Source organism: Phyllostomus discolor, chromosome 9, assembly GCF_004126475.2.
Source record: "Phyllostomus discolor isolate MPI-MPIP mPhyDis1 chromosome 9, mPhyDis1.pri.v3, whole genome shotgun sequence".
NCBI classification, from domain to species: Eukaryota; Metazoa; Chordata; class Mammalia; order Chiroptera; family Phyllostomidae; genus Phyllostomus; species Phyllostomus discolor.
Genome location: NC_040911.2, coordinates 75733887 through 75794834, shown reverse-complemented (window position 1 = coordinate 75794834; position 60948 = coordinate 75733887). Strand labels below are relative to the sequence as shown.

At 38.3% G+C, this 60948-nt stretch overlaps 1 protein-coding gene across 1 annotated transcript; it reads left to right on the top strand.

The window, feature by feature from the left end:
• The first annotated feature begins 6279 nt into the window (after positions 1 to 6279).
• On the top strand, positions 6280 to 29754 carry ANKEF1 (ankyrin repeat and EF-hand domain containing 1). The gene is made up of 10 exons (XM_028524302.2): positions 6280 to 6535; positions 11513 to 11906; positions 14096 to 14295; positions 15030 to 15179; positions 16438 to 16561; positions 20127 to 20949; positions 22410 to 22636; positions 23858 to 24024; positions 27177 to 27314; positions 28186 to 29754. Exons 2-10 carry the CDS (start codon positions 11561 to 11563, stop codon positions 28342 to 28344), a joined length of 2334 nt encoding a protein of 777 aa, XP_028380103.1. The 5' UTR covers positions 6280 to 6535; positions 11513 to 11560; the 3' UTR covers positions 28345 to 29754.
• The last annotated feature ends 31194 nt before the right edge of the window (positions 29755 to 60948 follow it).

The window sequence follows — 60948 nt, the reverse complement described above, 5'->3', positions numbered from 1 at the left end:
TACTTTGGCTTCCCCATTTCCTATAGTGTTCTTAACATCTCCCTGTCTATTTTGTGCCTACCAATTATGCTTCTTAATCCCTGTACCTTTTCCCCCATTTCCCCCTTCCCCCCTCTCCACTGATAACCTTCCAGATGATCTCCATAGCTAAGATTCTATTCCTATTCTGGCTGTTTGCTTAGTTTGTTTCTTTTTTTTTTTAGATTCAGTTGTTGATAGTTGCAAGTTTGTTGTCATTTTAATGCTCATAGTTTTGATCTTCTTCTTTTTCTTAGATAAGTCTCTAACATTTTGTATAATAAGGGCTTGGTGATGATGAACTCCTTTAACTTGACCTTATCTGAGAAGCACTTTATCAGCCCTTCCATTCTAAATGAAAGCTTTGCTGGATGGAGTAATCTTGGATGTAGGTCCTTGCTTTTCATCACTTTGAATACTTCTTGCCAGTATCTTTTTGCCTGCAAATTTTCTTTTGAGAAATCAGCTGACAGTCTTATGGGAACTTCTTTGCAGGTAACTGTCTCCTTTTCTCTTGCTGCTTTTAAGATTCCCTCTTTATCTTTAACATTTGGCAGTTTAATTATGATGTGCCTTGGTGTGGTCCTCTTTAGGTCACACTTGTTTGGGACTCTCTGTGCTTCCTGGACTTGTATGTCTATTTCCTTTGCCAAATTAGGGAAGCTTGCTTTATTTTTTCAGATCAGTTTTCAATTTCTTGCTCTTCCTCTTCTCCTTCTGATATCCCTATGATTCAGATGTGGGCACATTTGGAGATGTCCCAGAGTCTTCTTATTCTTTCCTCATTCCTTTAAGTTTTTGTTTACTCACTCTTTTCTGGTTGACTATTTACGTTCTAATTCATTGATTTGAACCCCAGCTTCCTTCCTTTCACTGTTGGTTCCCTGTGGATATTTCTTTATTTCACTTAGTGTAACATTCATTTCTTCACTTACGCTTTTGCTATACCCAATGATTTCTTTGAGCATCCTTATCACCAGTGTTTTGAACTCTGCATCTGATAGGTTGGTTTTCTCCATTTTGTGTAGTTATTTTAATGAGGTTTTGTTCTGTCCTTTCACTTGAGCCATATTTCTTTGTCTTCTCAATTTGGCAGCCTTCCTATGTTTGTTTCTGTGTGCTAGGGAAGCTCCTTTCACTACATAACAGGTCTTGACACACCTGTTATGTTGTATGGGGCCAAGCCTTAAGTAATTGCCAGGGTGGGTGCTGTCCGCTTCACCATTTTGTATGTGGGGAAGGGGTCAGAGAGGGGATGATGCTGCTGCCTGACTGCTGGAGGCTTGTTCTGCACTCACCCTGCTTCCAGTTTCTTATGCAATTGGCACCCCTCTAGCTATTGCTCTGATTGTGATTCCCAGAGTGGGTGGGAATTCTAGGACTCTGCTGGACCTTTCAACAGACTCTCCTGAGAGACCAGCAGTTTCTTCCACTGCCCAAACACCCACTTGTTTTTATAACCAGGACTTATGAGGCTTTATTTCCTTCTGTGTGGTCTGGCCTGAGGCTCACTCCCCAGATATCCCTAAGTGGGAGTGCCCTTTCCACTGGCCACCGATGACACTGCCTGGTTACTGTTGCCTCACAACGGCCACACCATGTCTTCTCTGCCCTGGCTCCCCATCTCTACTCCTCCTACCTGTCTGGATGAATATATCTTCTTTAAATCCTTGGTTGTCGGACTTACATACCGTTCAATTTTCTGGAAGTTCTGTGTATTTTTTGTTTTGTTTTTGTTATGTTCCAATTTGTTGATTAGAACCCTGGCTTCCTTCCCTTCACTGTTGGTTCTCTGTGGATATTTCTTCCCTGTGGAGTTTGTAATCTTTAGTTGTAATCTTTCTTATGTTTGTGCAAGGAGGCAAAGCATAGGAATGTGTCATATGCTTTGACATGAAAGATTCATACTGCCAATGATAGTGTAATAATTTTCTGGAATTAGAAATTCTAAGTTATTTTGGCCAAACTCAAGAATTGGGGCTGAGTAGAAGGTTGGAGGGATGTAAAATCATTCCCAAGATCTCATATAGGAAAGAAAAAATAATGTGGGGAAATGACAGTGTTATTTTTTAGATTAAAGAAAGAACTTGGAGAACAGAGTATCTGGATATAAATGGGAAAATTCATCTCATATTTATAAAATGAAAAATAGATTATTAGTACCTGAAAATGGAAGGTGATTAATGGGATGGAAATATCCTTGGAATTTCTCAAGTTAAGAAGGAGAAGTTTGAGCCAATCAAAAAAAAATGAAGAAAAAAAGATGTCATAGCAGAGTAAAGTAAATAATAAGCAATAAGATTCCAAAACTAAAACCAAGTGTATCACTTGTTACACTAAATGTCAGGGTATTAGAGTCTCATAAAAAGGCAGAAACATATTGCACTAAATAGTAACAGAAAAAGCTAGCTACATAGTGTTCACAAAAAATGTAAAAATAATTGATAATGAAAGTTTAAAAATATGAGACTGGAGTAAGACAAACAAAAAGAAATGAATATTAGATCAGAAGGAATTAATGGGTATAGACACTACCTAAGAAAAAGAGAGGCATTCTATAAAAATAAAAGGTGAAATTTGGAAATCAGATATGGTATAAATCTATATTTATAAATATTATAGCATTAAAATTACTAGAAATATAAGGAAAATGATAGAAATACACTTACTATGAGTAATTTCATATATGCTAAGATAGTAGACTGATACCATAGATTCAAAAATAACCACATGCATAGGAATTCTATATAATGCAACCATAGCATATAAATAATGAAAAATATGCTCAGGAACAAGAGAATCTGTGAGGTGTTTATTCACAAAAATTTTCCCATGAGCTTAGAAGTCTTTAAGTCAGAGAAAAGTACAGATCCTGATATGAATACATTTATCCACAAGCCACTCATATTCTAAAGGTATGGTTGCTCAGCACTTATCCATTCAAGTGGTGTCTGGTAATTGCTACAATATATTGTGAAAAAGTCCATCTAAGTCTTTCACAGAAGTATTAAGCAGTGCTTTATATTGTCAACAAATTTACTTCCCATTTCAAAGGTTTTTGACATGTCTTCATTTTTCTTTTGGAAAGAAACAACTAAATATCTGTTATCAATCCATCACTTACTTGTATGATACATAAAATTGTAAACTAATGTGCAGTGCCAACTAGTGAATTGCCTTCTCCACAACAGAGGCACCCTGAAAGTTTACTTGTTTTTAGAGGGAAAAAATATTAACAGATGGCATTATAAAAATGCATTTTGTAAATACTTGTGAAAAGATAAACTCAACTAAATTTGCCTTAATCTTATGGAAAAATCCATAATGATTCAACGAATTTTATTTCCAATTAAATTTACCTTCAGCCACTGGCATACCGTACCAGTTACTACTTCATGAAAATCTGGCTGCTTTTTAGGCCAGTAAATTCTCTATGTAACAGCTCTTGGTAATTAATGCAGTTTGTTACTGAATTTTAGTGACAATCTTCATAAAGATGTGTGAGGTAATGCAACCAAAATCACTATTATGTATCAAGTATTTTTCAGAAGGTATAGGTCAAGTAAGAAGTACTAAATGTGCGATCTTTTGCCACAGTTGTAGTTGTACATAAAATGTTATTTAATATCAGATGAAGATCAAAGCTCAAGTGAGATCATTGGGAGAGAATTTAGCCCATGTAGCTGTCTGTCCTCCTAGTTTTTTGTTGGTAAGAACTATATAAACTTGTCTGTTACTTCTCTTTGTTTTAAACAGATTCCCTTTACTCCCATTTTCCTTTGTGTTGCCCAAGTTCTAATAACTTTACAGCCAAATGGCTAAGGGCAAAAAAAACGAAAAACAAACAAATAATAAAGTTCAAGTTAAAATCTTTGCTAGTATTTTTTATAAAGGGGGGAAAGGTTGTGTCCATTTACTAATTTGTAAGATTTCTAAAATTTTACCCACGTTATGTACTGTTTTCTTCATTAGTAGGAAGTTGGTTACATTTAAGTAGCTCAGCATAACTATCCTCCCTAGGCTAAAAAGGTTGAAATCAAATATGATTTATCTACTGTGAAACTACTTTTCAGCTACCGCTTATAGCATCAGCGTTTTTTATGAAACTCAGAGAGGTAAATTTACCTGAAACCACATTAGGAACATGATGTCAGGTTGCTTTTGCTTATCTCCAAGGTCTCAATCAACTAACAAATGTTTTACCCAAACTTCTCAAAATATTTGCCACCAACAGTTCTGAATAAACAAGCATAGCTTACAACATTACTAATCCATTCCCTTTAGTCTTCTAGATGAGTTTCTTCCCCAATTCACCGAACCTCAAATAACTTTAGGACAACTTCTCCAGAGTTAAATTAAACAATGCTATCATTGACATCAACTTTGTCTCCAAATGAGGACGACTATTATTGTAAATATACATTGACAACCTGTAACACAGTTAGAACTATTTATTTATAGAGGTGTTCCCCAAGAATCAATCACATGTGTCTACAAGAGACAAGATGAGATGATTCATTATTCTGTATACTTCCTTTATGACTTGTAGGGCAGTTCATCTTATTCTGATTGACAAACTGAGAGCCTGTACACTGAGTGACTTACTTACTCTTCATTACTAAATTCTACTAGGTCAACAACTCACACTCAAGTGTGACATTTTTCCTATACTAAGAGACAGTAATTCAAGTAAATGGTCTCCCTGATTCTGTTGAAATCTAAGAGAGTTTTGTGGTATGTACTTGAGGGTGAATAGCATGGCTTGCCAATAAAGTTACACTCAAATATCTCTGAGGAGTCAAGCTCTCAAACTAACAATCAGTAATCAGAACATGCAAAATAAAATCATGAAATGCCAGTTTCCACCCTCTAGATTGGCAAAAAATGTAAAGTGTGACAAAACCAAGTTTTGGAAGACACACTGCTAATGAGAGTTTTAACTTGCTCTATATACTTGGAAAACCAGCTCACATTATCTTAATGATATAGATAACTTACAACACCAGAAATTTACCCTAGAGAAATTGTTGAACTTGTGCATCTAAAGACATGTACAAACACAATCATAACAGCATTGCTTTTACTGGAAAACACTGAAGTATCTCAAATGTCCATCAACAGAATTTAAAGGGGGTGTGGAATTGTGGAATGGTAAAGAAACTATAATTAAACACAGTTACATTTCAAAAATATGATGTTAAAGAAATGTAAAAGTAATACACATTTTTATAAATTCTTGAAACATGCAGTACTAAATACACAATTTTTAGGGAAGCATTCATATGAAGCAAAATGCTTTTTAAAAGGCAAAAGGATGATAGATATAGAATTCAGAATAGCAGTTACTTCTGAGGGCAAGAAAGAAAAGATACAGTATTGGGGAGAAAGACACAGAATACAGCAGTAGAGGCAGGCTTCATTTCCTTTAGTCATGGTGTGCTTTGGTTTTTCAAACTTTCCATATGTTACATATTTTATTCTTTTGTGTTCATGATATAATTCTTAACATTTTTAAAACAGAGTGTAGGTAGAAATTATTGACAGAATAGAGTGGGATAGGGGGACTATTGCTTTTATTTGGAAGTTACTGCATGCTATTTTTTAAAGCATGCTTATTTTACATTCACATAAACAAAAGCTTTAAGAATTTGCCTCCCCAATAGTGTGTTGGGGTTGCGGCATTAGGGTACACATGCAGGCCCTGAAATAAAATGATCTCCTTTATATTTTTGCTCCCATTCGTGTATAAATATTTTTAAGCATGTATGTATCGAGGAGTACACGAAGAAAATTTCTGGGTAGATTTAGAATAATCTACAGCAGTTACCTGACAAGTAGATTCACTTTTCATTTTATTATATAACTTATTTATTTTACTTCAAAAATTATTTCATTGTACTTTACCTTACTTTATGACCTTTACGATTCTAATGAAATAATTTTTTAATGAAGTCGGGAAGTGGGAGAAGCAGATGAACGACGGTGAGGGCGGACCACTGGGGACCTTAGCATTAGGCACACCGCCCTTGCACCAACCACACTTGCAGTGTTGAACCTACTCCAAACATCCTAGTGTGGACCCCGTCACCTGGCCCGACCAGCCGAGGGCGGTGGGCGGAGACGAGCACTACCCCACCCCTCCCCTCTCCGCCCAGCCCAGCCCAGCCCCACCCGGCGCGGTTGCCCCTGGTAACTGGGCCCTGCTTGGCGGAAGCTCACAATCCCAGCTCTTTGAGGCTCCCGCTCCGCCCCCGAGCTCACCTCTCGAGCTTTGTGGACCCTGGGCCCATGGACACTCACCCTCTTCCCTGCAGCTCCGCGCGCCAGCTCTCCTGCTTTGCGCATAAGGACACCATTGACGTCTCGGCGCCTGAAGCGGGCTCCTGGAGCCCGAGGTTGCCGCTAGGGCAGGAACCAGGTGGCAGAGGACCAGAGCGGGGCCACCCTGCGCCTCCAGGGGCCTAGGCGCGTAGGTGCCAGTACATCCGTGGCTTCTGATCACCCGCAGCACTGAGAGGTGAGCTTAGCACCTTGGTCCCTGCCATCTAGTCTTTACCTTGAAATTACATCTTACCCACCCTCCCCTCCGGATTCTTCTGAGACTTAAAACGGAAAGGAACAGTAAAGAACCCCACACCTCGCAAACGTAAACCGTGGCTCGTCGTGAGTTGAGACCCAGGGAAGTTTGATTATTCATGGTGAGCCTGCATTGAAGGACTTTGCTAAGTCACTTTACAAGGATTAGCACATTTTCTCTTCACACAGCATCCACTAAGTGGATACTGTTTTATCCCCACTTCACAGTTGAAGAGACTGAGGCACAAACTACATGCGTAACTGTCTAGATTTGTGCAACCAGTTTGAATAAATTTTAATGCAGACCTGGATGGATCACAAAAACAGATTCCTCCACCTCAAATCCTACATACTTTCCACTCTTCCAAGCATGTCTTCTTTTTCTAAAAAACACCCTTGTCTCACAGACTCTTTTGAGAAGTTGGTGAGCTCCATGGATCTCTCCTCACAGGGAAAAAATGCACATGGACAGCCCCCCCACTTTCCCCCTACACACAATTTTTCCTATTTTAGAGTATTCGGACCCAAACGTAGACCTCAAGTCAAGAAATCCTGTTCTATTCCACTGTTCTGAGACTGACATACATGGTTAGATGGGGGTGTACCAAAGTGCCACAGGGCCATGCTGAGGTAAAGTATGCATGCTGGGGTGTGTGCATGTGTGATAGCTCTCCTGAGGATCAGAAATGCTATACAGTTTACAAGGAACCTAGCCCTAAAGGATAGGACTTCTGTTATTTCCTCCAGAGAGGTGAGGCTCTGGGTCAGTTTTGGCTGTTGGTTGTGAAGGACAGTGCACAGGGCACCATTCTCTGTCCAGCATTTTGGGGCTTTAGCTGGAAGGGATACAAGCCACAGACCTAGCCCACAGATTTCTGAATTCACCCTTGTAGCTTGACTGGATAATGTCACATGCTGCTACCATATTTGCCATGTATAATGTGCACTTTTGCCCAAATTTTTGAGGGAAAAATAAGGATGTGCATTATATATGGGCAGTGCCTGAAATACCTCATATCTGTTCTTGCGTTTTGTAATTATCTGTTACATAAAATTTCTTGTACCATAATATGTTAAAAAATAAATGCTAAAATTCCTTTATAATACAAAAACAAATATCTATACATAAAAAATTAAAAATTGAATTAAAAAATTAAAATGAAATTTTTTTCCCTAAAACTTTGGGCCAAAACATGGGTGCATATTTTACGTGGCAAAATACAGTAATTCTTTAGGGTGGATGCTGTCAAGTCACCAGTGAGGTCATTGATTTGGAAGTCTCTGTCCACACCAGTGAGGTGGCATTGATTCAGTACAATCGGTAAACTATTTAGGAGCATCAATTTTATTCCATGTAGGATGTACATCTGTATGCAGTATGACAATACTGCACCTACTAGAATTTCACTGATAATAATAATAAAACCAGCCATAACAGTAGCTAAAATAAATCTCACCAAGCCACGCAACAAGATCAAGTAGACAACTTCCGGTCTCGTTGGGAGCCTATTTACACACAGTTCTAATGAACTTCCTTATCTGGTTTCCTAGTCCACACACATTATAAACAGATTAGAGGGGAAGAGAGGGGCTACAGCAAACAGGACATTAAAGCCACAAGCCATGTTGATGGCTGATGTCCACAGCAGGAAAGGATGAAAGCACAGAGAATAAACAGCAGGCAGAAGAATGAGGAAAAAGGAAGGACAAGGCAACAGCATGCATTGATGGTGGTGGTCACTCTCCCTACTTGAAACTTACCTGTTTGCTCTCTCCCAGACTGGGGCTGCCTGCAACCCCTGAAAACCTCGTAATTCCACATAGACCAGGTTCAGAGCTCTCTTCAGAATTATGTATCCTATTGCCTTGTGTATCCTAACTCAGCATGCCCAAAGCTTAACCAGCTACACTCCCTGACCAGTCCTCAACCCCATCCTGAGCTACCATCTTAGGCACAGGTAGCCACTGCTCAAGCCAGGAACCTAGACATTTTCTTTGATTCCTTCCACCCTCAGTATTATAACTTTTGGTTGTCTGTTAAACAAACCTTCATTGATGCCTCTTGTGATATGTGATAAAACGAGTCAAGCATTAATAATAGGATCTCAAGGTGGATATATGGGTAGTCAGTTTTCTTCATGTTTAAAAATATGAGCCAGGTTCTGTCTGGTGGAGAAATAATGGTCATTATAATATACAACTTCTGTTGCATGAAGAACTACATACTAGCAGGGAAGGTATACAATATATAAACTGACTATACCTATATCTACACATCATAGAAGAAATGTTATATAGAAAAATGTTTCATTAATTATGAAAAAAAATAAATGAATAACATGCTGACATCAATTTTAATGGTGAGAAGTGCCAACCAGTGGAAATTCTGAGCAAAGAGGACCACTCCAGGTTGAGGGAACAAGACAGTTCAGGGGCAGGAGTGAATTTTGTTCCGTAAACAAACAAGGCCAGTATGGCTGGAGATCACTAATTCAAGGGGGACTGAAGTGAGGTCTGAAGATCAGGAGAAAGGAACTGGGGAGGTCATCATGAGTCTTTTTGTTTTTTTCTTATTACAAGGGAGAGCTACTGGAATGTTTTAAAAGATTGTCTGGAGAGAATGTTCTGACAGAGGTAATGTTCTATATCTTGACAGGAGATTGGGTGACATAGATGTATGCTTTTGTCAAAACTCATGCAGTGGTACACTTAAAAACTTACACATTTCATTATATATTCAAAACACCAAAAAGAAAACAAAGGAACTGTAAACAAATATTAATCTCCAGATAAGGATATATATGCTGGACTATGTCTGCAGTTTACTTTGAAATGGATCAAAAAATACAATGGATAGATATGTGATAAAGCAAATCAAGCATTAATGGTAGGATCTCAAGGGTCGATATATGGGTGTTCAGTTTTTCTTTACGTTTAAAATAGTTATACTAAAATTTTGAGGGTGGAGCTTGTCTGATCTATCTATCTACATTTTTAAAAGGTTGCTCTGGGGCTGAATAGAAAATTGAACCATAGAGGGCTGTTATGGAAGCAATGAGACAAATTAGAAATCTGTAGCATGATTTGGCCTAGGATAGTACCATAGAAGTTGATGTCAGGAGGTGGAGTTGACAGGATCTGCTGATAGAGGATCTGTGAGGGAAAGAGAAGGAAGAGTAACTCCTAGTCTTTAACCTGAGTAGGTGGATGGATGGTGATGCCATTACTGGAAATGGGGAGAACTGGAGGTCTGGGTGATAGCAAGAGTTCTGCTCTGGACGTGTTACATTTAGATGCCTATTAAACAGCCAAGTGAAAATGAAGAGTTGACTGATAGGTATTTAATTTTGAAGCTCTGGGGAGAGACAGAGATGGCTGTATAAATTTGAGAGTGAACAATTATAAGCTGCAAATTAAGATAAAGATCATCAGATGGAATGTGATCACAGGGGAGTGATTGAGAATAGGGAAGGATCCTGAGGGCTTACTCCTGGGCACTCCAACAATTAGGCTCCTAACATAAGAGGAGGAACCAGCAAAGGAAACTAAGAAGGAGTGGGTGGGGAGGTATGAAGAAAACAGGCATTGGAGATGTTATGGTTGTCTAGAGAGGCACAGTTACAGAAGGGACACGTAGTCAACAATGGAACTCATTGCTGTAGGGAATGTAGGTAAGGGAGCAGGTTTGTGGTGGGGAAAAGATGGTACAGTTTCAGATTTTGTAATAAGATGGGATCTTTTCATTGCAAATGAGAGGAACTCAAGCTAACTAGCTTCTACCAATATAAGGTTGGGGGAAGGGCATTTTTGTTCATGCAACCCTGAACATTTAGGTAGTAGGGACTTCTAGCACTACTGAGTCCTGAGCACAGCTGATGCCCTCAGTCTCAGTCTCTCCAGCTCACTCTCTCTGTGACAGCCAACATGGCTGCTGGCAGCCACCCCATACCCCACTGCTTAATAGCTGAGTAGAAAGAGTAGTCTTTCCATGCAGTTTGGCAGAAGGGTCCCATGGGGTGGTGATTGGCTGATGTCTTTTCTGAATGTATTCTTGAGACATTCACTGTACCTGGGGAGAGTGTTCACTCACACAGGCTAAACCTAGGTCATAGACCCATTCCTGTCCTAGGAGATGGAAGGGGTATCCCCATACAAAAAGTTGAGGTGGAAACTTGTCTGACCTTATCTGACCTGCATTTATAAAAGATTTTTCTGGGGATTGAAAAGAGATTGGACTATAGGAGGCTGTTGAGGAAGTGATGAGACAAATGTGGGGCTGTGGCAATGATTTGGCCTCGGTTTGTTTTGTGTTTTTGTTTTATTTCCCTCAGAAAAATAAATGGAGGAAATCAAGCAGGTAGTACCTAGCTTGGCCTACTCCTCAATTCAAAAGATTGATACCTCATTGTCACATAAAATGAAAAAAAAATTACTGATCTCTGTTTGCTCTGATCTCACAGAGCATAGTAGATGCCCATTTATAATGAGCACCTCAAAATATTACATGTTCTTTATCATGTGTTTTAACTACTAAAACTTGTATGGTCTCTATGTTATGGCAGCATGCTGGTTCAGAGCCATGTGGTGGGGAGCTCAAATCCTTAATTTGGCAATTTAGTTAGCCTCATTTGGTTCATAGGTGAATGGGAAGGCTCTGTCAAGGAGGGAAGATTAAGTGAGAATAACAAGAAAACTACATAGTATTCGTTCTAACTTTATGCTAGTTGCAGATTTTTATGTTTATGTGTAATTTCTACTTTCATGAAATTAGTTCCAATCAATTATCATAACATTTTATTAGAAATTGACTCTCTTCTTTGGGAAGGCTTAAAATATTATTTAATCAAAATAAAGTTGACATAATTAACTTTGAGTCACATGTTTTTGTTTTGTTGTGTGTGTGTGTTTTCTGCTGTAGTGTTTGTTTTGGTCCACAAAAGCATTTTCAAAAAGCTGCTGGTCAAGCATGGCTTTAACAGATCAAAGGCTTGAGAACCTGCAGGTCTACAAACTTCTTCAGTGTGTTCGGAACAAAGACAAGAAGCAGATAGAGAAGCTCGTCAAACTCGGCTACCCTGAACTAATCAATTTCACAGAACCTGTGGAGGGGCTCAGTGCTCTGCACCTAGCCTCAGTTTCCAATGACATTGACATGGTCAGCTTTCTCCTCAGCCTTGGTGCTCACCCTGATGTGCAAGATCGAATGGGCTGTACTCCGACCATGAGGGCTGCAGAACTGGGCCATGAATTGTCCATGGAAATACTAGCCAAGGCAAAGGCAGATATGACTAAAGTCGATAATGAAGGAAAAGGTAAAAATCTCAACATTCTACCCAGCAGATGCAATTCTTTTTGTAGCCAGAAATTCATAAAGCAGGCTTTTTTGCTTGTAGCCAGAAATTCATAAAGCAAGCTTTTTTGCTTTTCAACTTTAGAAGTGGATTACTCCTGTACCTAAGGATACTGACTGCCCATAATTTGAAAATGGTATAGGTAAAGCTTAGGGAAGTCAGATCTGAGAGTTTTTTTATTTAAAAAGAAAATTAATTGCTAATGGCAGGTGTGTGTAAGGGGAATAAATGGTAATAGGAAAAAATGCAATGAAGATTGAATTTTAAAAACAAAAAGAAAATTAGAATTAGATTAATCTGTGTTCAGTGGTTTTTGTAAAGGTAGAGAATTTTCAACATGACACATATTGATATTATTGTAATCATAGCCACCCATTATAAAATACAAAATCTTGTTTAGGGCAAAAAGGGAGAGCATTTATTTTTCTTTTTCACAGTTTAGAACCTGGAGTAGTACTGGACTTCAGACTCCAGAAGGATTTTGTCTCCTCTCAATAGCAGTCTGATGTAGAAAGGAGTTATTTACACATGGGAATTTGAAGGATTAAGGTAGTTTCTAGGATAAACTCCAACTTTCTGGAGTAATTTTAAATAATTTGTAAATACGACTTGAAATTTGAGACAGGGATGTAATTTCCAGGACTTTTCAGGTGAGATAGCCCCATGTCCCCACCCTGTTCACCCCCCTACCCCACATCCCAATCCCATCTCAAGACCACGGTCCTGGAACTTCTTGCCCAAACAATGCCAGGTCCCAGCAGGAACTGACATAGCCTCATGAAAATCCCTAAGAAGATTACCACCAGGCTTAATAAAAACCAGTAGATTTCATGAGTTGTCCCAAAGAGTTGCACTAAGTACAAAGCCACTATTATCAGCCCCACAGTAGAGAAATAAATCCACCTGTAAAATATTAATGTTTTCTGACAGGAACAAAACCTGCTTTTGTAACTCTCTCCAGTGACTTGCTTAAAACAAAGGAGTAGACAGAGACAAGGAAGAATTATTTAATTACTTAAGTATCATTTCTCAAAGTGTGTTTCATGCCCCACTGAATCCCTGGGATGTTGATAAGTGCTACATGCAAAATTGGTTCCACTGTCAAATTCATTAGGGAAACATTGAATAAAACACATTTAGGCACGTTAATTTCATATTTGTCAGACAGACCAATGATGGTGACACTTTCCATATTTGTTTGACCATGAAATAGTTTTTCCATATAGCATCTCCTATACATGAAATTTTGTCAAATATACTTTGGGGAACACTAATGAATAGTTTACCTCCTTGAGTTTGAAACAGATACCAATCACAAAGAAAACGGGTTGAGAAATTGTACATAAAATCTAAAATTGTAAAATTAAAACTAAACAAGGTACAATTAGAAACACAGTCAAGTGAATATTTGTAACAAATGTTGATGGCCATATGGTTAAAATTTAACTTCATTGAAATTAATATTAAATCTGTCAAGGTTCTGGAAGATGAGTATATCAGAAAACAATATGACGAATCACATAGTAAGAAATCAAAATATAAAATGAAACCTGAAACAAATACAAAATCTTATTTTAAACATAACCTTGTTAGTAGTGCCCTCTTCTGCCTCATTTCTACATAGCCTTTGCTGTGCTCATTGCACTGAGGGTCTTGTCTTCCCACATATGAACCTCACTTACCTTGCATGTCCCTCGCTTCCGCTGCCATTTGCCAAACTGTTTTGCTTATTTCACAGTACTCTGTCATAACATCCTATTTTCCAGAGACTGATATTTGACTCGCTGTGCATTGTTTCTAAAGGATAAGCAGACATTTAAATGATTAAAATACTTACTTGACCTTTAGAAGGATGCGGGACATATTCCATGCCCACCCTGTACTTCCTCTTGAACCGTTTTGCAGAATATGAAGAAGGTAAAGCTCTAAGCCACACTTGCTTGTGACTGCTTCCTAACTCTGTCATGGGTTGAGTTTCTTTCCTGTTTCTCAATCTTGGTGTTTCAGTTAGTTTCAGAAGGAAAACAAAGGCAGACATGTCTTTGCTCTATCACTTTTACTAGCTAATTATGGATTTTAAAATTATTTTTATCTGATGGAAATATATAGGCAATTAATAAGTATTCTTTGGGGGTTCTATTTTCCTACAGGTATTTTGTTTCACTGCATTTTACCTACTAAGAGGCATCATCGCTGTGCATTGATTGCCCTGGAACACGGTGCAGATGTCAACAATTCTTCCTATGAAGGAATCCCAGTATTCCTTAGAGCTTGCGAAGAAGCACATGATGTTAAAGAAATGTGCCTGACATTTCTGGACAGAGGAGCCAATCCAAATGCTATCAACTCAGTATGACTATTCCTGTGATTATAAATATTCATTTTTTTCAATTATAGAGTCTTATCAGGGTATTTTTTGCATTTAAATATGGTAAAATTATCCTGTTAGCGTATAGACAGTTCATTTCTATTCAAAATGCTTTAAGACAACATGCTTTCATTATATTTATATTACCATAATCCTACAGTCTATTTTCTTATTGTTTGGAAAATTGTTATTTATTATTCATAATGTCAAAACATCATTTTAGAAAATAGACAAGGTATCACTAATGCCTAGTAAAGTTTTTATCTTTTTGAAAAGAGAATATGTGGTTATGCTTTTTTCTTTATTCATTTTGCTCCCTTTCCTCCTTTGGGTAATTTTATTGATTTTTTAAATCTTTTAATCGTTATTTTGAGACAATAAAATCAGATTTTATTCTCATTAGAAAGCACCTGTAACCTAATGTTAGCATATACCCTACCCTTTTTTCTCCCTTTTTGCTCTATAATCTCAGCAAGAAATGTATTTTTCTCACCGAGACATCTGGTATGACCTTGACTCATTTAGAATTCTACATTTTGGATATTTACCCATAGTACTGGCTTCATTTTTTTTTATTTGTTACGTAAAACTGATAAAAATGTAGAGAACTAAACATGTTAGTGACTCTGGAGCCAAATGGATTTCAATCCTACTTATACCGAAGATGTCATTTAACATGACAGCTGTAAACACTATTTGATCTGTTTCATGTTCAGGCCACAGGCCGCACGGCTTTGATGGAAGCATCCAGAGAAGGCGTGGTGGAACTAGTTCGAGGGATATTGGAACGAGGAGGTGAAGTGAATACATTTGATAATGAGAGACATCATGCTGCACATTTCGCTGCCAAAGGAGGCTTTTTTGATGTAATAACATGCTTATTACTTTAAAATTTGTTGCTAACAAATTTTCTGTCCTTTTCAAAAATTTTAAATATCATATAGGTTACATTAAGGCAGATTTTTTTCTAAGTCACCATCTTGATTTCCTTTAAAAATTCTAAAATTATACTTCATACCAAATATTATTGTTTAAATTGTTTATTTCTTTATTTTTAGAGAGAGGGGAAGGGAAAGAGAAAGAAATGGAGCGAAACATAGATTGGTTGCCTCTTGCATGCTGCCAGTAGGGGACTTGGCCTGCAACCGATACATGTGCCCTGATTGGGAATCAAACTGGTGACCCTTTGGTTCACAGGCTGGCACTCAGTCCACTGAGCCACACCAGCCAGGGTTCAAATATTATTTTTAAAAACACACTCTAGTTCTTCAATTTTATCTGCTTGCTAATTTATACAATTAATAATACTAATTTTTTTCTGTTTTCTTAGCTATGACAATTTAAAGGTTTTGGCTACTGGGGCTACCATATTTTATGCCTCCATTACATACTATAATCTTCAAAATATGTTATGATCTAATTGTGGGGAGAACAATGCCGATATACCTTTCTCCCCTTGATTGTTGTAGCACCTAATGACTCACCTAAATTTTAAACTCCAAGTATTCTGATTGGACATATTAGCAAAGGTTTCTCATGGGTACAGACAGTTACACTGCAGAAAAAAAATAGGAACCAATGCTGGCCTTCTTAAAATTCTGAATTACATCTAAAATTTATTTGTCCCATTTTCTCTGAGTTTTAAGATAGTTACCATTATTTTTGTCATCAAGTCTCTTCCCTACAGTAACAATATGCATCACAATAGAAGTTATATTTGGTAAAGAATTTGCTCCTTTGAAGATGTGTGCCTTAGTTTGATGCTTTCTAAAATTGCCTAGATTTACCAAAATGATAGTGTCCCAGCTGAATAAAGCGTTTTGTATACTCTAGATATCAATGTTGTTTGATAGAAATTTTGGCAATGATAAAAAATGTTCTATATCTGTGCTGTACAATAGAGTACAATACAATAGCTACATATGGCTTTTTAATACTTTAAGTATGGCTAGTGAAATTAAGGAACTGTACTTTTAAGATTTACTTCCTATTCATTTCAATTTAATTTTCAATAGCCACATGTGACTAACATGTAATGTATTGGATAGCACAGATCCAAGTGCAATCCTCATTCAGTAAACATACATTCCTGCTCCTCTACATTATCCACCATCTGTCTTGCAGATATTGAAGCTTCTTTTTGCCTACAACGGAGACATGGGGTTGATTGCAATGAATGGGAACACACCACTTCATTATGCTGCCATGGGTGGTTTTGCAGATTGCTGTAGATATTTAGCTCAGCGAGGTAAAAATCATCCAGCATTTTTATGCTTAAAGTATTTATGATTTACTCATGTTCTGGATCAGCAATTTTCAACTTTTTTATCTCATGACACATATAAACTAATTACTAAAATATATATTTTTGCCCCTGTGACAAAAAATAGGTATAATTTTGATTCATTTTCACTGGACAGTTATTGTGTTGGCTATTGTCATTTTTTAATTTGACAATCTAAGGAGAAGAGAGGTCAGTGACCCTGACTACATCGTCAGGTATTACATGTTTTAAGAATTCTTTTGGCACAGTGGTAGAAAATCGCTGTTGTAGGTAAGTGGAGACTTTGGGTCTCTCACTTGTCAGTTCTTTATGTTTTTCAATAGCCAACCTCACTCAGATATGTCGAAAAAATTTGATTTTTTTTTACTCTGCTTTCTGTTAAGTTGTGAAACTGGTATTAAAAGTGATAAATATCCATTTTCTAAAATACTTTTAGGTTGTTAAAAATCTAATCATGAGTCAAGAAATTATTCTAAAATGTTTATAGTTATTAAACTCCTTTTTAAAAAAATATGAACATCCATCTAACAAGGACAAACACTGAAAACCATGTCTTTTCATTCTTGTTTTATTAAAAATATTCTATTGTGTCAGCTGCAAAGATAACTTTTCTAGATAATTTGAAATTATGGGAGATAATTTGAATATAGGGAGAAATATGAAATAAAAAAAATTTTCAAAGAAAATTTGAAATGCAGGTAATATTTATTATTTTAGCTATTCCTGTAGCATTTTTAGAGTAACTTTGTTAATTTAGGGCTATATGTTATATAATCCTTAAAATGATAATATTCATTAATGAAGTTTAAAGAAATGGATTGATTTGGTGCTAATTACATGCTAATTGAATGTGCATTAAAATTTTAGAAATGGGACTGCATTCTGCTGAACTTTATGGTAGTGGTTTCCTTTTTCCAGCTGAGAAATAGACAAAACTTGAAATTCTATGACTCTATATTAGAGCAGAGAAAGTGCCTTTGTTTTGCTCTCCTCTACAAAGCACAACACTTCAGCAGTCATTGGGACCTGGAGATCCTAAACTGTAACAACTAATATTACAAATAAGACTGGTGTGTCTGCATAACTAATAGTGCAATAACTGATTATTCTTTCCCCACCCTCCAAAATAATGAACAGTTTTAACAATATATTAAGGAAAATATATCAAATGCTTAAATCGTCTCATAGTCCAATTTTCAAATCTGTCACAATCAGCAGTTTATTCTGACATTTCATTTTTAACATGATGTATTTCTAAAAACTAAAGATCTGCCCAGATCAAGATAAACTTCAACTTCAATATGTCAGTTGCTTCCTTACTGAGACTAACATAGCCAAACATGTACTGTATTGTTCACATACTCCTGGAATAAAGTCATAGAAAGCAAATTGAGAAGCAAAGGGCCAGAGCTTTAGCCATGCTGAAGGCCTCACCGAATTGTATAGAAAGATTTATCTTCCCAATAGAATCATAAGACCAAACTGTGGTTTTCAGACAGATGTCTGAAAATATTTTGAGTTCTGTAGCATGTTTAGAAGTACCACAAAATCACCAGATGCTATGTGGGTGATGCAATTCCATTGCAGTAGTTACCAGTTACATTTCTACCTTTAAAATCTTAGATCATAGTCAATCACAGCAGCAAAAAACATTAGCAATAAAATGTGTTTTTTTATTTAAATGTTATTTAAATAAAATGCTCATTTATGAGTAAACTCTGTGGGGTTAGTCTCTTCTATACTTCAGTGTAAAGGCAGAATTCTTTTCCCACATTAACCTATCTTCCTCAATATGCTCTTCTTTTGCCCTGTTCCTGCTGCTAGAGCAATCTACAAGTCCCTGTAAGCAGTGTGGGTGGCCATGTCCAGGGACAGAGGAGGGGAATATGGAGTAGTTCTCCTGAAGCACCCACTCCATGGAGAATTCTCCTTCCAATGGGCCTTTGGCTGCTGGTGGTCTTCTAGCACCAGCCCCTAAAGAGTTGCTTGAGAGAGGAACATAACTCACAAAGGGGATGAATGGATCTTTATTTACTAATCATAAAGGAGGCGAGAAAGTCTCCCAAGTCAAAAAAAAAGGAAACATGTCTTCAGTTCTTCCAGCTGAGATGTTAGTCTTTTATCCACGTAAAGTTTCTAACTCCAAGCAGGAAACTTGGAGCAGAAAAAGGCATAAAGCAGCTTTAATAATCTTTGGATTCATAGTGCTGGGGTAAATATAGGAATGGTGTGGGAGATGGTAGATAAGCCCCCAGACACCCTGAATAAGCAAAAAAGCTCACTAAAAACAGCATACTTGGAATTAGTATGAAATCATTATGCTATGAAATTTACACTATCAAGACCCCTTCCCAATAAGTTACTGTTCTTAAAACCGTCTGATATAGAAATTTTAGGGTATTTATTGTCCCAATACACTTTTTCTATCAATAATAAACTTATCAGCCTGAGTATACATTTTTAATTTTTAACAATACTAAAGGAAGTATTAATCTTGAAAAGCATTGGTGATTAATTTTCTTTTTGGCAAGGGATAAAACCATAAAGTGTTGGAGAGGTACGTTTTATTTTTACATGCAGCTGCCTATATGTTTTGATTGCTACAGATACTGATTGGGTAGCAATTATTATTATTACTTTTGATTACATGATGTTGGCAAAGCAATAGAAGAGTCTTCTAGAGTCAAAACACTAGAAGGAACTTCATTGTCTGACATTTATATACATAATAGACTTTTAATGTCTCAAGACACTTATTAATAGACAACATAGCCTTCCTGGTAACACTAAATAGGCACCCCCCACAACCCTGATTCACAGAGTTAATTTATTTAGAGAATACTTACCTGTAGTCTTGGTCTAATGAATTTAAGTAAGGAACCAAAAAGGAAAATGAATTTAATATATAACTCGATCAAATATAATACTGGCATCCTTTCAGATTGATGAACAAATTACAATTTTCTCTGTTAGGTTGTCCACATGACCTTACCACAAAACAGTAGATCTACATATATAAATGAAATTAATTCCCTGAGAATACAGATAACATGTGATTTAAGATTGCACACAGATTTATAAGTCATAGTCATTCAAAAAGAAACAGGGCATTGTTCAGCATTCTGAGTTCTAAGGGGCCGCGTAAGCTGTCTGAATACAGCTTCTTTCCAAATTCCAGTGTCACCCTTACTCTTTTCCTGTTTGACATGAAGACTCCTTATAAGGCAAGTACCCTAATAGGGTATTTGTTTTAAATATCTATAGGGATTAGTGTCCTGATCCTTTAGGGGCAAATAATATGAATTGGAAATATCTCTCAGAAATTCACCAAAGCAAAGCACAAAAATAAATAAATAACAGTTTAATTTTGTAATTATAATAGTTAAATGTGCTCATCTCTAAATATGAGTAATTGAGGGACAAATTTTTGACTAACCATTTGAAATAGGAAAACAGTTGGATGAATGTCATTTGTAGAGCCATGTAGGTGCCTTGGCACTGTTTATAATAATGATGCTTCGTGTTTTAGGATGTGACCTGAAATGGAAGAATTTACAGCATAAAACACCCAGGAATGTGGCTAAAGAAGGTGGCTTCAAAGCAGCAAGCAAAGAAATAAGGCGGGCAGAACGAATTGCTAATAAACTAGCCCGGCCAGGAGCCAAAGATCCTAACCCACTTTGGGCCCTTCGACTTCATGATTGGTCAGCAGAACACGAGACTTCCCTTCGGGGAGCTTTTTCATATGTGGACAGGGGGGATGGGACAGTCAGCAAGGAAGACTTTGTGATGGTGCTGGAAGAGAGGCAAGAGTTAGTCAACCCAGAACAGCTGCTTTCCATAGCTCATCTTCATGAACAATTGCGGGGAGGGGGGATCAACATTAATGATTTCTTTAAGGGAACCAAATACTTACAGAAGTCTTATGTCTTGGGATCCTATGGGCCTAAAAAAAAGAAAAGAGGAATAGCCAAAAGGACAAAAAAAGGCAAGTTCGCTTTACCCCTCCCAATCTGCATCATTCCTGATGATGCATTTCCACGCCGGAGTGATGGTGGGCCACCATATTACATGATTGAAACCTACAAGAACATAACTGATTGCAGTCGGTTTGATCGGGATCATCCACCAGAACATCCCATTCAGGATGACTCTGCTTGGTACATTGATGATACAGAGAAAGCATATTCAAATATTAATTTTCTCACCAAGGCAGGAGACCTAGCTTCGCTGAAAAAGGCATTTGAATCAGGAATACCTGTGGATATGAAGGATAATTATTACAGAACACCACTAATGACTGCTTGTGCAAGTGGAAACATAGAGGTGGTCAAGTTTCTTCTTGAGAGAGGGTATGTTTTTGGTTGGCTGGGGCTTAAGTTTTCATGAGTCTTCATATTTCAAGGAAATGAAAGGAAAGCTAAGATATATTCAACTGCAGATATATTCAATTGCACAAGAAAGTGCTTTACTACTGAAGCCTAGACTATAGGTGGATCTTATATGGGAAACCAGGCTAATGGGAACATAGGAATGTGTGTATACAAAGATGGCTTGCCAGTAGCACCTATGCACAAAGTGAAGGCCAAGGGGTTTTCACTCTGGGCGTAGAAGAAGCCTTCTGATTGGGTATCACTGGCTTCCCAAGAGAAGTTATTTCGGTCTCAGTGCCTTACCTAGTTGGTGTGGAGTTGCTTTTCATTTTATTTTAAATTTTTTAAAAAGTTATTGTGGTAAGAACATTACATGAAATTTAGCCTCTTAATAAATATTAAGTGTCCAATGTAGTGTTATTAACTATAATGAGAATATTATATAGTAGGTCTCTAGAATTTATTCATTTTTCATGGAGACATTTTTTAATCTGCCTCTTTTTATGTGTGTAGGGAAATCCCAACAAAGTCCAACAAATGGGACGTTGGCTATAATGATTAAGGACATGTTGGATTCCCTTCTCCAGAGATACCATTTTTTTCCTTGGTTAATATATAAATATCTTTAAAATATCAAAGCTTAATATTTTCATTTGACTTTTTAATCTAAAGCAATTACTTGGATTTAAGCCCTTCTTTTACCACAACTAAATAACCTGGGATAAGTTTCTTAATCTTTTTGTGCCTCAGTTTCTCATTTTAATAATGGGCCCCTAATGGGACCCAGGTCATAGAATTTATTGAAGATAAAATTAGTTAAAATATGTAAAGCACTTACTAGCACAGTAATTGCATACTTGACAAAAGTATTGTTACTATAAATATTTAATGTCAAAAAAAGATTCAAATTTGTATATTATCAGAAGAGAGTATAAAGCAACTATGAGGATTCAAAGTTTTGGGCAGTGAATCTTTAAAAGGGACTAAAATTTAAAATAATACATTTACATAATAATACATAAAATTTGAAATAATGCTTAGAATTTTAATGAAGGTGCATTTAAAAAATTTATAACATGCAGAAATAGACACAAAATGGAGTAGTATAACATATTTCCTGTTAGCTTTTATCTTCATTGGATTTAGTTTTACAATTTTTCTTGATTCTAACCTTTGCAAAATTGTAACCACTAGGACCTTAAGTGCCTTTTAAAACTAAACCAAATGTATATGTGTACACAAAGTGAAGACTGCCAGCTAATGCAGAACACTTGTCAAGAAAAATCATGACACAGAGTGTAATTTTACTTAGAACTTTACTTCCTTGGTTTATATTTGAACAACTTGATAAAACTCTATGAAGACTTACTTAGCATTTTTAGCCTCCAATTCTTGGAATAACCCATATTTTTAGCTTGTGCATCTCTCTTACCTTGTAGGGCTAACATTAATGCTACAGATAATTTTCTGTGGACTCCACTCCATTTTGCATGCCATGCAGGCCAACAAGATATTGTTGAGCTTCTTGTTAAATCTGGAGCCATCATAGATGCAGTTTCACTCAACAACTCAACTCCTTTAAGTAGAGCCATTGAGAGCTGTAGACTGGATACTGTCAAATACCTACTTGATATTGGTGCTAAATTCCAGTTGGAAAATAGAAAAGGTACGCGTTCATCTTATTGATGGTTAGGGTTAGGAAAGAAGAATTTATGTTTGATTTCAAACCCCATCTGATTCTGTTCTTGTAGGGCCATATTTTCCCCTGAATTACTGCTGCAGATGTAAGCCTGAGTTAAATATTATGGAAGTTTGTCTTATTAATTCAGTTCTTTGCAAATCACTGGCGTTAAAGGGCCAATTCTTTATATTTACAATCTTTCACGAACTGATACTTTTTCAAAGTACAATAAAAATGGTTTACTAGGAAAAATGAAGTCATAAAAAGCCCACAAAATATAAGCTCACACTTTTTAAATTAGATTCAAATGACAGAAACCTCTTCTATCAAATGCTGTAAAAAATTCTAAATAGTTACTCTTAATTCCTGAGCTTATTTCATTGTGGACCAGTACCATGTTGTTTGTGGACTTCACCCATGTGTAGATCATACCTTGAGTTAGTCATCACACTATTTTAATTGTCAGCTTCTAATAGCTGGCATAGTTTAAAACTTCTGCATTTGGATTTCTTCTAAAGCTGGACAAAGTCATTTCTGAACTGAGGCTCTCTTTAGGAAGTAGATGGAAAGTGTACCTTATAAAAATCACAAATGAAGAATAAAAATTCATTTGATAAATATGTGAGCTCTTTGCTTGGAGTTACCATTTTCTTATAGTGGAACTCATTGCTTCCTTTCAGTGGAAGAGCATTGTACCTCTGGCTGCTCCAGGCTGTCTCTGTAGACATGGGTAGTATTGTGGGAGTCCTGCCTGAGGACATTACAGGTGTCATAAATTCTATCCACCTGCGCAGAGCACTTCTGACCCTCGGGGTCCCCAGGCCTTTTAGAAGATACCTCCTTACATCATGGAAAAGGGAAGACAACATAAAATTGTCACATGAAAGGAAATGTGCACAGTGTGGAATGAGAACCAGCAATTAAATATTCAAAATGTAATCTGCCACTATTCCCTATTGATTTTTTAAGAAAGATGCTCAAAAAATTAGTAAGAAAGATTGATTTGCCAGTAACTGACATTTTAATTATAAGATTTTAGAGCTGGGCCCACCTTTGAGAATGTCTGATCTAGCTCTGTGACCTTACACATACCATTTGTTTTAGAAACATCCTTACTAAGACATGCTTATGGATGATGTGCTAAGGTTTTTCTATATGGTATATTATTAATATGCTTATTATAGTTCGTAATTTTATTTTAAACAGGGCATACTGCCATGGATGTCGCAAAGGCGTATGCTGACTATAGAATAATTGATTTGATTAAAGAAAAGCTAGATAACTTGCCCAAACCAGCAGAAAACCAAAAACCAAAAGGCAAGCCACCTCTTAAAGTGAAAACTGAAGGACCTGAAATTAAGAAAGAAGGGGAGGTAAGAAAAGCAATTGATTATCCATTAGTAACTGAAATGTCTTAAAAACTTGTTGGGGAATGGGGCAGCATTGCATACTGTTACACAATATGGGCAGAATAACAGGCAGTCTATATTTTCAGCGCCATTATGCAATACTTAAAAAAAATCTAGCAAGAGAATTCCTATTACTGAAGAATCTGAAAAGTATTTGTTGCAAAGAGAATTGTACAAAAACCAAGTTGGTTCAACAATTAGAATGTTGAAAAAAACTGATATTGGATATATGTATTGGGTATATACATATTTATATAATATATATATATTTATATGTATATTTGGTCCTGTGTTATACATATTTGATGAGATGGCCCAACAGGGAAGAGGATAATCCTTGTGAGGAATGAAGTAAAGCATGATTTTCCTTCATTTTGGCCTTATATACTTTCATTACTCATCTTCTACCACCCCTGCTTAAGGAATTTTAATGACTAAACCCTGAACCCTGAGATATAGGGATACTTGTAACTTTGGATATCATGCAGTAAGACTCTAGAAGGTTGAGGTTGTTGCTTATGGGGATTTCTGAGACATCAAAAGCTTTGTCATTAGCAGGGAAACTCTAGATGCATTTCCAAACTAGAAGCTTCTTTTAGGGGAGCAAAAGGATCCCTGGGAGATTCTCGCAGACACCTGACAATGGATGAAATTTAAGAAGGAAAAGCTTTGATGTTATCAAACAGAAAAAAAAGGAATGTAAGTTGTAGGAAATGGATAGAGTGAAGAGATTATAGGCAGACAGTAGAGAGTAACAAACATGGATGACAAGATTAAGAATTGGCAGAAGTGGAACTTCCAGCCAAGATGGAAGTGTAGGTAGATATGCTTCACCTCCTTGCACAACCATAAGAAGGATCACAACTAATCTCAAAACAAAAAACAAGCAGAACTACCAAAAAATGGAACTGCAAAACTCAACAACCAAGGATTTAAAGAAGAAACATTCATCCAGATAGGTAGGAAGAGTGGAGCTGGGAAGCTGGGGCAGAGAGGACCCAGTGTGACAGAGGTGAGGCAGTTGTGGCAGTGGCCAGCAGAATGGGTGGTCCCGAATTCTCATGTGGTGGATAAAAACTGGGAGGGACACCTGGGGAGCAAGTGATCTCAGCCCCAGGCCAGATGGCACAGCCCACGGGTCTAGTACCAGGAAAAATAAAGCCTTGTAATTTCTGGCAGTAAAAATCAGTGGGGTTTGGGGTGACAGAAAAAACTGCCAGTCTCTTTGGAGAGTCCATTTCAGTAGCTACCCACATGGCCCTAGGACATATGCAAACCCACCCACACTGGGATTCAGCACCAGGGCAGCAGCTAGAAGGGTGCCAGTTGCATACGGGAAGGGGAGGAAATGACTGGAAATGGGGCGAGAGCTGAACAAGTGGCATTGTCCCTTCTCTGACCCCTGCTCCACATACAGCACCACAGAATGATGAAATCGGTAGCCCTGTCCTGGCAAATACCTAAGTCTCCACCCCTTACAACATAACAGATGCACCAAGACAGGTAGTAGAAGCAGTTCTACCTAATATACAGAAACAAACACAGGCTGCCAAATTTAGAAAACAAAGAAATATGGCCCAAATAAAGAAACAGATCAAAACTCCAGAAAAAGAACTAAACCAAATGGAGATAGCCAACCTATTAGGTGCAGAGTTCAAAACACTGGTGATAAGGATGCTCAGAGAAATCATGGGGTATGGCAAAAGCATAAATGAAGAAATGAAGGCAACATTAAGTGAAATAAAGAAAAATCCACAGGGAACCAACAGTGAGGGAAAGGAAGCTGGGGTTCAAATCAATGAATTGGAACATAAGGAAGAAATAAACAGTCAACCAGTACAGAATGAAGAAACAAGAATTAAAAAAAAAAAAAAACAAAGACAGAATAAGAAGATTCTGGGACATCTCCAAATATGCCAACATCTGAATTATAGGAATGCCAGAAGAAGAGGAAGAGCAAGAAATTGAAAACTGATTTGAAAAATTAATGAAAGAAAGCTTCCCTAATTTGGCAAAGGAAATAGACATACAAGTCCAGGAAGCACAGAGAGTCCCAAATAAGTGTGACCCAAAGAGGATCACACCAAGGCACGTCCAAAGTTTAAAGATAAAGAAAGAGTCTTAAAAGCAGCAAGAGAAAAGCAGAGAATAATGTACAAAGGAGTTCCCATAAGACTATCAGCTGATTTCTCAAAAGGAACTTGTAGGCAACAAGAGACTAGCAAGAAGTATTTGAAATGATGAAAAGCAAGGACCTACATCCAAGATTACTCTATCCAGCAAAGTTATCATCTAGAATGGAAGGGCAGATAAAGTGCTTCCCAGATAAGGTCAAATCATCACCAAGCCCTTATTATATGAAATGTTAAAGGGACTTATTTAAGAAAAAGAAGAAGATCAAAATTATGAACAGTAAAATGAGAAACTCAAACCTATCAACAACTGAATCTTAAAAACAAACAAACAAACAAAGCAAACACTTAGAACAGGAACAGAATTATAGAAATGGAGATAACATGGAGAGTTATCAGGAGAGAGGAGGAAAGGGGAGATTGGGGGAAAAGGTACAGGGTATAAGAAGCATAAATTGTAGGTACAAATTAGACAGGGGGATGTTAAGAATAGTACAGGAAATGGAGAAGCCAAAGAACTTATGTGTTACCCATGGACATGAACTAAGGGGGGAACTAGGTAGAAGGAAGCACAACGGAAAAAAATTGGGACAACCATAATAGCATATTCAATAAAATATACTTAAAAAAAAAAAGAATTGCCAGAGGTGAGGGAAGTCAGTCAGCTAAAGCTCCTACTATGTGCACCACTACCATTTTAATAATTAATGAATTGTTTTAATGAATTGCCACAGGTCAAGGATGGATATTGTGAAGACTTATGAGGTCTGCCCCTGAAACTACTAATTAAATAGAGTTAAACAAGGCAAACTAATTCTCTCTCCTTACCCAAAGTTAAAATAATATTCCACTTCATTTCAAGTTATGTAGTAGCATTTTTTGTTTCTATTTTTCTGGCTTCTGAGTGAGATATAGAGTAACATGTAATATTAGAGTATCATAGGTTTATGAAATTCATAGGGATCTTTTTTGCCTTGCTTCCAGGAACCACTTTCGCCAGTTTATACTGTACCAGCCATACTGGAGGAAAAGAAAATGCGTAAGGATAATGTGGTGTATCTCAATTCATTGATTACCAGTGGTCACACCAAGAAAGTAGATATCACATTTATTCCACGGAGGGTAAGTACTTTGGAACAATTTTCATAACATGGTATAAACTCATAATGTCATTTTTCAAATACTTTCCATGCAGAATACCCAAACAAATGTCCAAATGATATTTTTCATAGTTACTATTTGAAGGTGTCCTTTTGCCACGTCCTGCTATTTCTGACTCATTAAGTCCAATTTGTTTGGCTCCAACTATCTAGTTTCTTCTATTACTATTTTTATTTTTACATTTTCATTTTTCCTCGAAAGTTTAAAGTCTTCTTTGGTCATTATCATTCCCTATAGCCATTTAGTCACCAGGTGCTATAGATACTTTTTTTTAGTACCTTAGGTCCAACCCTTCTTCCTTGTACTTGCTACCACCAACTCCTTAATTTGTAGGGGTTTCCCACGAATTAAGAGAGGATTTATTCAGTAGCTACCTAAAGCATCTACAGTAAGAGGTAGAAGCATCTTTGGAGAATAAGAGTAATCCTGGCAATGCCCATCAAACCATGCTGAAAGAGAGACCACCGGCTTTCTCTGCCTTCTACTATGAAAATAATTTTGATTTACTCATAAGATATAATGGTAGTAAATCCAAATGATCCTCTAATTCCATTACTTTCTGGTTTTGACATCCTAAAACTGAACAGTACCTGGGTCAAAGGTCATCAGACAGGTAACTGAAGAACAAACACTTCAGTTGTCCAGATAGTCACCATCAGAAACAGTGATGCCCATGTAACTACTGATGTTATGTAAAAGTAAAAAACAAGTTAAAATAGAATTAGAAGTAAATTTGATAGTTTCAAATTAACCATATTGAAAATTATCTGACTGTGGCGTGTTTATTGGCTGTCATACTCATACATGCTCTGGATGTGGTTGTTTATTTAAGACCTGGAGTCCTGAAGCCACAACGGAAGAGCTGATCAGAAAGAGGGAACTGCGGAGGGAGAGGTTCACTTATGAGGTGGACTTTGAAGACTTCATGATGCCCTTTCAGAAGAACATCACAGAGAAAGCTCAAGCATTGGAAGCTGCTTTCAAGAACTAAATCACAGAAGTTGTGCCTTGTGTTAAACATTTTGAGGCCCAGAGATCAAACTTTGGAGGAAATAAATATTTCCGTCAAAGCCAAAGCAATCCACAGCTTAAGTATTTGTAACCAAATATTTGTTTTTTCTTTAACAACTATAAATAGTATGAGCTGTCTAGAAAAGGTGTGTTTTGTTTTACAACAAATTGCATGTCATTCTGGGTAAATTCCCCAATCTTCTTTAAGATTATAGTGGAATAAATGGCATTTTGGTTATAAACATAACTTTATTGTCAGAAAATTTACCAAATATACACCATTGTGTTTGCTAAAGATATAATTCTGGAAATTGATGAAGACTATTTTAATATTAAGAAAGAGAAGGAATTTTTAGTCTGTTAAGTCTGTTTAGTCTGTTAGGAAGAAATTTGTTTCTCACACATGATTGTAAGTGATGTATATTGGGTTAAGTAAATGTTGACACCTCTGGCAGACACTGTCTGCACTCCAGCCATCTCTCCTCTGCTTTGGGATTGAGGCAGTCTCAGACCTGGTTTCCAGATGCAGAATTGCAGCCTATGACATTTAAACTTGTACAGTAGGGGCCAAAGTACAGGATCATGAACATCTCCTGGAAACAGCTCTCAAGCAGTGACTGAACAGATGCAGTGTATTAAGTCCCAGTTCCGTCACCATTCTGGTGAGATTATTCTAAAGGACATGTTCTCACTAACTTCTAGAGCTCCCCATGGGGATTAAGATCAAGATGCCCACAGTGGTGATTTTGTGTGATAACATGCCCTTTATTGGACATCTTTTCTTTGCTGTTTCCTCACTTTTCTCCAGACCTTCTGGTCTTTGTTGAGATCACCTCCCAAATACTTATACCTAAATTCTTGTCTCAAGGTTCCTTCTTTAAGGACTCAAATTAAGACATCTATGGTGTTATGATTCTAAGTCCCCTAGCAAATATTTTTAAAATATATTCCCTTAGCTTCTGTTTGCAACTAAATAAACATTTCCCCAACTTAGAGGATTTGTTCCCAGGATCTTAAGCATTTAAGAAACAGTTCAAGTAGTATTCATGTAATACTTTAGACAAAATTTCCACATGCCATAAAATATATATGATAGGGAATGACTAGGTATTATATATGACTTTTCCTTAAGGCAAGTATCTGTGGGGCAAGGGAGAAGGGAAGATTTAAGAGACCCACCATAAAACCTTACAAGTATCCTTTGGACTTTGGGTCTGCAACTTGACTTATACTTGGGAAAGATGTATGTTAGGATTCTACTGAAGAAATAGAATCAGTAGGGTAGGACAGGTAGGTAGGTAGGTAAGTAGGTAGATAGAAAGATAGATATGCAAGGAGTTAACTTACACAATTGTGGAGCTGGTAGGGCAGGCCACCAGGAAGGATAGGCCAAAAACTGTTGGATAAGAGATGTCCCTGCAGTTCATAAGTAAAATTTCTTCTTCCTCAGGGAAACCTCAGTTCTGCTCTCAGGGCCAACTGATGGGATCAGACACACTCAGATTATTGAGGATAATCTCATTTACATAAAGTCAACTAAATGTAGATGTTAGTTGAATGTATACTACAATTCACAGCAACACTTATAGTTAGTGTCTGGGTGACTAGGTTCTATAATGTAGCCCAATAGAGACATAAAACTGACCACCACTGGAGGTGTAGTAGTAAGTAAAAAGCTAGTGGAGGCATTACCTATACCAGGAGAGGCAATGAGGGCTGGGCAGGAGCTCCAATAGTATCCACAAAAGCCCCATTGACAGCAAGAGTCCATTTTAGAATCTGCCTTAGCAGAGGGCACAACTCCAGGTTACAACTCTTAGGCATATACATGAAATCCCTTTCCTTTAAACCCTTTACTTTCCATGTTAACAAGCTAGTGAGTCTGAGAGGAGACTGGATGACTGAGTGAAGTAGCTATTCAGGCCCATCTTTTCCTAAGGCAGGCTTGAGCTGGGATTGCTTTGCACATTTTATAATATGGAGCCTGGACATTTGTTATTAGAACTTAATTTTGTTTTGTGAAATTTTTTTGATGTTTCTTCATTTTTAAATTTTGACTTAATGTCAGATTTACAGAAAAATTACAAGAACTGTACAAAGAAATTCTGCATATCCTTTACCCATACTACATAAATGTTAACCACCCACTTTATTTCTTCCTTTCTCTACATATATATGTATATGTGTAATTTTTTCTGAACTATCTTCAGTTGAAAACCTGTAAATTTTTAGTGTGTTTATCCATAAAACAAGAACATTCTCTTATGTAACCATATTATAATTGTCAGTTAGGAAATTAATACTTGAATTAACTATATATTTAGTCTATAGTTCTTATTTTGCTATTTGTCCCAATAATATTCTGTAGAGCAAAGAAAATCTTGGGTCATGGGCTACATTCAGTTGTCACACCTCTTTGGTCTCTTGTTGCTTGTTTTTCATGACATTGGTATATTAGAAGAACACAGGCCAGTTATTCTGTAGAATGTCCCTCAGTTTTTGTTGATTTTAGAGAGGGGGGTAAGGGAGAGAAAGAGAGATCAATTCATTTTTCCACTTGTTTTTGCATTCATTGGTTACTTCTTATGTGTGCACTGACGGGGGACTTTAACCTACAAGCTTGGCATATCTGGATGATGCTCCAACTAATTGAGCTACTTGCCAGGGCCCAAAAATGTCCCTCAGTTTTTATTTGTCTTGTATTTACTTAAATATACTTTTAGGTGATGCATTTTAGGCAGAAATACCACAGGCCCTTCAAGTACAAATTATACAAGGCACCTGATATTGAATGTGATGTAAACTTGGTAAACTTTAATCCCTTGGTTAAAGTGGTGTCTATCTGATTTCTCCACTGTAAGGTTATTTTTCTCTTTGTACTTACGTATTTTATGGATAGAGCCTTTGAAACTATGTAAACTTCCTGTTAGTCCCATAACTTTCATCCCTTAATTTTAGCATTTATGAATAAACTTGCCTGAAATAATTATTAGTGATAGTTGCCAGATTTTCTAATTGGACCATTCTTTCCACATTTCTCAGCTGACTTTCTATCATTGGGCAGAACTTTCTCCTTTTTCCTATTAATTTATGTATTTAAATCAGTATAGACTCATGCATTCTTTTGTTTGTTTAATGAGTTATAATCCCTTGCTCTCCTTATTTTGATGCCCTCATAGTTTATATTTTGATATAAAATATCCCAGACTTGGCCAAGGAGGAAACCCCTGCAAGCTGGTTCCTGAGAACATGACATTTTGTTGACTAAAATAGTTAGAGGATTCCTGAATATGAGGGCAAATGCATACCCATGGTTTTATTCAGGAACACACAAAATGAGTGTGCAACAGCAGATTTTCAGAGGCTATAACTTTCTGCTGTCACTATAATAAGTATACTTTCTAAATGCCAGTTTTATATATAGTGGTGTTCTGTGGTTACCTTTAGCCATTCGCAAACATAAACTGAGAGAAAGTGTTAATGTCAAGCCTTATTAATTCTCTTTTCTCTAAGTTTAACTAAACCCGAAGAGAGCAAAGCCTAAGGTCATTGGTGGCCTATTATGCGATCAGTGTTATTTAAAAAGTGACCCTGGCTGGTGTAGCTCAGTGGATTGAGCGTGGGCTGTGAACCAAGGGGTCATCAGTTCCATATCCAGTCAGGGCACATACCTAGGTTGCAGGCCAGGTCCCCAGTGGGGGCCATGTGAGAGGCAGCCATACATTGATGTTTCTCTCCCTCTCTTTCTCCCTCCCTTCCTTCTCTCTAAAAAATAAATAAAATCTTTTTAAAATATATTTTATTGATTATGCTATTACAGTTGTCCCATTTCCCCCTTCACTCCCCTCCACCCTGTGCCCCCTCTCCCACCCACCTTCCCCCCCTTTAGTCCATGTCCATATGTCATACTTATGTTCTTTAGCTTCTACATTTCCCATACTATTCTTACCCTCCCCCTTTCTATTTTCTACCTACAATCTATGCTACTTATTCTCTGTACCTTTTCCCTCTCTCTCCTCCTCCCACTCCCCTGTTGCTAACCCTACATGTGATCTCCATTTCTGTGGTTCTGTTCCTGTTCTAGTTGTTTACTTAGTTTCTTTTGGTTTTGCTTTAGGTGTGGTTGTTAATAATTGTGAGTTTGCTGTCCTTCTACTATACATGTCTTTTCTTTATCTTCTTTTCTTAGATAAGTCCCTTTAGCATTTCATAAAATAAGGGCTTGGTGATGATGAACTCCTTTAACTTGACCTTATCTGAGAAGCACTTTATCTGCCCTTCCATTCTAAATGAAAGCTTTGCTGGATAGAGTAATCTGGGATATAGGTCCTTGTCTTTCATGACTTGGAACATTTCTTTCCAGCCCCTTCTTGCCTGTAAGGTCTCTTTTGAGAAATCAGCTGACAGTCTGATGGGAACTCCTTTGTAGGTGACTGCCCCCTTATCTCTTGCTGCTTCTAGGATTCTTTCCTTCATTTTTACCTTGGCTAATGTAATTATGGTGTGCCTTGGTGTGTTTCTTCTTGGGTCCAACTTCTTTGGGGCTCTCTGAGCTTCCTGGATTTCCTGGAAGTCTATTTCCTTTGCCAGAATGGGGAAGTTCTCCTTTATTATTTGTTCAAATACATGCTCAATCTGTTGCTTTTCCTCTTCCCCTTCTGGTACCCCTCTAATTTGGATGTTGGAATGTTTAAAGATGTCCTGGAGGTTCCTAAGCTTCTCCTCATTTTTCTGAATTCTTATTTCTTCATTCTTTCCTGTTTGGTTGTTTTTTTTCTTCCTTCTGGTCCACTCTATTGTTTTGAGTCCCAGTTTCCTTCCCATCACTATTGGTTCTCTATGCATCTTCCTTCATCTCTTTTATGGTAACCTGCATTTTTTCATGTAATTTGTGCCCCAAATCAACCAATTCTGTGAGCTTCCTGATCACCAGTGTTTTGAACTGTGCATCTGATAGATTGGCTATCTCTTAGTCGCTCAAAAGGATGAGCCCTGGGGCATTGATCTGCTTTTCTGTTTGAGACATATTTCTCTCTCTCTCTCTCTCTCTTTTTTTTTTTTTTTGGTTTGGTCTCTCCTGTTACAGTGAGGGGCAGAGCCTTAGGTGTTCACCAGGGCTGGGCACCCCAGTCACTAGATTGTGACATTGTATGCGGGGGCGGGGGTGGGAGGGAAGAATGGCGGTAGCTACATTCTCCTGTCAGTCCCTTCCCTGGGATCCTGGGCTGCGCGCTCTGCCCTGGTTCACAATTGTCACCTCACTGGGTCCGCCAGCTGCACTTGTGCACTCAAGGTCCACCCGCTGCGATCTTGCAGGCCCCGGATGCCCTACGCGCTCCCAGTTGCCTTATGCGCCCACTGCTCTCCACACTCTGAGCTGCAACCCGTACTGCAACCCATGCCAGCTGCTCCTCTCCATCCCTCCTACCGGACTGGGTGAACGGGTCTACTTCAACTTCTCAGCTGTCCGACTTCCATTCAGATAAATTCTCTGTCAGTTCTGGGTGTTATTCTGCCTCTAAATTGTTGTTGTTTTAATCTTGGTTGTGCGTGGAGGTACGGTGTATCCACCTGTACCTCCATCTTGCCGGAAGTCCCCTAAAAAATAAATAAATAAAATCTTAAAAAAAAAGTGGTCCATGGAACAGTAGCATGAGTATCACCTGGAACCTTGGCCCCACCCACCCTCCCCGCCAAAAACATTATTGTCCAGAATTCTATATAAGCATTAAAAAAAAGTGTAGAGAAAATTTTCCCAGCATAAAAAAGAATTCGTTAAAGTTACATTAAAAAAAAGTCAGTGTAACTAGTATGTATAGTAATTTCAGACTTGTAAATTATAATTTTTCTGGGTTTTAGAATTACTTGTTGAGTTTTATTGTCTTGTTTTGGTTTACCCATATTTTCTATATGTCTTTTTTACCATGAACATGTATTACTTTACAATAAACAACAAAATTATTTTTTTGAAAAAAATACAGCTTGACTCAGAAGTGCAAAATACCAAAGTGATTTTATTAGTGTTTGCCTCTTTTATTCCTTTCTGTATCTTCACTTAGTTAAGAGTTTCTTAGAAAATGACATTGAGCCAAGAATTCAGGAGGAAGTGGTTTGTTAAGGAAATGCCCCTAGGGGAGACCAATAAAGGTTAACAGGGTGAAGCAGGACAGGGAAGTTAATAAAACCCAAGAGTTAGCTTTCCTATGAAGACCCAGGTTTAATCTAACCTGTGGGGAGCTCTAGAGCACAGGTAATGGGTGCTGGGCTTCCTGCATCAGTTAATAGCTACAAGCTAGAGGGGATACTGGCAAGGTTATTCCAATGCTCAAGGGCAATACAATACATTGAATTGGTGGGTCATTGTGGGAATTGTTGTCTGGAAAGTATGCAGAGGCTGGGGGTGAGTGCATAGTATGGGAAAAGTAACACCAAAAGGGTGTGCTACAGAAATGTATATACAAAGCTAAACTTTAAAAGGAAATATTCTCCTCTATGCATGTTCTGTCTTTAAATGAACATTTTCGTGAATTGGTTGAGAGTGTGGATTTTGTATTCAGTGGACCTGGACTTGAATCCTCCCTCTGCCATTTGTCTCAGAGACAAATTGTCTCTGAGTCTCAATTTCATCATCTATAGAGATAATAATATACCCTTCAATAAGTTGTGAGATTCAAATGGAAAAACATTTATAAGGTGTCTAGTTTGGTGCTTATGCATAGTCATCGCTCAATAAGTGACATGTTTTACACCTTTTTTCAGCCTCAAGTTGCAAGGTAAGAAAATAGAAGACAGGGATGAGGACCCAGAACTAGACAATCAGAAGAATAAAGGTTTGTTGAAACACATTCACTTTCAGACTGTCAGTTGAAGTGATTTAAACATGTAGACATATTCTTTATTTAGTTTCTATAATCAGAGCAGGAAGACTAGAAATTTGCTGTGGAAATAGTTACTAATTCCAGTCACAATGATTCTAGTAGAGAGTTGACCAAATTTTCATTTTTTTCTTTCTCCAGAGCCTAATCAATTTCTTCTAGACTCTAAATAGACAATTAAAATAGTGTCATAGGTGGAGCTCCCAAGAAACAGAGCCCAAGATAGGGACTTCTGTGTAAGACCTTTACTGATGGAATGCTCCCATAAGTTTTTAAGGGCATGAGAGAAGGAAGATGAAAAAAAAAAGAGGACCTTAAGTTAGCCTCAGCCTGATTCCATGGCAACATATGGAGAATGAAATGTACCACACAGATTGCCTTGCCCAGAGGGAAGGGGCTGGCTGTTATATCCTACTCAGTAAGTCATTGGTCAGATCCTTGTAGAGACAGAAGTCTCATAGAGGCAAGGTGGCTCCTATCAGCCAAAGCAATCCTTCTGAAAGATGGGTAGCTCTGAGCCAAAAGCAACTACCAACCACAGCAGGTGTGCAATGGAGGTGCCAGATAGTGAAAGGAATCTGGTTAGGGCACCAATAACATCTGCTACAGATGATAAGCTTTGTATTCAAGGCTTGGGTGCAAAGTTTTACACAGTTACTTACTTCTTGAAGGTCATTCTGTGTAATAAACTTTCTCTTTAAAGATTTTATTTATTTATTTTTAGAGAGAGAAAGGGAGGAAGAGGAAAGAAACATCAATGTGTGGTTGCCTCTCAAGTGCCCCCTTCTGGTGACCTGACCCAGAACCCAGGCATGTGACCTGACTGGGAATCAAACTGGCAACCCTTTAGTTCTCAGTCTGGCACTCTTTCCACTGAGCCACACAAGGTAGGACTGAACTATCTCTTTTAAAAAAAAAAACACCACCATAACTTTTACAGACTTTCAAACTTGTCTAAAACACTCAAAGAAAAAAGAGTGAGCAAGAACAACAGTAAGACTGATTCAGCAGCTACTAAAAAAGAGAAAGCAATTCACAAATTTCACTGGCAGTTTCTGTTTCTTCAAGCTAGAGTGAACATGACATCAATCATTAAAAACTATAAACATGAGACAGAAATATGCTCAGGATAAGGTCATGTCTAATTGGTACAGATGAATCAGCCCCAGTGCAGTTAGTTCAGCAATTTTTTATTGAATTCACAATTTAAAAATTCACTGTGTAACCATGAAGGTGCCCAGGAGAACTACTAGCCTGTAGCTTGTTTTTAAGGAAGGCAGCATGAAAGAGAAGGCAGAGAATTCTGATACCTTCTACACATGAACATAAATTTAAAGTTAATCATCCTCTGAATAGTGTTATTTTCTAAATATTTGTAAAAGTCATATTTTTTCTTTAGCAGTGGATCCTGGGGGAAATTTACAGATGAAGGTAGATGGGGGCATTTGTGCAAATCAAATAAGCTCTTGCTAACATTCATAGATCCTTAGGTGATTGTTACTACATCATGAATTTTATTTGGGCAATAAGGGAGAACTGAATATTCTATCAACATTCAAGAACTCACTGGAGGTTTTTTTTATCCCAGTTGAGTATTGTGCGATGTGTGTGTGTATGTTTTATTTGAAGTTAATAATGATAGTCTGTCTTTGTATCTTTAGTAAATAAGTCTTTGAAGAAGAACAAACACACAAAAGATAATTTCATATCCATAGATATAGTGACTTTTTTTACAAGAGGAAATGAAATATCTATATTTCTCTAAACTTGGCAGATTATTATGTTCTTTGTTATTGGGACATGCAGAGTCCAGTGTGATGCTTCCCTCCTAAAGAAGTTGAAAGTAAGAGAAATAAGTATTTCCTCAAAAATGAAATGATGAAATCAATACACACAACAAAATGCACAGTAAACAAATTATTACTGGTAAGTCTGAACATGTTGCATAGCTAAAGTGTCAGCCAGGAGAAAAATTGATCAGCAACAGAATTATCATTAAATGAAAGCAGCCAGGCAGACTGTGTCTCCAGATTCTGCCTATGGAACTAAATCTATAATAAAAATCTAGATCTATAATAAAAATCTAGCCGTTTTCAAGGCTGGTACCACTAGAACTTTGAATCAACCAGCAACACTTGTTTTGTACACAATTTGGTTTCATCCATTCATGCACCTTCTATTTATTGAGCACTGATAATAAAAGTCCTGGTGCTGTCCCCTGTGGTACATCATAAGATAGTGACCTGCCCAGATTGTCTTTCCTGGGTTTCTGCATCATCTGGCTCTAGCTGAATTCAGACAACCACAGACACTGGTAAAAGAAGAGAGAGGAGGGGGAAACCAGGGTAGTTATAGCTTTCTCTCTTTGCCTCGGGCAGCATCCCAGGCAACATGTGTCTCTTTTCCCAATGGGTCCAGTTCCCACCTGAACATCCTGCCATGGTTCCAGCTTCTACCAGGTGACTCTGTCCTCTGGGCTCTGGTAGCACTTCCTCTTCTCTCTGTTTCTCTAATCTAGGAATAGTACCAACTTCTTTTGTTCATACCTAGGCTGCCTGATGATGCACTGGTTGGTTCCTCAGCCTCTTCTATTACCAGTGTTATCAAATCTGCATTAACTTCCCTTCTGTAAAACCTAAGAGTGGTTTCAGTTTCCTTGGTTGGATCCTGATTTACCAGGTAATTGAACACTATGGGATATCAGGAGAAAATGAAATGCAAAATCAGTCATAGCCCATACCCTCACAGGGTTTATAGTTTGGTAGGAGGAATATATTTTAATAGAATAATGACATAATGTTATCTATGAGATCTACACAAAGTTGGGTAACTTTAAGATTATCATAAGACTCACAAGATTCCACAGGGTACATGCATGTAAGTTTTCAATACAGGTAGCGGGTACAATAGAGCAGGACAGAGAAAGCATATAGACTTCATATTCATATCAAAGACTTCTGGACATAAGTACCCAGTGTTCTTTCTTAGTGACTCAGGAAAGGACATACTTCATCTTCAGGTAATACATCTGATCAAGATAAATGTGAGCCCACGCACACATTTATTGAGGGCTCACATTTATTTATGTGAGAAACATTTATTATTTATCAAATAATAAATTGATTATTTATTATCTTTTATACACACTGGCTGTATTAAGCCAGGTACAAACTATCAATCTATATATCCCTAAAAATTATAGAGAAGCTAATATAGGTTGCCTCCAAGAAATTTTGAACTTTAAATAGCACATTATAAAGTCCTATATAGTACAATTCATTCTTATATTTACCAGATTTCTAGGCATCTGAGGAGTTCAGCACAGGGCTACCCTGGTATAGATGCAAAGTAACCCTGCCCCTACACAACATGTAAACCTGTAGTATACACTGTGGGCTTGGGGAAATTCACACCAACAAAACGGCATTTAGCTGAAATCTGAAGGATAACTGAGGAATTAAGTTGGTCCTGAAGGAAGGGAAGAGTCTGGTGGAAGAAACAGCATTTTGCAGAACAGATTCATTCCAATGAAGGCAAAGAGATGAGAACATACATAGAAACTGGGTGGAGGAAGAAGCCAAAGTAAGACTCATTGAGCCCCACCAGGGTTTTTATGAGCATCTCTTTTCACTTGGGATTCTAGCAGGATATAAGACTGGAGCTGCTGGTGGGCATCATCACTACCTTGTGGGGATATGCTGGCTGAGGTTGGTACACACACAAATGGAAGCAGGACTGAGAGAACAAGGAAACTGGAGAGCAAGAGTGCCAGCAATCACAGGAGAAATACACAGCTCTCCTGTCTTAGATGTAGTCTTGCTCAGCTCACCCCTTGAAATTCTGAGCATTATCAAATTGGTCTATATCGAGAGTCCTAACACAAAGAAGATTATCTCTCAAAGGATATTGAGATGCGCCAGGAACTGTGGTGTTACCAAAACCAAGGGGATTCTAAGGGCCAGGGTGGAATCAGCAGAATCAATTGGAAATCTTCAACTTCCCAAAATGCATATGGTTGCTTACAAATCCCTCCAGGGATTTCTCTGCCATGTTGAAATATAACTTAATCTCAAATTATTTTAGAATTAGTCATCATACATGACTAAAAATCATGTATGTACTTTCCCAGGGCCTAGTCACATGTAGAGGGGTGTTCGCTCTTACGCTTATTCATCCCTGACTGTTCAACTCCCGAGTTTCTGCATCTACTCTTTAGAGTGTTTCTCCATCTTTTTACTGGTATAACCACATAGAAACGTCATTTCTTATGATGACCTCTTTGCTTGCCTTTTGTTTCAAACTGGCCATGATTCACCTGCCTCCTTCTCCCTTGCATGGCCACTCCCTTAATCATTAAGTCCTCAGGACAATGGGATTATGATCAGCATCAAATAATCTTGGGAACAAAGCCTGCAGTCTGTTGACCCAGACACTGAGTTTCAGTCAAACTAGAGAAAACATCTAGGCCTCAGCTGTATTTCAGCTGTAGGACCAGAAAAGTGGTAGAACCAGATGAAGTGAGGCCATGGCTGACTTCAGGACCAGCTGCTCCGATCAACTGTCCCCTCCCCTAGCGCTGACCAATCAGTGGAGATTGTGACCCTGACCACAAGCCTAATTCCCTTATTCACTATGATTAATGATTTTTCCCTATATAACCTATCCCCTGGAAGTCATGAGGGAGCTGAGTTTTTAACGTTAGCTCGTTACCATTGACAATTAACTAGTTATTAATTTTTAAAGAAAGGAAACAAAGGGAATTGGACATTGAGTTTAACAAACTGGGGAGTATGAGCCTCTTTGCTTCACCAGGAAGCTACAACTCCACACCTCACGTGATTACTACATTTACATCCTCTCTTCCTGCTTCTGGAACTGAATTGTCAGGAAAGCCGGGCAGAAGGGGAAGTGTTTGACCGCAGAGGCCTGTCAGTCTAGCCTGGGAAACAGTGGATTGGCTAGGGGATGGCCCCATCATAAAGCCTGCAAAAGTTTGGGAAGTTGATTGGTTCTTTTAAAAAAGCACCTGGTCCATCCCAAACCCAAGCTAATATAATCCTAGGGCAACAAAGAAACACAAACACACATACACACTTTCTCTCTGTGTCTCTCTCTTGCTTGGTGAACCACATTTGCCCTGTTTATTTGTTCATTCTCGTGCCTGCAAGCACGCGATCACGTGTGTCTAGCAGGTACTGGGGTCCACAACAGATGGCGTGAGCTACCGAGGACTGAGCTTTAATATGAAGCAGAAACTGGTCACTGGCCTGTGTTTTGGCCTTACTGAGGACACGGTTGGACTTTTTCTGTGGCAGAACAGAGAGAGACGGGAAATTGGAACCCAGGGGCAGATTTCCACTCGAATACATTTTGCCACGCCACAATACCCCATGCATGGGTTCTTGAAATGCTTTTCTTGCAGTCCTGTGGAAGAGCCTGATTTCCACTGACAACAAACTCACCTTTTTCTTTGGGAGTGCAGTACTTTCTAAAAATAAACCCTTACTTTCTTTGCTACAAATTTCTGTTCGTATCTTCTTGCATTTTGTTGAGCACAGGCAGACGGACCCCTTAGTCCGGTAACACTGAAGTATATTAGCTTTTTCTTTTGCCTCTTATAGCGTTTCTATTTGTATGAGGCAGGTCTTCTAAATGGCTACTTCTAATAATGTCCACTGGTAGAGGGGTTTCCTTATCCAGCTGCCCTCCTATGTAAGGCTCAACTCCACCTTAGGCCCCCACATGCATAAAAATTGTCAATCACACTTAAGAATTGAAGGGATTGCAAATAAACAAGGAACAAGTAGTCTCAAAAACTCTGCCAATAACTTTGCAAAGAGTATTTGTTTGTTTGTTTGTTTTGAGAGAGGGGTAGGAAGCAGAGCTCCCAGAATAAAAAGAGTATTCCTAGACCACGTATCATGAGATAAATGTGTTCTGGAGCATTAAAAATACCCTTGTGGTGCTAATTCCTAAATGTGCCACGTGTTTTGTGATGCAAAAGAGAACACATGCACTTACATTTTCCTCTGGGTCCCAGATCCACAGAACTGCAGCAGCATGAACTGCCTGACAACAAGATTCTTTCCACTGCTTAATAAAGCCTTTGGCTTTTCTTCATTTGATATGTGTGAGCAGGAAGGCACAAAAAAACAAGAACAGATGATTTTGTCTGAATCATTTGGTAAGAAATGTCTGGAAAAAATTTAAATGTACTTATTGATTCAAATGCAATAATTGGTTTGGTGGTTTTTTATATCCTTTCTACTTATAGAAATCATCTTGAAGAAAGCAAACTCCTTAAATGTTTTATACCTCCGTCTAAAAATCAATAGTCCAAAGAGATTAACTTTTTCCAAGCTCTTGGCAAAAAATTATTTTTAATAAATTAGTATAAAAGTTACCACAATAGCCCTGGCTGGGTGGCTTAGTCAATTGAAGCATCATTCTCTACACCAAAGAGGTTTAAGGTTCAATCCCTGGTCAAGCATGTACAGAAGGCAACCAATCGATGTTTCTCTTTCACATCAATGTTTCTTTCTCTCAGTCTCTGTCTCTGTCTGTGTCTCAAATCAATGAACATAGCCACAGGTGAGGATTTAAAACAAATTGCAGAATAAGGAGGAAAAGTTTTTCCTAAAATTTTTCTAAAGTTTTTGGTTTTCCCATCTCTGTTTTCTTACCTCTAGCATTGAGATTGTTGGCAAAGCTTAAAAACAGAGAAACATAAATTGAAATTTGGAGAGCCCAATGAATATGCTCACTTAAAAATTAAAAGTCATTTATTTGTTCATTTCATCCATAAATATTAAGAATTTGCTACTTTTGCTGAGCAAAGTATCATCTCTGCTGCTGTGGCTCTTGCCACCATGCAGGCAGTAATTAGATGAACACAAAATATCATTATTCATTGTGATGACAGTTATAACATAAAAGTACTGGGTGAAGTTTTCAGTTGGGAAGCAGGGATGGCCTCTCTGAAGAAGCACCTGGTTTAAAGAATGAGTAAAAGAGCAGGATTGGGGTGGAGGATGGAGAAGCAATATATACATGAAGAAGAAACACCTGCAAAGGCTCTGAAATGGGAAAGAGCCTGGCTTGGTGAATTGCAGGAAAAAGAGTAGCTTCAACAAAGATGGCGGTGAGGGGGAGAGAACTGGGCATGAAGTTGAAGGGGAGGCTGGAGCCAGATTTTGAGAACCCTGCAGGGAAGAATAAGGAGAGTGAATCTCCAGGTTCAACATAATGGCATTGAAATTCTCTTTATTAAAAGATCCTTCTGTCTGCTTGTGGAAAAGGTTGAAATGAGGACCAAGAAGTGAAGTTATTGTTTAGGGTACCATAATATTGAGGGTGAGAAATTACTATGGCATAGAGTGTATAGAGTGTTGGCTGTTGTGATAACCAGTCTCCAAATTGACCCCAGTGATTCTCTGCTCCTGAATTTCACATCCTGGAGTAGTTTTCTTGAACATTAAGTAGGGCTGGCCTGTGTAACCAATACGATCATACAGAAATAATGGAGTGTGACTCCCAGAGGTATGCCTAAAGATACTGCAGCCTTCTGTTTGCTCTCTCCTGGATCACTCTCATTGGGGGTATCCAGCTGCTGTGTCATGAGGACACTCAGGAACTCTCTGGAGAGTTTCATGTGAGGTGGAACTGAAGATCCCCTTTACCCTCTCTTACCTCTACACACCAACAACCAACACAAAATCTCCAGTCATGTAATGTTTTGCTAGTGACATGCTGCGCTAGCGAAGGTTTCAGATAAGTGCACATTTGGCCCATATGTCATGCAACCTCATGAGAGCCCCCTGGCCCAGTTACAGAATGAACCCATGGGGGGCCCAGATACTATTACTGAAACAAGCCCCTTCCCCCAAGTTCTTTCTTTGCCCTTCACTGTGATTCTTTGCCCTCTGCTCTTAGGAATTATGGCTCTCAATGCCAGAGTCTGGTAAAAAGGAAAGGAACTATTTTTTCAAAAGTTATACAGGTTTAGAGTAATAGGGGAATGTCACCATTAAAAATCCCAAACTTCCTTTAAAACACCCCACACACACACACACACGGAGTCCTGCCTTCCCCCACTTTTCCCAGCCAGGCCATTCAGGGGTATGATATCTCAGGAAAAAGAGATAGAAGTCTACAGCTTGGCTAGACTCCCAGTTCCTCTCAGTAATCCAAAATCAGCTCGGCAGGTCTCTCAGAGTCCCCAGCACCATCAAGTGTGTCGATGCAATCTCGAAGTTCTTAATCTAAAACCATGTCCTCATGCCAAGCCAGGGAATCCTTCTGCATCCTTTGAAACTGCCACATCTTGCTTTCCTGCTTCCTAAGCCACATAGTCAAGGGAGCCCTCCTCTCCACCCCTAGAACTGCATGGTTAGACTTTGCATGGCTGCCATGCCTAGGTTTAAACCCCAGAGCAGATCTTCCTTGTAATCCCATTCCCAACTCCTCCCACAATTGGCTACACCTGCCTGCACTCCTACATTTTTCTGCCTTTCTTGGCTGCCATGAAACTTAGTCCAGGCTGGCATGGCCCTGTGGCATAGAGGGAGCTATCTGTTAGTCTGTGGCTTGGAAGCTCTCAGGCAGGCTCTGTAACCAGGGGGAGCTGCCTCCCAGTTACATCATAGGTCAAAGTCACACCCATCTCCCTAGCTAGCCTGCAGTTGACATGCAAAATAACCATTTTTGCATATAGATATGAAGACTAGTCTGCTGTTTTTGATATGTACAATAACTCTCAATGGCCCTACTCCATGTGTCCCATCCCCCCAGTCAGACTTGTGGAGGCGGGGATAGCCTATATTCCCAGACACCCCAAGTTCTGGACCCCATTACAAAACCCCCCTTTGGGGGCCCTGGCTGCACCCCTTTACAGCCATAATCATCCAATTAAACCACTCTCATATTCTTGACCCACAGAAAAATGTATGAGGTATAAAAATTCCATTGTTGTTTTAAGGCATTAAGTTTTAGGACAATATATGGTGCGACCAGAGATGACTAATTTTGTTGTGGAGGGATGGAGATGAGGGTGGATTTGATGTGTATTTGGAGGAAAACTAGATGAAATGTAATGAAGGTCTGGATATGTGGTTTGAGGAGGGCAGCATAAGAACACCTCCCACATTTCTGGCTTGGGCAACTGAAGAGTTTGCATTCTATAGTAAGAGTGGAGAAGGCATCAAATGAACACACCTGAGGTCAAGAGTCTTATTTTGGAAATGTACCTGTAAAACAACCAAGTAGATAAAGAAGCTCAAAAAGAAATCTGAATATATGTACCCTATGTTCATTGCAGTGTTATTTACAATAGTCAAAATTTGAAAGCAGCCTAAGTGCCCATCAGTAGGTAAGTGGATAAAAAAAAAAAGCTGTGGTGCATTTACACAATGGAATACTACTTGGCATTAACAAAAAAAGAAAAAGAAAGAAATGTTATCTTTTGTGACAGAATGAATAGACCTGGAGAATATTATGCTAAGTGAAATAAGCTATTCAGAGAAAGACAAATACCATATGATTTCACTTACATGTGGAATCTAATGAATAAAATAGAAACAGATTCATGGATACAGAGAACAGACTGACAGCTGTCAGAAGGGAGGGAGTTGAGGGCTGGCTGAAAAAGCTGAAGGGATTAAGAAAAAAATCTCACAGATAAAGACAATACTATGGTGATTTCAGAGGGAAACAGGGTGGGAGAGGTACAAGAGAGTAAAGGGGAAATAAATGGTGGTGGAGGGAGACTTGAATTAAGATGATGAGCACAGAATACAATACACAAGTGATGTATTACAGCATTGTACACCTGAAAACTATACAGTTAACCAAGTCACCCCAATTTAAAAAAAAATCTGAACTAGTGATATAAATTTGGGAGCTTTTGGCTTACTAATGGTGTTCAAAGTCATAGGGACAAATTATATCAACTACACCAAGATGATGATTCTGCCTCAAGAACTGATGTCTGAAGGTTTGCATAATGTAGTAACCTAATCTAGAAACCTAGAAGAGAAGTTGAAGCATGAGGATGAAGAAAAGAAAGTGGTTAGAGGAGTGGTTAGTGAAAAAAGAGGAAAACAGGAGACTGTGGTATCATGGAACACAAGATAACAATTTCCCAGGAGGAAGAAGCAGATACCAAAAGTTGCTGAGAAGTGTAGTACACTATTGACTGAAAAGGGGCTTTTAAAAAATATTTTATTGTTTATGCTATTACAGTTGTCTCAATCTTCCCCCTTTGATATCTTCCACCCACCTCCACCTCCCCTCACTCCCCTGAAAAAGGACTGTTGCAGTCACCCTTGACCTTAACTGCATATTATTGGAATCAAGTGCAGAACATTAAAAAAAATGATGGCTGTTTTCCTCCCATAGAGATTATGATTTAATTGGGCTTGAATAGGACTGGGTCTCGGGATTTTAAAAGCTTTTCAGGGCATTCGTAAGTACAAAATTGACAACCAGTGATCTAATGAATTTGGCAATGTGGCAAGTATTTACTTGTGGGAGTTGGCAAAATTGTGGGCCAGAAGACAAATCTGATAGGTTGAGGAATCAAATCTGTTGTGATTTATCTTTCTTTGTGGTTTTTTTTTTTTAAAGAACGCTGTTATATCCTCCCATGTCCCTAGTCTAATAAATTTAACTTGGTAATAATCTTGTCTTAGGACATTTAAAAACTATTCCCAGCTCTGTGTTTCTCAAGCTAGGCTACTATCAGAAAAATCTGAGCAGCCTTGTAAAATGTTCATGGTTTATCCCTATGTCAGGTCAGTTAAATCAGATCCTAGGGGTAGAAAATGGCAAGGGGCTTTTTTGAAAGTACACCAGAGTATTAAAATGCAGACAGGGTGGAAACCACTTCTTGTGTGTTACATAGAAGCAATGCACATTTGTTGTTTACTTGATGCTGAAATTTCTAAGGAGCCCTGATTCTTCAGTACCTATGAGCAAGTGCTGAAGATGACACGCTGTCAAATGCTGAAAGGCAAATGATAGAAAGGAGCTTGCATTGGCTGAATGTTAATGAAAGTGCACTATTTGTAGATTCCTCAAGACTGTACTGAAAATACCTTTCTGATATCTACTTATAAGACGTAAAATACTATGGAGGAGAGGGGCTCAAATTCGAGGAAAAGTATGACATTTGCTCCCTAGGATAAAAGATTTTTTTGACCAATGCATTTCACAACTCCAAAAGGTACCATTAACATAGCATGCTACGTGGACAACGCCCCTCTATATAATTCACCTTAATGAAAAATGCACACCACTAATGCATATTGGATAGGTAGGGTTGCTTCTTCCTGAGGGTTATTTGGCCTTGCATTGCTAACAACATCTTCAAAGTGTTTGCAAATCACAGCGCTCTTTATTGTGAATAACTTACCCAGGAATTTCAAGGGCCATGACAATTTCATAAGGAACTCAGCTCTCATAACAGAAAGTCAATATTTTTAGCCTCTAGCTTTAGAGGTAGGCAGCTGGAAGTATAAATAAAGGATTTCAGAGTTCACAATAGTGAGACCAAGAAATACCTGCTATTCTCTATTCAATCTTTAATATTCCTGTGACTTTCTAGGTGACATGAAATTGGTTGTAAAAATTGTTATATTCAATCTTAGTTGTTTAATAACATCTTAAGTCTCACTTACTAGCTATGTGACTTGGCTAGTAACCTCTCTCAAAGTCTGTTTCCTTGTATGTCAAACAGGGACATAAGCTTACTGTAGTAGTAATTAGCACTATCACCAAGCAGGTCCTGTTCCTACCACTGCTGGACACCATAGGATGTGCTCCCTGCCCTGCCCCATTGTGGTTGCATGGTGCCAGCTGACTAGTTTGGAACAAAGAATTGTGAGCATAAGTGGTGTATCCCCATTTCCAGGCTGGAGCTTTGAATTGCAGATATGAGTCTCTGAGCTGTCCTTCTCTTTGCTGCTGGCTACTCTGTCAGTCTGGAGGGTATGAAACAGGGTCTAAAGCTGCCTGTCCATGGACATGGTAGATTATAAGCAACTGAGATTACAAGTTGTTGACTATCCTAATAGACCTACCGCACAGGTTCATGATGAGAATTCAATGAGATAATATGTACTAGGCATTGCTCTATTATCTGTTACACTACAAAGTGCTAATTACGTATATGTTTATATCTTTCAGGTAAGCATTAATGGACTTCAGTGTTCAAGTATTAAAATTTGTATAGCTTTCAGGGTTTAATTTTTCATGCTTAAGACTGAATGACACAAGTTACCTTTAGAAGTATCTACTGTCACATATTTACTAATAAGTGAAAATTATTGAACATCAAGTTTATAAATCATATGTGTAGACTGTGATAATTAACAATATTCAAGAACCTCTAAGACAGTAACATTACTTTGATCACAGAAGTAAACTCAAAATGGCTAAAAGTACACCTAATCTCCTTTTCAATAAATACCCATAAGCAACAATTTTACTCAGCTCTTCCCAAATACAATTCAGAGAACTCTTAATGTTTGATAAATATTTAAGCAGTGTTTATTTTTAGCTTGTAATAAATGTAAAGCATATGGGTTTAAAGAAGAAAATCAAATAACATTCTAAAATAATATTGGCTCCTTCCTTTTTCTTAGTGCCATTTTCTCATTTATGCTCTACCAATAAATATGTACCTGTATAAATTATGACTAAACCTATTTTTACTTCTTCATGGTAAATCTTTTGCTGAATAATGGATTCTCAGTCTCCGGTGTGTTATGTACTAAAGGATAATAGATTTGACAACAGAAATAGATGGTTACATTCCATTAAAAAACAACTCTACAACTCACAGTTCGATGGAAGGTTCTTCTCCCAGCCCAATGACACACGTACTTCTCAAATATCTAAATGAAGTTTCCAGTTTTATAATTTCTAGAGTCATATTTTTCTCTACTTAAAAATATAGATGCTAAACTTAAATTATTTTCCATGCTTTTTCAAAATAATAGCTGAATAACCTGACAGTATGATTTGATTAAATTCAGTAACCTCTTGATAGGGGTGGTTTGATTATTTGACTAATCATATTATTAATAATCATGTAATTTATTTAACTTTTATACTTATTTTAAATAAAATTGTTTCTTATAAAAAGAACATATAATCATACGTTTAAAAATGGCAAATTGAAAGGAAGAAGAAAAAAAATTATCTATTTTCCCAACCTAGAAAAAACTACTGTTAACCTCTTAAGGATTTTACCCCAGTTTTTTTCTTTGCACATTTGCCACAAAGGTAAATGCAAATACAAAATAATGTGTACAGTTTTTTAACTTTTATTCTTGATTGTAACTGTAACTTATGTGGCTCCTTATAGAGAATTTTGAAAATATAAAAATTATTAAGACAAACACATTGCCCAGGGAAAAGCCATCAGAGAGCACCATATTCATATTTTAGTGCTTCACTAAAAGCAACCATTACTTCACTTCAGAGTTCCCTCAAAGGGAATATTCTGTAGAATGGCCCTCAGCAGCATAATTACATGTTCTAAAGTGCTGAATATATATTCACTTCTGAGTTAGAGCACCTGCATTCATCATACTTTTGCAATATGGGGCAACTATAATGTTTTACACCCCAACGTTATAGATATAAAAGACCCAGCCTGTTATTGCCAAGAGCTTCAGATATGGGGAGAATGTAGACTAGAAAACAATTATAATAAGGAGAGATAAGCTCAGGATGCAATGGAACATAGGTGTGTTCTGCCTGGGGATAAAGGAATCATGGAGAACAAATTTCCTGGAGGTTATACAGCAGGGCCTCACTCAGAGGAATGGGGGCAGATAGAGACAGGGAAGAGGAGAATCAGCAGGCAATACACACTGTCCAGGATCAAAGGTCTATCCTCCACCTAGATGGAGGATAGACAGATCAACACAAGAGATGAGGAAGAAGAAGTTGGCACAAGCTTTGTATTCCCAATGAGGAATCTGAGTTCCATTTAAAAGGCAATGAAGCAATTAAGTGACAGAGTGACCTAATCTGATGTGCCTTTAAGAAAGAGCACTACTCTGGCTGCAGGAGGGAAGGGATGGGAGACATGGCACGGCTGAGGCTGATGGGAAGAATAAGTTATAGCAGTTATGCATTAGATATGGAGAGGACTGGAGTGAAGCCAGTGGTAATAGTGAATGTTAGTGATACAGAAGAGGTGTAGAATATTCCTTACCCTTCACTTGCCACTTATGAATTAACCTTAAATGCCTACAAAATTATTAAGACCGTATCTCCAGACTTGCCTTGATAATCTCCTTTCAGTCTTATCATATGAGATTAAACAAGGCAAATAAGATTTTATTTTGGATCCTACTCCAAAGGACCATCGTATAAAACCTTAGTAAAAATTCGACCTTATACTCCAAGTGAGAAGACGGCAACCTATATTTTATCACATATGGAGAGCAGATGCTCCAGTTGATCAACGCAAAGGTCCTTCTAGGGCAACATGACCGCTGCAGAAGAACTAGAAAAATACTACTTTGGGCCACGGTGATTTATTAGAGCTACAGGCTGAAAGGAGAATAAATCTAGTCTGAACAATATTGTCAAGAAAACGTAATCATTCAAAGTCAGTCAATGAGACAGCTGTCCAACTAAATGCATGTGTACTTGGATAAACATATGTTGGGTGGAGGATGAGGACTTTCTAGGCACCAGTGGACACTGAAGTTCAATATTAATTGTCTTCTTTTTTCATTTGGGTTCCTAACATCATTTATTGGTAGAGTTCCCTTAATCAAGATGCAAAAAGCTACCCAAATTTTTTAGCACTTAAACAGTCCATAATTTGGTTTCTGAGTACTTTTTTTGTCTTTAACAATTGGAACTTTCTGAAACTGGTCTGAATAACCTTGTGAGGAGACTTTGAGTTTGATGTCACTGTAAGTCTATTTTAAAAAGGCTGAAAAGCCACTGGAAGAGTTTTACAGCTTTACGTTTTTTTTTCTTTTCCTCTATAGTTATAAAAAGTTCTGCTTATGTATTACTACTTTACCCCAGTAGTAATTTTTTCTTTCTTGCTACCCAGTACCACATAAACAAATTCAACTAAGCTCATATAAAATTTTAGCTACAAGGTAAGAAAACCAGAAATCCTAGAATCCCTTTAACGCACATATTTTAAATTTGCATATGGCTTGACTAGGTTGGATCTTCTTATAAAGCAATGATTTAAGTCTTTTATTCATTCAATCTTATTTAAGAGATAATTTCGTGTTGCTTGATATGAAAAAAAAACAGATCATAAATAAAGGGCAATTCAAAATTATATCAAATTACAAACTGAGTATAGATGTCTACTGCCATTATAAAACCTTTGCAAGGAAAGAAAAGTTGATGGAAATAATTCATAATAGTTCAGAAAAACAATAAATGTTTCTATCAAAGGCACACATATTATGAAGAATTTCTGGGAGGTAGAAAACAATCATGTGTGAAATAATCATGAGAGAAGATAACTCAAAATGTATGTAGGAGAAATGATTCTTCTCAAAGTCAGAAATATAGAGATGTCATTAGTGGGAGAATGTAATGGAAGGGGACACTGTCATGTGATGGCAAGTGATGCTGTTGCCATCTGGAGGATTTTGAGAAATTTTTCAAAATATAAGATCTGAGCTTCATAACTCTTTAACATTTTTAATATCTTTTCTAGTACTGCTTACTGAACATGCTCAGGATTAAGCCACATGTCCCATGGGAGTGCGTTACACTGGAAAGAAGAAATATGTGACTCAGGCCATTTTGATAGTAGCTCTGTAGCAAAAAAATATCTGTGATTTGGGTCTTTGTGGTAGATGTCCTTCAGAGATTCATCTGTATCCTCTCAGTGCCACGTAATTGCTTCTAGAACAGTGAGACCCTAAGACACACTTCAGCACTAGCATTTGAGTGATATGGAATTACCTTTTGGATGAAAGACAAGACAAGTGGGAAAGTTTATCACCAGAATGATTTGAGCAATTCCAGTCCCAGGTATCTGAATTATGCTCACCATTTTTAGAGGGGACTGAGGTTTTCTGTGTCTCAATGAGATGCTCTTTTTTTTCTTTTTTTTTAAAATCCTCACCCAATGACATTTTTTCCATTGTTTTTTAGAGAGGAAGGGAGAGCATGGGGGAAAGAGAGAAACATCAATGTAAGAGAGAAACACCAACTGGTTGCCTTCTTGTATGTGCATGGACCAGGGATCAAACCCACAACCTTTTGGTCCACAGGACAAGACTCCAACCAAATAAGTCACATCAGCCAGGGCAAGATGTTCTTTTTTCCTAAGGAGCTGTAGTTCCCACATAACTCTAAAGAATTTAGAGGAGCCTATGATGGAAGATGGGAAATGTCAAAACATTGATTGATGAAAATGGGATTGGAAATTTGACTAATGGGTGGGCGTAGAAAAATTGACTAGAGGAAAGAAGTGTGAATGTTAAAATTATACCGAATGGAAAATTTGGAAGTTTATCCTGTAGGAGATAGCTAAAAACAATTTTATTCTGAATGAGAATGTGATTGCTAAAAATCACTCTTCGAGCAATTCAAAATTTAAATTTGCTTATTCTATACTCAGGATTTAAATAGAGAAATTGATGCAGAAGATTTTAGGACCACTCTCTCCTCTTAATATGGCCAGCTTCTTCTCATCCTTCAGGTTTCACCTTAAAGAGTGCATCCTTACATAAGGCTCTCCCTGACTATTTAGCAACATGGGCTTATATAGCTCATTAGAATGCAATGAGTGTTTCAAAGTCTAGTGATCATGAAACTACAGACACAAAATACTGTTCAGGGAAATATGCATCCATCTCAGACACTATTAGAGCCTCCAGGGCCCAGCCCAAGTCCTATTGGGTGTCTCTTCTGATTCTCATCACGGGCGGCCTCATGTCAGGACTTGCTACTCTCAGAGAGTTCGACTTTGGCTGCAGGGCATGTTGCAGCATTCAGGACAGGCTGGTCATGTGTAAGTTGATACCTCCAGAAGCAGTCCTCCAAAACAGTCCAATAAAAAAGTATAAATACCTCAATCCTCACCTTTCAGGTTGGGCAACCTTGAGGCATGTTACACAAAGTCTCTGCAGAGTCCCCATGTGTATGAGCCCTGGCTGCCCACAACAATAATGTTCCTCATCAGCATACCCTGGCTGATTTTCCTCCCTCCCCTCTTCACTTTCCCACTCACCCTCCAGTGGTTCCTGAAATCACTCCTCCCAATGAACTACTTGCACTCACATCCTTCTCAGAGTCACCTTCTGCAGAGCTCCAGACTAGAACAGTGTTCTTCCATATAAGAAAATGAACCATCATCCTGAGTGGGGTGGGGGGAAGGTTATGAACAGAAAGGAAAAAGAACTCATGGACATGGACAACAGTGTGGTGATTGCTATGGGGAGAAGGTCTAAGGGGACTAAATGGTAATGGAAAAAATACAATAAAGATTAAATTAAAAAAGAAAGTGAACTAAATTCAAAGGAAAGTAGCTTACGATGAATTTGAACTAACAATGACTGCTGATTAAGAAGCAAGAATGGCCGAAATCAAAAATTATAGATACACCACTAGGGATGCAGCAATCGGTGTTTTCCCAAAGCCTTGTGGGAATTCATACCTGTGGCCTGTGTGCACATTTCACAGTGCTGTAAAATATTTAGTGGAGGCCAAGTTTCACTGGACTCCAGAATGGTGCTATTGAAAATGTACAAACACCAAATTTTAGTAATAGTGAATTCCTCATACTGAAACATACTAGTATGTAGCACTTGCTTATACATAAAAAAAATGCAATGGTATTATATGGCATATCATTTGATCCTTACAAACAAAGAGCTCTGTGTTTTACCAGCTTTGATCCTTTAAGATTCCTGAAAGCCTCGTGGATGCTAGTCCAGCCTTCACAATTCCTGCACTAAATAGAGGTCATATTGGGTAAAACCCCACTACTGCAAGCCTGATCCTTAGACAAAAAATACTTTAAACAGTAAGTTCCTAGTCCTTGAAAGAGCAAACATGCCTTTAGGGGGAAAAGAAAAAGAAAAATACACAAGGTCTTATTGACGTTGGGTTTGATATTTACTTTCTCTTTCTTGGGTCAAGGCTGCTGAATATTAACTGGGCTCTACTGCCAGTTCTTACCACATTCCTCCAACACTCATTTTTCAGGAAGTTCAGTCTTCTGGAAAAGATTTTTAAAAAAAGTTTCTGGGATAAAATCATCCATGCTGAAGTTGTTGAGAGATTCTAATATTCTTTTTTATCTTTTGGGTGGTAGGTGGGACAGTGGAACACATGGCACACAGATGTTAAATTATTCACTGTTCATACAGCACCCCTTCTGGGTGAAGCTTTTCTTATTCTCCACCACCCAGAAGCAGTTTTCTAGTCACCTATATGAATTTGCAAACTTATCGCCCCCAAATAGACTGTAAACAAGTTGAGGGCAAGGATGTTGCCCAGTTTACCTTTGCTTGCCCAACACTGTGCAATCCCGCACGTCAAATAGGCAGGAAAGGGAAAGCCTAGCTCCCTTGACTAAGAGGCTAAGGAAGGAGGATGGTGGGATCTCCACTGCAGCGGCCTCTGCAGGTTTCACCGACTTGGTGGTCTAAATTCACCATGGCTTCTTTCTCTCCTTTGCCTTTACGTTTTCCCTGAAATTCTTCCTTAATAAACCATTTGCACATAATTCTGGTCTCAAGGCTTTTTTCACCAGCTGTGACGTCAACCGACAGGACTTAGAACCACTGGCAATATGCAAGTTAATGGCTACCATTTTGCTTTATTTAAGTGTCCTTGATTTCCAAGGAAGAAACACCCACTCAAATGAGTTTGAATGGAATTTACAGAAGACTCTAAATTCCAGAGGTGCACCATAGCCTTGGGGGAATCAGAAAGTCACCTTAATGTGCTGGGGCCACAAGGTCTTTCTTCTCTGATTCTCTCAGTAGTTGTACTCCTCTTTCTTACTATAGTTCAATATTTTCTATGTTGTTTTATTTTAGTGTAATATGTTTGCACATGGCTATGGCTTACTAAGGTAACAAAACTCTTACCCTGGCTCTTTAGAGAACCAACGCAGTCTCTTAGTACCCTAGCTCTAATTACCAGGGAAAAAACCCAAAACACCAGAATCTGACTAGTGTATCTGGGGTCAGGTGTCTGCCACCACCCAGTCAAATGTGGCCTCAGCAGCAGGCTCATCTGCCATGACTTGGCCACCTCTTTAGCAGTGCTTTGGGCATAGGTAGATTTTTTCAGAAGGGATTATAGGCTCAAGGCAATGACTAACTTCTCTAGGACAATAATAAGGCCAGACTTTTTCATTTTGTCTTCAAACATCTCAGTGTTGGCCCTTCCCTATCCAGTCAAGCTTAAAGATTCTGATTTCTCTTGTACATGTTTCAACTCCAATCTAATGAGTTTGTTCATCTTATATCAATATGCTAAGCTAACTGTCTCTATGCTATCTCTTTCACTGTTCCTTCAATTATCTGGGCTTTGGCTTTGCTTCTGCACTTTTCTTCTTTTATTTCCTACCTTCTCCATGAAGTCCCTCCCAAGAATGCCAATCCTCTCCTAATGCCCATAGTGAGGCAGGAACTCTAGAGGCTCAGGAAACTGAGGGTTCACAACCCACTGTGGGTTCTTGGCTTCCCACAGGAAAGAGTTCACAAACAAGGCAGCAGAGTTTAAAGTGAAAATGAATTTATTAGTGTAGCAGTGAGATAGAAAGACAGAGAATGGGCTACCCCACAGACAGAGCAGCCCCAAATTAACAAAATTTGCTTCCTTTATTAAGGTTCGTTTAAGCAGGAGGTAGGGTATTCAATAAGGGAGAGAAATATTCAGGATCTTCCTGGGAAAGGGGTGATTTCTCAGAGGAGCTCCATGGGCCATTTTGTGCCCTTATATGAGCTTATTGTTTCTGAGCTCAGTGGCACAGGGTATGTCATTTAGCATGCTAATGTATTACAATGAGCATATAATAAGGCTAGGAGTTACCCTTAGGTGAAATTAGTTGCCATATTGTATTTAGCTGTTCTCTGCCAGTTTTACACCACAAATCCAATGATGGGGTGTTGTGGGGAGAGGTTTTCTTCTTCTTTACAGTTTCTGTCACTTTTATTAATTGCAGCTGTTCTGCAATGTATCTATTTCAATAACACCATTACATTTTATCAATTTGTCCATGTTACATGATAAAGTCCGAGTTGTCTTCCCTATGTGGGGGATAAAATCAGGTAGAGACCATGCCTCCTACTTTTGCTGCTTTCACTACAGTACTTGGCATCATTCTGAGCACACAGTCAGCAAAACATAGCTGCTTCTGCTTTACATACTGATTGGAGAAATTAAGCTCTTCTAAGGTTTTATTTCAATGCCTTACTAAAAGACTGGAATTTCTGGTATTACCACAGCAGTGTGAGTTTGCTCTACTTCCAACTGCCAGCGTCTGTATTGCTTTGCCAGAGGGCTTCCTTTCAAAGAGCAGCACAGTAGACTGAACAGTCTGGGAAACTAACCTCTGACAGCCCTCAAACACTGATCCTCAGGGGCTGGTAGATATATAACCCACTTCCCTCACCCTCTATAAGTCAACTCTGAGTCTTCTACACTTGCTCCCAGAGTTCTCCAGGGGGCTTGAGCTCCTGTTGTCCATAGAGGTAATTATGGCTGACCTTATTTCCTGTCTCACTTCTACACTTTCTTATTAGTATTTTCTGGAGTCACCTCCCAGATAAACTCCTTATAATTGTATAGGGTTTGCTTATAAGGGAAGTCAGACTAAGACAACATTCAATATATTTTATGTAATAAATGAAAAAGTGATTTTCACTTTCTTCTCAGGCAGAGAAGCCAGGCCAGGGATGGAGCTGGATTTCTCAGATGGGTAGGATGGAAGGTTCAACCCATGCTGTACCTAAATAGTGGAAGCACCCAGAAAAGGAAGGATGCATGGGAAGTAATTTAAAACACAAAGCACTGCATCCTTAGGGGAAGTTGTGAAGTTTACAGCATCCAACTAGGCCTAAAGCAGGCAGGTGCTGACAACACAGCGGCCTGCAATTCACTGGCCCAGTTTGGGGTGGGCAGTGTGTATTCTGGCAGCCTTGAAGCCATTCTCCATTTGTCTTGGTTTCCACTGGTAGTAAGAAGAGGACAAAATAATAACTATGGTATACTAGATTTTTTGCTGTCTCCATGAGCAACATTTGATTTGAGCTATGAAATCAGAGAAATGTCCCCTTTCTTGGACCTTAAATTTTGAAAAACGTCTACCTGGTAAAGTAGTTTTTCAGAAACAAAGCAGACAAAAGCTTTACAAATACTAGGAGGATGATAGGAAAAAGCTGTTACCCTTTGATCAGCTGAAAGGCCAGCTTGAGTATTTCTGATGGTTGATTGCATAATTCAAATTCTTGAACTTTTAATGCATTATTCTTCATTTGCTTGAGGAGAGCAATTGCTGAATGACATGTGAAAAGACTTGACAATGACCATTTTCATGGTTATCTACTCAGTTCTTACTTTAACTTGTTTGCTTAATCAAATATCTAGTTGTGATCTCTGGAAGGTTCTGAATTTCATTAGCACTTTTCTTAAAAAGAAGTTAATTTACTGGGAAAGGAAAGCTTATTCATTCTAGGTCAGTGAACATTAATACTTTCTAATAATTAGTTTCAAGCCCCAATTTCTAGACAACTAACCAGTTCAGCAAAATTGTGGTTCACAAGAAATTAACCTGTTTTCAGTAGAACCACTGAAACCCAATGCAAAATGTAATATTTCACAGAATCACACTAATTTGTCATTACAGCCAAGATAATTCGCAATACAGCAAAGCAATAATCACAGCAAATGATGCTTGTTTCTTCATTGGGGGAAATTCTACAAAACAGCTCTGTCATAATTTTAATTTGAGATCTGCCTGGCTATCCTGGTAAAAACCATCTTAATGGACTTGTAGATTCTCATTGTCTTCCATTGTAAAAATGTATAGCAAATTTCCTGCTCAGCTATGCATAACCTGAAGATGAACACCCTTACTACTTTGGACTTGAATAAAAAGTTCTCAGAAAGATAGTATGCTAAATGAAAGAAGAGCTTACAAAAGCCTTTACTTTTCAAATGTAGGACATCTTCTTACTGCAAATTATCATGATAGCCAGAATAATAAGACTCCCTCACAAACATCACATTCGAATCTCTGGAACCATGAATATATTATCTTCATGGCAAAAGGAGTTTTGCACATGTGATTAAGTTAAGAATCTTGAGATGTGGTGTTATGCTGGACTATCAGGGTGGGCCTAACCTAATCACAGGTCCTTAAAATCATAGAACTATCCCAGCTGCAATCAGAGGGAATGTGACTAAGGAAGAATAGTAAAAAATGTTTAATCTTGTTAGCTTTAAAAATGGAGGAAGGGGCCACAAGTCAATGAACCTGGATGGCTTTTAGAAGCTGGAAAAGACAAGGAAACAGATTTTCTCCTGGAGCCTCCCGAAAGGATTGCTGCCCTGCTGACACCTTGAGCTTTACCCAGTGAGACATGAGTCATACTTCTGACCTCCAGAACTGTAAGATAATGAACATGTGTTGTGTTAAGCCAATACGTTTGTGGCAGTTTGTTGTAGTAGCAATTGAAAACTAATAGTTACAATATTTAAATAATTCTTGGAAAAGCTTATATAAAATATGTATTTTATATTTATATATTGTAAGGTATATTTCATCTCAAAAAATATCTAGAAGTATGTTTTTTCTTTTTTCTTTTCTCTTTTTTCTTTCCTTTTCCACCATCCAGAATCAATGGATATTAATACTTTGCACTATGGCCTTTCATTAGGTTTTTTTTCTTAATATATTTTATTGATTATGCTATTACAGTTGTCCCATTTCCCCCTTCACTCCCCTCCACCCTGTGCCCCCTCTCCCACCCACCTTCCCCCCCTTTAGTCCATGTCCATATGTCATACTTATGAGTTCTTTAGCTTCTACATTTCCCGTACTATTCTTGCCCTCCCCCTATCTATTTTCAACCTACATTCTATGCTACTTATTCTCTATACCTTTTCCCCCTCTCTCCTCCTCCCACCCCTACTGCTAGCCCCCCCTTGTGCCCTCTATTTCTGTGGTTCTGTTCCTATTCTAGTTGTTTACTTAGTTTCTTTTGGTTTTGCTTTAGGTGTGGTTGTTAATAATTGTGAGTTTGCTGTCCTTTTACTATACATGTCTTTTCTTTATCTTCTTTTCTTAGATAAGTCCCTTTAGCATTTCATAAAGTAAGGGCTTGGTGATGATGAACTCCTTTAATTTGACCTTATCTGAAAAGCACTTTATCTTCTCTTCCATTCTAAATGAGAGCTTTGCTGGATAGAGCAATCTGGGATGTAGGTCCTTGTCTTTCATGACTTGGAATATTTCTTTCCAGCCCCTTCTTGCCTGTAAGGTCTCTTTTGAGAAATCAGCTGACAGTCTGATGGGAACTCCTTTGTAGGTTACTGTCCCCTTATCTCTTGCTGCTTCTAGGATTCTCTCCTTCGTTTTTACCTTGGCTAATGTAATTATGATGTGCCTTGGTGTGTTTCTTCTTGGGTCCAACTTCTTTGGGGCTCTCTGCACTCCTTGGATTTCTTGGAAGACTGTTCCCTTTGCCAGTTTGGGGAAGTTCTCCTTTATTATTTGTTCAAATAACTTTTCCACTTGTTCTTCCTCTTCCCCTTCTGGTACCCCTATAATTTGGATGTTGGAACGTTTAAAGGTGTCCTCGATGGTCTTAAGCTTTTCTTCGATTTTTTGAATTCTTATTTCATCATGCTTTCCTGCTTGGTTGATTCTATCTTCCTTCTGGTCCACTGTGTTGTTTTGAGACTCAGATTCCTTCCTTTCACAATTGGCTCTCCTCCGTATGTCTTCCTGCATCCCTTTTATGGTAATCTGCATTTTTTTCATGTAATTTGGATCCAAAATCCACCAGTTCCGTGAGCTTCCTGATCACCAGTGTTTTGAACTGTGCATCTGATAGATTGGCTATTTCTTGGTCACTCAAAAGGATGAGTCCTGGGGGTCTGATCTGTTCTGCTGGAAACATGTCTTACGTCTTTCCCTATCTCTCCTATTATTTTACTTATTTATTTATTTATTTTTTCTCCGGTCTGGTCGCTCTTGTTACGGTGGGGGGCGGAGCCTTAGGTGTTCACCGGTGCTGGGTGCCCCAGTCGCTAGCTTGTGACGTTATGTGTGGGGGCAGGGGCAGGAGCGGGGACAGGAGGGATCAAAGGCGACCCTTCCGTTCTCCTGGAGTCAGACACTTCCCTGGGCTTCTGGGCCGTGAGCTCTGCCCTGGTCCCCAGTCGCTGCCCCACTGATTCCCCCAGCCGCTGCTTGCGTACTCAGGGACCACCGCTACACCGCTGCGCTCTTGCGTCCCGGATTGCTGTCGCGCCGATTTTGCGCCAAATTTCCCCCTACCTACGCGCGCCTGCGACCCGCGCCCGCCCGCTGGCTCGGCTCATAGTCCCCTACCAGTCTGGATGTACGGGTCTACTTCAACTTCTAGGCTGTCCGACTTCCATTTAGATAAATCCTCTGACAGTTCTGATATTATGACTGCAAATCATTGTTGTAAATTATTGTGGTTCTGTTCTTGGTTGTGCGAGGAGGTACGGTGCGCCCACCTATTCCTCCATCTTGCCGGAAGTCCGCCTTTCATTAGGTTTTATACAAAAATAAAGTCTTCATTACAGTTGAATACCAGGTCCCCTTTAACCATAAGCCCCAATTGCATTTCCTGGCCCATTCCATCATTCACAATTAATGTTGAAATATGTTTTCCTATAATCTATTTAATGTATATAAATGCACAATTCAATTATAGTATGATTTGTGTGTGCATTTTCTAAATTTTTACATGTAATGTCATAGAATGAAGGGCCATTCGACAAGAGCTGGGAAAAAGAGGTCACAAAGCTACTCCCAAAGGTGATGCCTCTTAAGAAAGAAAGAGAGGACTTAGTTTTTCTCTGTCTTCCCTTTGCTGCCCTATCTCCTGCCTCCATGCTTCCTGTGGGCTGAATCCAGCCAGAAGCCAATTGGCTGGAAAGTCTGAGAAGTGCAGCCTGTAGGATGAACTCCCTGCAGTGCAGAAGAGAGCAGGGCAGAGTGTGCAGAATGGATCTGAGAGCAAGCAGGCTAATGTCTGGCACATGCTTTACAGGGTACATGTACATCAGGGGTGTCAAATTCATTCTCACGAGGGCCACATCATCCTCATGGTTGCCTTCAAAGGGCCTAATGAAATTTTAAGACTGCATAAATTTGACTATTCCTTAACAGTTAAGAGAACTGCTGCTGCCAGGTAGAAACAAGGTGCTGGGCTGGATAAAACAAAGTGGAGGGCTGGATTAGGCCTGCAGGCCTTGTGTTTCCCAACTCTGATGTACATCCCTGATTTACTAAGAAATCTTTTTTTAAAAACCTTCAAAATTTCAGCTTCCCAGGATCAAGATCATTTAGTTTTGTTGTTTGTTTGGGTCAAAGGACCTTTGAATGCTTAAAAGGAGATTGCCTAAGTGTCCATCAGTAAATAAATGGATCAAAAAAACAAGGATACATTTACACAATGGAATATGATGTAGCAGAAAGAAAGAAGGAATTC

What these genes read in the sequence shown, in the direction of transcription:
- ANKEF1 (XM_028524302.2), top strand. Translation starts at nt 11,561, where the DNA reads ATGGCTTTAACAGATCAAAGGCTTGAGAACCTGCAGGTCTACAAACTT. An exon ending in AGTCGATAATGAAGGAAAAG is followed by an intron (nt 11,907 to 14,095) that starts GTAAAAATCTCA and finishes ATTTTCCTACAG; the next exon opens with GTATTTTGTTTCACTGCATT. An exon ending in ATCCAAATGCTATCAACTCA is followed by an intron (nt 14,296 to 15,029) that starts GTATGACTATTC and finishes TTTCATGTTCAG; the next exon opens with GCCACAGGCCGCACGGCTTT.